Source organism: Microcebus murinus, chromosome 6 (genome assembly GCF_040939455.1).
Source record: "Microcebus murinus isolate Inina chromosome 6, M.murinus_Inina_mat1.0, whole genome shotgun sequence".
NCBI classification, from domain to species: domain Eukaryota; kingdom Metazoa; phylum Chordata; class Mammalia; order Primates; family Cheirogaleidae; genus Microcebus; species Microcebus murinus.
In genome coordinates, this window is record NC_134109.1 from 105,328,644 (window position 1) to 105,398,722 (window position 70,079).

At 54.8% G+C, this 70,079-nt stretch overlaps 1 protein-coding gene across 8 annotated transcripts; it reads right to left on the reverse strand.

Moving 5' to 3' along the window:
• Nucleotides 1-5,382: 5,382 nt before the first annotated feature.
• Nucleotides 5,383-52,524, reverse strand: TLE3 (TLE family member 3, transcriptional corepressor). 8 transcript variants are annotated; one of them, XM_012768331.3, is made up of 20 exons: nt 51,468-52,524; nt 50,878-50,978; nt 50,340-50,403; nt 49,332-49,376; nt 32,313-32,375; nt 30,764-30,838; nt 22,201-22,405; nt 20,678-20,694; nt 16,867-16,986; nt 15,897-15,947; nt 15,121-15,273; nt 14,627-14,759; nt 13,895-14,079; nt 13,060-13,136; nt 11,871-12,120; nt 11,268-11,515; nt 10,151-10,298; nt 9,218-9,368; nt 8,383-8,459; nt 5,383-7,365 (listed from the first exon to the last, which is right to left on the reverse strand). In XM_012768331.3, the coding sequence occupies exons 1-20, from the start codon at nt 51,489-51,491 to the stop codon at nt 7,258-7,260; spliced, it is 2,295 nt and encodes a 764-aa protein (XP_012623785.1). In that variant the 5' UTR covers nt 51,492-52,524; the 3' UTR covers nt 5,383-7,257. The 8 variants fall into 8 exon arrangements, with proteins under 8 accessions (XP_012623785.1, XP_012623780.1, XP_012623778.1 ...); XM_012768326.3 differs by having other exon boundaries at nt 13,880-14,079; XM_012768324.3 differs by having other exon boundaries at nt 13,880-14,079; nt 14,618-14,759.
• Between the last annotated feature and the right edge of the window lie 17,555 nt (nt 52,525-70,079).

The following is a 70,079-nucleotide window of genomic DNA, read 5'->3' on the forward strand; positions in this document are numbered from 1 at the left end:
TGTTGAATTTCATAAAATGCTTTATCTTTTTCTTTTTATTGGTAAAACTTTCTAAGACTTCTAGGCATTCTAGAATATAATGTGTGCTCTCCAATAATGGGTTCTAAGTCTCAAGCTTGTTAATTATGTTGCTCATATCTTTTACATCCTTATAAATTTCTCTCAGCTTGATCTACCAGTTCCTCTTAGTGGTAAGCTAAAACCTCCCATACCTCCTTGTAATTCTGCCAATTTCTGCTTTATGTTGTTGTTGGGTATTGTTCTGAGCTAGGGAACTCCCCATTCTGCCTTTAAAGTCTTTTATTTATCACATTAAAGAATTCCCCTTTCTTTCCTGTAGGCTAGTAAAATTATTTAATGTTAATTTTATCTAATATGCCTGTGTTCACACAGTCAAGGAGAATCCTTATTAGCTTGCAATTTCATTTGCCAGAATTGGAAATTCCAGACCTGCTCTTTTCATACCTTGGAACCTGTTGCTACCAAACACGCGCACAGGGCAGCTTCCATGTGTGATACCATGAGAGACAGGGCCACAGCTCCGTCCTCACTCTTCCGTCTGGCCTCTGCAGTGCAGGAGCTCCTGCCCTGTCTGACCCAAGTGGGGATGCTCAGTCGGGGTCAGGGTGAGCATGATGTGGGCTTTTCTGGGCATTGACAGAGGTGCCCTAATGGACATAGGAAAGGCCTGAGCTGAGAAGGCCTGTCCAGGCCCGGCCCTGGGTCTGTCTCTTGGCTTTTCCTCCCATGCTTTTCACTCCAAGATTGCTCATCTCCTCCTCCACGTGGAGGATCAATTCTTCCCAAGCTTGTGAGACAGCTTATGAGGTAGCCAGCTGCCACTCGTCCACCCATCCGTCTATCCACCCATCCATCCACCGGTCCCTTGCTGTCTCCCTCCCAGCTACCCACCCATCCACTCATCTACCCACCCACCCAACCAACCATCCAGCGGCAATATCATACAAACCCTACAAGCTGCGTGATCCTGGGCAAGTTGAATTTCAGTTCTCTCATCAGTAAAATGAATATATAATAATAGCAATGACCTCATAGGACAGGTATGAATCTGAAATTAGAATTTACGTAGCATTGACTGACACATACTAGTACTCTAGATTAGTAGCTATTATCTTCATCACACACTCACTGATCCATTTGACTAACATTTCTTGAGCACCTACTATGTGCTATGCACTGGAGACACAAAACAAAGCCCCTCGTCTCAGAGAGCTCACTGTCTGGTAGGAGGGTCAGGCAGCATCAGGAAAGAGGGTGATATCATTAAACTAATAGCGATGCTCCTCAACTTAGGACAGGGTCATGCTTCAACAAACCCATCATTAAGTTGAAAATACCGTAAATCAAGAAGGCATTAATCCATCGTAAAGTTGAAGGATCGTTAGGCTGAACCATCGTAAGTCAGGGACCATCTGTAGTAACAATACACCGTGCTTGGTATGTGCTACATGGAGTTAGCACAAGACAGTTCGAGGGCACAAAGGAGTAGGGGAGTGGAAATCAAAAAGGCTTCCAGGAAGAAGTGACATTGAACCTGAGTTCAATGAGGAATGAGCGGGAGTTCAAGGAAGGATGTAGGGCATTCCTGGCTGAAAGAGAGGCACGTGCAAAGCCTAAAGTGGGAGGGCACTGCTTTGCAAGGCATGGGAGAGTCGTGGTACCGGTGTGAGGTACAAGGAGAAGTGGTGAGGGGTGGCTCTGGCCATACAGGGCCAGTCCAGACGTGTTAAGGAGTTTGAGCACTGTGCTGGGCAGAGGGCCAGGGCCGGGAGGCCCAAGCCGCGCAGTGAGAGGCCAGATGCGCAGTTTATAGAGGCAACTGTGTGCGTGTGGTAGGGAGCTCAGAACAGGCTATCACCCAGATAAGGGACTGACCATGTCCCACGCCCCAGCGTACAGAGCCCCAGGTCTTCTAATGCCAATCGCGCTGGGGTCTCAGAGCCCTGGGGGTTACCTTGGACATGCTCAGCCCCACCACCGCCCCCCCAACCCACTACCTCCTCCGCACTCCTGACTCTCTGAGGCCAGGCTGGAGCCCCGGTCTCTGCCCAGCTCCCTCTTCCTGGGTTTCACCCGCCTGCTCGGCTAGGAGACTGGCCGGGGCCAGGCAGCAGGACTGGAACTTGAGAAGGCAGGGCTGGAGCTCCAGAGGCGGAGGAGCAGGAAGGGACGGCTGGGTGGGGGCGGTGTCGGGTGGGGGCAGTGTCGGGACTGCGCTCTTACCCCAGCCTTGGCACGTGCTCCTCCTTCCACCGGGATGGGATGCCTCTCTCCCCCTCCCTTTGGTGTGCCAAGTGCTCTCTGTCTGGCTGTGCCTCTCTGCGCCCAGGCTAATGCCTCGGCGAGCACTGTGACACCTCCTGGTCTGCACCCTCACACAGCTCAGAGTGAGGACAGTTTGACTATTTTCTCCCAGCTGGCTGAGCGCTCTACGAGGGCAGGCAGTGTGTCCACCGCATCTCAGCACCCAGAACCACGACTGGCACGCAACACTCTCACCACATAAGCGCTGGCAGGGTGGATGGGGACCATTCCTCACCAGTCCTGCTGGAGGAGGGTGGGAGGCCTTCCCGCCTGGATGCTAATCCTCCGAACATCATCACTGAGTCCTGCCCCTAGGCAGCTCGGTTCTAGCTTCCCGTCCTTCCTTTCTCAGCGTGTGCTCAGGTGTTAGCGGAAGGGGAGGTAGTTTGTCATAATCTTGGCTTAGGCTGCATGACTCATGGTCACTTGCCCTCTCTGGGCTTTTGCTGCCCCATCTGTAAAATCAGGCTCAGTGTGTGTGTGTGTGCGTGTATTCCTTCAAATACAAAAGGCCCAATTTTGGTGTAATGTTTAATGTAATGTTTGGTGTAATATTTAAAAATGCATCATCAGTACACAGTATATTTTATATTATCCTCAATAAATCAAATGGTATCTAATAATTCTGTTAACCATACAAATTTTTCAGAAGTTCAATCAGTTTTGTTTGCTATACTTTATATTTAAAATGTTCATTTTCAAACACTGAATGTGTTCTTGCAAACAAAAATCTATACTTCTATCATCACCGTGGGATATTTGATGGCCCGTATCTGACACTTAGTGTTGCTGAGGACCCTTCCCATTATAGCATGGAGACCTATTCTGAACCTTCCCACGGCCCCTACAAGTTAGAATAATTACGGCCTGTGCTGAGGCCAGGGCCACCTGGGGGCAGGGGACTGGCTGGGCTGTGACTGAGAGAGAGGCTGACATTCAATCTGCCAGCTGCCGCCAGGGATGACCTGGACACTTGTACATAACCTGATGGGACTGAAACCATTAAAGCTGGCCTCTGACAACCATGCCCCTGCACTTGAAAAAAAAAAAAAAAAGAACAAACAGATCTTGCTTTGAGCAAAGGCAGCACAGTGGAGTTGAAAGAACTCCGGACGTCTTTTCACTTCTCTGGGCTCGGGTGACTGAGCATCCGATGCCCCAGGTACTACACCAGACACTGTGAATTAGGACAATTTCAAACTAGGAAAGCCATCCTTCACTAGTCCTGCCCTGGGCTGGTGGCATCCTGCGTGCAGCTCTCCAGGGGAACCAGTCCAGTTGGGAACAGACAAGCAAATAGGTGTAGGGACACGTTGCAAATGCTTTGACTGGTACAAGCCTGGATTTTTGCGGAAGAGGAAAAGAATAGGGAGTGACTTTTTCAAAGGCTAGGAAAGTGGCATCAGGACCTGCTGTCACCGTTAAGGAGGAAGAGAGGGCAACCTGGGGAGGTTAAGAATGGGAGTAAGATTGTTTACCATGGGACTGAGGGGAGCCCTTCCCCATAGAGAAGAATAAGCCACAAATACCGACTTGCACTGGGCTCAAGCCGAGCACTGGGCTCAAGCTCAGATTCTGCTTCATTAGGACTAAGTGGGGGCTGGAATTCCAGATTGCTAGCGAGTTCCAGAAGCAGTGCAGAGGAGTGGTGGGTGGGGAGGAGGCAGGCAGGAAGCAGGGTGAGGATCAGCACAGGTAGGCATGGCTACGAATCTCGGCAGGGAGACCAGGCCACCCACACAGGTCTCCCCACTCTGCACGGCTGCCACCCTGGTCCTCTCCTTTCTTCCCTGTATACAGGAAATGCTGGTGAACAGCCTTTCAGAGTCAATCTCTCTCTAGGGAGGGGATTAACACTGGCCTCACTCTCCCCTAGTAGGACCAGGCAAGCATTCACTGCTAAGACATTTCCTTCCTGCACCCCACAGGGCCTGCCAGCCCCAATCCCAACCCTACCTTGCCACCCACTGACAACCCCAAGCCCTGGGCACACACAGAATTTTATTCTGGCCAGAGCAATTGGTTGATATGCACAAACCAGACAGCTGCAGTCCAAAGGGGTGATGTTTTACTCACAGATGTGCAACCAGTCAAGACGGAGCCTCCGTCCGCTTCCTCCTACCTGCTGGAAGCTTCTCCTCTGTAAGCCTGGGGACCATCCATCTCAGTTAAATGACCCTCTGTGTGGCGAGGCCAGCTGTCCTTCCCAGTGGCAGAACAACAACTGTGCTTTATTAGAGATTGTTGCTCCTCCTTTTTGTAAATGTTAGACTCCCTTATTGTAATGAAATGACAGCAGGCACCTGTTTGTGCTGATTTATAAAGACTTCGACAAAATAAGGAGTTGCAGAGCACGTCCGTCTCCAATTCTGAGCGATTTTGCTAATGGGTGCATGAACTGCAGGTGCCTGGGAGCCGCCCTGGGGCTTCGGCACGGTCAGCACGGTCCTCTTCCCTCCCGGCCCCAGCCTTGCCTCTCCATGGACACTGGCCTGCACTTCCTGGCCTGTTCCCACTGCAAACTCTTCCTCCTGAATCATTCAAAAACATATTCTGTGACGCAGAGATGGAGGGTCTCCCAGTCACCCCACAATTTGTTACACTTAAAATGGGGCAGGTTTTCAGGGTGCAGAGGTTCATAGACACTTTGAAGTTTCACTTGAAGTTCATGCCATTTAATTTTTTTTCCAAGAGGTTGTGCATTGACAGGTGTACAATACTTTGGTGTTAACCTGTGGCCTTCCTTCCCCTCAGTGGACTCTGCCCGGCCCGTCTGTCCAGAGGGCACCCCAGCCCCACCCACACTGCCTGGCGCCTGGCTGGGAGGTGACACAGGTAAGGGACTGTGGGAACCGCCCCCCCACCGTCCCTCAGACAGCTCAGGGGTTGGGGCAGCCGCACAGGAGGGCCGCGCGGCGAGCAGAGCTCCTGTGGGCGGACGAGGGGCTCTGCGCCCGGAAACGGCCCAGGCTCCAGAATGCCGGGGGCAGTGGCCGGCTCTCTTCATGGGAAGCATGGACAAACTGGGAGAGGCAATTAAAACGCAACAATCAAACCAACCTTTAAATAGTAACTTTTAAAAATATAAAAACAGCTCATTACAATGACTTTTCATTTTCTTTTTTCTTCAGGAATAACTTTCTTCTACCCTCGCCCTCCCTTCTGGCTAGAGCCTTAGCAAGAGGTGGCAGACGGACATTTGAGACCCAGAGAGACTCCAGACGCCCGCGTCGGGCCGCGCGAAGGCAGGGGCATGGCATCGGCCTGGACCTCACGCCCCCACGTGGTGCCGGGGCGCTGGCAGCTCGGCGGGACCGACAGCACCGAAGACGGGCGGTTTCCGTTGCGGCCCCTCCCCCCTCCTCACCAGACAGAATCAGACGTTATAAAATAATCCATAAAAATGCAGTATAAAAATTATCTTCCATATGCTACATCCATGGAGAGCCCACCACTAGGACTCACAGCGGCCTTTAGCTTTTCTTTAAAAGAAGAAAAAAAAAAAGACAAAAAAAAAAAAAAAAACCCACAACAAAATCCTAATACCTCAGAACATTTTGGTACCAAAAGGTGGCACCTGCCAGTCGGCATTCTACCTGTAACCTGTCTGGGCCCGTGAGAGAGAACTAAAGCTGCAAGAAGTGGCCACAGGGTGCCAGGACGTGTCCCTACCCCGGGCAGCCAGCCCCACAGCCTGCGCAGCGGGGGGCAGGGGCCAACCTGTTCACTTGCAGCCCCGAAGGTGAGCACATCGCCCCCGCCCCCCGAGAGGGGGAGGGGAAGGGGCTGCAGGCTGGAAACGGGGAGAAGGCATTTTATTAAAGGACATCACTTCTAATTCTTTTTATTCAAATTAAAAAAAAAAAAAGCACCCACATCAGTTGCTGTTTTTCTCTGGTAGCTCCCTGAGCTGAGTTGCTATGCTTTCCTCTAACTTCTGTCTTTTTAGGCTGTTTCTGCAGATTAGGAGGGGCTGGAGAGGGAGTTCCTGTGACCGCCCACATCTCGTCTCAACAACCCAGTGTGCACCCAAGAGAACGACTGAGGCCGGAGAGAGCCAGGGAGAGAGCGCGAGGGACAGACGCCCGCCGAGGGAGGGAGACACAGAGAGGGCGGGGACAGCCAGGGCACAGGCGGCCACAGAAAGCTCCCCGGTCTCTGTGCGCGGCAGCCCAGGCTGGCCCGGCCTCGGTGCCATCCGCAGTCCGGCCGGCCGGCCGCACTCAGCGCGGAGCCACGCTCGCCCGCGGGCACCTGTCTGGCCGCCGGCTGCAGTTCCATTTTCACACCCTAAGGTTTTCCTGCCCATTCTTCGTTTTGCTCCCCCTCCCTGCCTCCCCTTCCCAGATGGGAACGTCTGTTTAAAAACAAAACAAAACAAAACAAAACAAAAGCCACCACCACCAGTGGGTTACAAATACAGCAGGCGAAATACATGGCGAGAGTTCTGGCGGGAAGGGGCCTCCTCCCCTACTCATCAGTCCACACAGGAGTCTATTTACAGTTTTCACAAACCTTGTGCACTGCACAGTCGGGAAAAACCCCTCCCCCAGCACGACGATGCGGTCCACTCCAGCGTCCCTGACCCGAGGCGGAGGGGACGGGTCCAGAGAGGGGAGGAAAAGACAGATTCATGACATGGGGCCTGTGGGGAGCTGGAGCCGTAAGCCTCCAAATAAATCTATTTGTAGCATGTGCCAGCATTGTGGGGGGAGGGGAGGAGGAGGACCCATCCCAGTCCGCAGACACACGCCAGTCCGTGCCCAGGGTCCAGACCGGCCAGGGCACGGCCCTCTCGGCCCGCCGGAGCGCAGCCAGGACGCCCGGCCGCTGGCCGCCCTCCTCCGCCATCCTGGGGGCCCTCGCCCGGGGTCTCCCTGTCAGAGCGAGTCGGTTTCTCCCAGAGTTTGACAGCCCTGCTGGAGTCCTTGTTTAGTAGATGACCTCATAAACTGTGGCCTTCTTGTCACCAGAGCCTGTTACAATATATTTGTCATCTGCTGAAATGTCACAACTCAAGACGGACGAGGATTCTTTCGACTGGAGGAGGGAGATGGGAGAAGCAGCAGCAAGGTGGGGCGGGGTGTGGGGAGAAAAAAAGACAGGAATTCATTTTCTCAGCTGACACCATCTCAGTGCTCTTGGAATTCAATCACCCTCCTCCCCGACGCTCCAAGTGGAGCACAGCACAGCGGGAGCCTCCACCCAGGGAGAGACCCTCCTTCCACCTGCTGCTCCCTAAGGACAAGCTCATCACTGGGCTCCGTGCAATCTTTGAACTAAGTCATAATGATCAAAACAGGACACGTCAGCATGAGCTGTCTCTTCCTACAAACAGGAAGCAGCATTTCTGAGCTGGGAGCAGGCCACGTGCTCAGCCTGCTGGGTGAGGAGGAGGACGGGAGCCTGGGTTTGAGGAGCTAGCGTAACTAGAGAGACCCCGACAGTGCCGTGTGACACACCGGACACCGGGGCACGGGTCCAGCAGGCGGCTGCCGGGGAGGGAGCGCAGGGGAGCATGATGTGCGTGGGAGCGAGCAGTGTGTGTGCCAATGGGCACACGTGGGAGCCTGTGCGTGTGAGTGTGTGACAGGGAGTGTGTGAGCCGTGTGTGCGTGCACATGAAAGAGTGCAATACACTGGGCCCCAGATCCTGAGAAGTTATCAAATGCCTCTTCCTCCCCTCCTCTGTTTTTCTGGACCCCCCCCATGCCCCGCCTCCCTCCAGGTGGAGACGCGAACAGGTAACAGGCTTGGCAAAGGCTGCCCACTGCACCTCCTGGGAGGGCATGGCGTCAGGCCAGAGCAGAGAACACGGTTTGATTCCTCCTCACTCTCTCGACCCTATAGGAGCCCCTGCTTAAAGCCCTCGCCCTCTGGGGTCAGAAGCCATTAGCAGCAGTGTCCTGCTGGGGTCCCCAAGTCCCATCCCCTGGAGAACACATCCTGACCCCCAGCGGGCAGGGGTGGGGATGGGGCCAGGGCAGGTCTGTTCCTCCCCCTGCTATCCTTGCCCCCATCCCCGCGGCGAGTCCCAACTCCGACGGTGGGAGGTACCTGGAATATGCTGGCTCCGTATGGCGTCCTCCAGGCGTTGAGAAGGTTGTCTTTCCCAGTGCTCACGAACCACTTGCCTGCGGGAGGGAGGCGGACGTGCCGTCAGTTGTGGCCGGCTGCCCTCTAAGGCAGCACCTGCCCTAGATATGGCCGCTGCCATAGAAACACAGTGAGAGCCGCTAACTGGTATTCAGCTCGACTCTCCGCTTTGGGAGGCACTTTGCAAGGCCACCCACCAGAGAACGCCGTTCCCTGCGATCTAAGGGGAGGGCTGGGAGGGGCTGGGCTGGAAAAAGTTAACTGCAATGATTATACTCCCCCAAAAGATTCTTGTAAAGCCATGAAGGTTGACTGCCCCTCCTAAACCCTGCTTCTGGAAGGTGGAAGGGTTGGAAATAGCAAAGCCCTGGGGGTCCAGGGACCCGGCTGCAGACAGCAGTCAGCAGGCGCCTCTGCTCTGAGCGGGCACTCTGCCAGGCTCCACATCTATCAACGGCTGATGCTCCCCCAAAGTCACGTGGCAGGCACCGTGCTACTCTTGGCCACAGAGGAAAATCCACTAGGGTTCAGAGAGGGTGAGATATGCCCAGGGCCACACAGCCGGTCAGCGGAGGAGCAGACTAGCCCTGGGCGAACAGATACCAAAGCCCACTGGGAGGAACTGCTTAAACTGCTCATGTCCTGCTCTTTTGCCCTAGGACAGCAAGGACTGGCTCTGGCCAGCGTCCTGAGAGCTCAGTACCCCATGATGACACCTGCATCCAAGGGCCAAGGATAGGGGACAAGATCCCTAACAGGCTGTTGAGGGGGCATGGGCCTGGCCCGGCAGGCTCACCGCAGTAGGCAAACTTGAGGGAGAGCACGCAGCTCTCGTGCAGGTGCAGCTGGTACTTGTCGGGCTTGGTGTGGTGCAGCACCTCCACGTTGCTGCTCTCCATGCCCACGGCCAGCCACTCGCCGGTGGGGCAGTAGCCCAGGGAGAAGATCTGCGGGGGGGACAGACACTCAGCATTCTCTGCCCTCCAGAGTAGAGGCAGCTCCCAAAGGGGCGGCTCAGACACCCTGAGGGCTCAGAGTCCCTCCCGGCCCCACCCCTGCCATTCGCAGTAGGGACCCCACCACCCGCCCACTAACCCAGGGGCGTGGGATTTCCACGCCCATCTTGTAGGCGAGGAAGCTGAGGCCCAGAAGGGGTGCTGGTTCTACAAGTGAGCCAGAGAGCCCGGGCTCACACCCAGGCGTGGCACAGACCCTTGACTTTCTAAGTTTCCCTTTTTGTCTCTGTGACGTCTGTCTTTCCTTAAGAAGAAGATCAGTAAATGAAATACTAAAATATTAAATATTTACGATTAAAATATTGTAAGGAAAACAACAAGACACAGCAAAGCCTGGCACTTACTGAATGCTTCCTATGAGCCAGGTTTATGGCTGGGCCCTTTAGAGAGGTCATGTCGGGCACACACATCAGACCTTAGGGACGAGTTACTATTATTTCCATCCATGGATGAGGACACCAAGGACCAAGTACTCAACAGTGGTGGAGAAAGGCCTCCGATCCCTGCAGGTGGGCCCAGCATGTCCAACTCCAAGGCCTTGTCCACTCTATTTCACTGCGACTTCCTCCAGGAAGCCTTCCCAGATGACTCATACACAGTCCCTTGGCAATGAGCACCCTGTGAGCACCCCTTTGTCCCGACCTGGCCACTGGGGCCCAGAAGGGGTGGGAACTCGCTGCTCCGTGGGAAGGAGCAGCGCCTGGGCCGCACACCTGGGAGGTGAAGTCGTGCTGCTGCAGCTGCCGGCCCTCCCGCAGGTCCCAGGAGCGAACCGTGTTGTCCAGGCCCCCGGTCCACAGCTTGGTGCCATCGTGCGAGATGTCTATGCAGCTGGCCCCGTCTGTGTGGCCCTGGAACTGCCTGTGAAGGGCCGAGAGGGAGGAGGGTGAGCCCCACGGAACCACTGACTGCCAGGCTGGCAGCCGCCTGGGGAGACTGCACGGAAGACGGAACTGGGGCCCAGAGGCCGGCGCGCTCCGCCCCTCGGTGAGTGTGCAGCACAGCTGGGCCAGGCCGCTCCCCCACTCCACCCCAGGGTCTTGCCCAGGCACAGGTACCCAGGAAAATGGAGGGGGGACCTCAGACCAGGCTCCTGAGTCCCTCCAGGGTGGGCGGCTCAGGAAGAGGTGGTAACATAGGCTTGGGAAGGTGAAGAAGGCAGGAAGGCCCTGGAGAAGTTCCTCGAGAGACAACTGACAACCAGAAAAGCAGCCCCACCGCCTTTAGGACACGGCTCCTTCGCCTGCACTCAACACCCCTCGCTTCTCCGCCTCAGCCCATCCTTCCCACCCTGTGTGAGCCACCGGCTGAGGCCACGAGTGTGCCTGCTGATGACAAAAGTGACACAGGCAGCTGGCCCGGCCAGTCACTCCCACCTGCCCTCACACTGTGGTGTCGTTCAGAGGGTGCCACACTGTCCCTGTACGACACAGGGAGAAACCGAGACACTGGGGTTAGACGACCTGCACAAGGTCAAGGTGGAGACAGGGTTCAAACTAGGCAACTTTGCTCCGAAGGCCCCACGGTTAACCACCAAGCAACACTGTCCCTGCTCATCTGTCTCCAGCCCTTGAACCCCACCCTCTCTGCCTGCTCCACTACCTTGAACTCCACCTGCAGACCTGCTCCAGCTCCACCTTCTCCCCTGAGCCCTCTCCAGGCTCCCGGGCCCAAGACCCCTCGCTCCTCTGCCCTTGCCCAGGCTGGCTGAGCTGTCTTTCCACCTGGGCAGCCCTCTGCGCCTCAGACAGGGCCGAAGTCACGGCAAGCGAGGCCAGGCCGGGGGTGCAAACGTCCCCAGGACACAGCGTTCCCTCCTGCTGGCCTCACCTGACCAGGGTCTGGTTGTGCAGGTCCCAGACGGCGATGTTCCCGTCGCTGCAGCAGGAGAAGCAGACTTTGGCATCGGGACTGATGGCCAGGGCGTAACAGGCGGGTGCTGAGGACGTCAGCTCGGCCTTGATGCGGGGCGTGGGCGAGGCCAGGTCCCAGATGGTGAGCGTGCTGGCCTCACCGCCCACAATGAGCGTGCGCCCGTCGGGGAGCAGCTTGCAGGAGCGGATGTAGTTGTCCCTGTTCTGGAGGAAGAGGGGCAGAGTTGAGCACTGCCCACTTCCCCTCCTGGGGACAACTGGGCACCCCCACCACCCCCGCCCCCAGCGTCCCCTCACACCTGGCAGCTGCCAGGCTGTCCCCACTCCTCGGATTCACAGCCTTTCAACCCCGCACAGGCATTTCTGCACAAACCCGAGGGTCAGCGTCATCCCCACTTACAGATGGCACAACTCGGGCTCAGAGGGGTTAGTCAGCTTGCCCAAAGTTGCTCAGCCAGTACCGGGCTGAGCTGGGCCAGGCCCCCGGCCTCTGCCCCTGGCCCAAGCTGCCCCACTCTCCCTCACCCACGCAGGACAGGCCACCTCCTGCGAGTCTCACCAGGCAGTCCAGCTGGGAGATGGGGCTCTTGCTGCCCGGCTGGCTGATGTCCCAGATCTTCACGCAGCCCTTGCCGCCCGTGTAGACGTGCCGTGTGGGGTTGCTGATGGTCACGGCACACACCACCTCCCCGTGGCTGAGCGTGTTGATTTGCCGGGCGTGCCTGGGGATGCCAGGCCCTGCCAGGGCATCGTGGGGGAAGGGCACGGGCTGCATCTGCCCATCGGCGCTCACGTGGAAAGAATAGGCTCTGAAAAAGGTGAGAACTGTCACTTCTGCCATCCCCCACCCCCTCCGAGTGCCCACAGGTCCTGCCCAGGTCACCCATACTGCCCGGGACTGGCCGCTTGGCGCCCAGGCCCCGTCTCCTAAACCTTTTAAACCCAGTAATCCCATGTACTGGGACGGCTCCCCTAAGCTGGGGACCACTTAGCATTTCAAACTGGATTTTTACTCCCATTTATACGTCCTTGCTCGAAATCAGGATAAAAGCCCCACGGGCACCTGGCACGCCCTCTCCACCACCTACACCTGCCCCCATCCCCAGCATACCAGCCCTGGGAAGGACCCGGATGAAATGCCACCTCCTGCTTCAGGAGCCATTGGTATTAGGGAGGGGAATCTGCGTGCCCCTCCGAAAGCGAAACACAAGCGCATGGCAGAGCCGACGGGGCACCTGCGAGGCCGATCCGCTGCTGAGGCTACTCTGGGTGCTCCCTCAACTAACATGGAGATGTTCGCTGACCACATGAGCACTGTGCCAGGCACCGTCCCAGCATCACACGGATGTCGACCTCCTAATTTCCCAACAGCCCAGGGAGTGAAGGGCAGGAAGGGCTGCAGGTAGGGAACGGCCAAGCCCAGCAGCCTGAGGGCCCTGCCAGCAGCTAGAACCCCTGGGTGTCCCCGAGGCCCTGGGCAGCTCTGTGTGATGCAGTCAGGAGTGTTCCTCCTCTCCCGGGACCATGCACTCAGCAGCCCTCAGTGCCTCTTTCAGAGGGTGCCTCCAAGGCAGGTCAGGAGTGGGGCGTGGCGGCAGTTTCTCGGGGTGCAAGCTGGCCTAAGTGTCTCCAGAGGGACAGATGCCTCCCCCAGGGGACATGCACCAGGGCAAACCCAGGGTCAGAGGACGAGGGGTGCTCTCCCCTGCCTGCCCCACGAAGCACGCAACAGTATAGCCAAAGCTTACGGTTTTCCTCCGGGAATGGAGGCCAGGCTCGAGGGAAGGCCCGTGGCCCGCATTGGGGGGTGAGGGTCAAAACCAACCTGTAAGGCAGACAAGGCAGCCCTCAGTCAGCGCCACCCCACCCGCCTGCTCCTCCCCACCCGTGGGCACCACCGCACAGCGCAGCCTCTGGGCAAGCCAGGAGGCGAGCCGGGCAGAGAGGGCCCATTGTTTAGGGGACACACAGGCCCCAGAGGGGCAAGTCCCCTCGCCCGGGGCAGTGGCGGAGAGGGGGGACAGCCCAGACCCCAGCTCTGAACCAGCACCCACCCTGCTCCACAAGGCAGAGTGGCCCCCGCCCCTCCCCACTCCCCTGGTGCCTGGGCAGGCCTGTCACTGGAGAGAAGGCCACCCAGGTACAGGAGGTAAAGACAGAAACTGTCTCCCGAAAAGGAGCCTCTGCCAACGCCAAAGCTAACTGTTTATTCTTAGTAACACGAAATTCTTGCTACAACCGTCCAGTTTACGGAACGCCTGCTCCGTGGACATGCGTTACCTGACTCGCTTTGGGATTCCCAGTCCCCCAAACCGGAAAGGCAGGTATCAGCCCTTCTGCCCAGAGGGCTAACAAGCCACTGAGGCGCAACCCAGGTCTACTGACCCCAAAACGTGTGCTCCCAGCTAAGCCTCAAACGTTCCTGATAATCGTCCTCCCTGCACGGGCAGCTCTGGCCGCTAGGCCGTGAGACCCCGAGGGCCCCCCTAGTGTGCAGGGACCACTTCGACCCCCCAGCTCCCCACGCCGCCCCCAGTCCCCAAGAAAGGAGCCAAAAGGTCTACGTACAGCTCCAAAGCTCACCATTGGCGATCGGCCGTAGGCGGCGGCTGCGGCAGCGGCGGCGGCGCTCATCTGGGGCGGGATGTTGTGCAGGCCTGCGTAGGCACCGGGGCTGGTGAGGGAGCCGTTCATCTCGTGGTGGCCCATCATGGCGAAGGGCGCCGCGTAGGAGCTGGTGATGGAGATGGGCGTGCGCAGGGCAGAGGCTGCAGGGAGGCGGGCGGCAGCAACTGGTGAGCCTGGGGGAAGGGCCCTACCCCTCCCGCCAGGACAAGGCCACAGCCGCCTCGACCCGCAGCAATGCGTCCTGCACTGGACAGCGGCCTGCTTGGGCAGTGCTCTCGGGGGGACGGCATCCCTGCCTTCACAGCCCGGACAGCTCAGGGCTGAGACATACTCGCCTCTCTGCACAGAGCAGGGCCCTGAGGCCCAGAGAAGGGGCTTGTGCAGAGCACCGCAGAGCTAATGACAGCGGGAACAGATCCCGGGTGCCCGGCCTGACCTGCCCGGTGCTCTTTCCACAGGCCTGGCCCAGCAGCGGCCCCAGGACGTCCTGACGTCAGTGCTGAAGCCCCAGGCACCCATCTCCTGCTCAAGTCTAACCGTGAAACCCAAGAAGGCAGGCCCTAGGGGAGCCCCAGCTTGGACACACTCCCTGTGCTCCGGCCCCTGTGTGGCGGCTCCAGCCCTGGCCTGGGGTAGACCCCCTCCCCACATCAGATCAACCTGGCCCCTGGTGCCTACCCATTATACCTATCGGGTCCATGCCCGGAGGTTTGCCCGGCATGGACCGGAGCCCTGGGGTCGTGCTGGTGCCTGGAGTCGGGGCATCGTTTCTTGGAGTTGGTGTGTTGGACTTGAGCCCAGGGGTGGAGGATTTGTCATTCTAAAGAGGGAAGACACAGAGACCAAGGGAAGCCATGAGGATACCTTTCTCCCCAGAGCTGGGCACCTGGGGTACTGACCCCACGCAAAGCCCAGTGCCAGCACTGGGTGTGAGCCTTCTGCCGAGCAGTCTCTCAGTCCTTGCCCAACCTCACCTGGCAGGGACTGTGGCCATCACGACCATTTTACAAAAGCGTTAACTTGTACAGGGCCCAGCCGGCAGGGAAAAGTGAGGCTCTTCCAGGTTCTTCCTGCTCCACCCTCTGCCCTGCAGTCAGCACCACTCCAGCTCCGGCCCCTGCACACCTCCCTCCCCACGCCCCTCCCAGCCTCCATGAGGGCAGCGGGGCAGGCCCACGTACGTGACCAAGGTCTTTGGTCTTGGAGGACGGTGTGCTGCTGGAAGAGGCCACCGAGGCGGGGCTGGTAGGGGCATCCTTCTTCAGGCCACGGGCCTTGTCCAGCCCATTCTCGGGAGGGGAGTGTGCCGGGCTGACCCGGGGCGTTGCTGGGTCCTGGAAACACAAGTGATGCAGAGATACAGCGGAAGCTACAGGCAGGCTGGCGTCTTCCCTGCCCTGGGCGGGGGAAGGGAGGGGGCACGGTGATGGGGAAAAGAGCGTGGCTGAAAGACTAGGAGGTCCAAAAGGGGGGACCAGCTCTTAACCATCTAATCTGACCCTTTATCCCACAGATGGGAGACTGAGGCCTAGGGAGGGTGGAGCAGGGGCCAGCCACGATCGAACTTGAGTTCAGGACTCCAGCCCGCACTGCTGCGCTTGGCCTAGTGCAGATTCTCTCCAGCTCCTCCCATCCTGCTGAGGCTGCCCCCTGGGGTCAACTCTCGCCTCCAGATGGGGCAGGGGCAAAGCTGATATGGAGGACCACGGGGAACAGCAATTGGCCTCTTCCTGGGATCTTTGGGGGTCTGGGACCCACTGCACAAAGCCCACAGTGCCCACAAAAGGCCCAGCCACCAGGCAGCGAACCCCTGCCTTGCCCCTCCTGCCCGCCATACCCCAAGACCTCGTCATCCTGCTCAGGCTGCAAGTAGAGCCAGAATGGACAGAAACAGCTACCACCCTGGGAGGACCCACCCCAAACCAAGAGCTTCCCTGCAACCTGGACCTATCCGTACCTCATTGGAAACATCCACCACCAGATCATCACTCTTGTCCCCGTCACTGTCCTGCAACCAAGACAGAAGCCAATTGGCCAATAAGAACCTACGCCCTTCCCATGTCCCCTTCCGCCACCAGCCTGGACCTAAACCTGGGCCAAGCCCCAAAAGTCCACGCTCCTTCCACCCCGCCCCTCCCCTCCCACGAGCTCAACTCCTCTGGGGCTGTCTCCCAGCCCAGCCTCCCCAGCTCTGGGGTCGCTCCACGCCCACGCCCACTGGGCAGCCTCACTGACACCTGCCCCCTCCCCCTGCAGGCTGCCAGACAGCTGTCTCTCGGAAGCCAGAACCACCTTCCCAGCGGGCTTTACATTCACCATCAATCGCCACTCTCCCCTCACCACCCCCCACTGCGTGGGACAGCTGAGTCTCACAGGCATACAGCAGAACTTTGAGTGCGCCACGTGTCCACGGCCACAGAGCAGCCACGTGGCTGAGAGGGCTAGGCGCAAGACCCTGAGTCCCAGCACCATGTTTCCCCTTCCCTCTGCCCCAGCTCTCACGCTGCACAGCCTAGCACAGGGCGGACACAGTGGCCATGCTTCCCTGGGCGTGTCACGTGCCAGGGGCATCACATGATAAGGCCACTGAAAGCCAGCAGAACTGCCGAGCGGGTGCACGCCTCGGCCAGACCGAGGGCCGCAGGGCACCAGGGGCAGCCCCTCGGAGCAGGCTGGGATTCTGCGAGTGCCGCGCTGGCCACATGGTTGGCCTGTCTGTGGGAGAAACCCACAGCTTTCCCCAGACCCCACAGCGGCCAAGACGTCCTTTCACCCCCACCCCGCCCTCCCCACAGCGGCTCCCATGCTCACAGAATGTGTCTGAACCTCCCCCCAGAAGCCGCCCGCGTCCCCGCCCCCAAGAGGGCTCGGGCCCCGCAGACACGCCCGCCCCACCCAGCACAAGCCCCAGCGGCGCCCAGACGTACATATCGGCTCAGGCTGTCCTTCTCCTCCGCTTTCCGCTTCTTGGCTTCCATGCTGTAGTCCGCGGAGCCCCGGTGCTTCTCGCTGGCCCGGAGGCTTTCCGAGGGCGACACGGAGTTATTCTGGGGACAAGAAGGCGCAACATCTCACACGTCCACCTCACAGCCAAGCACAGGCGACGCGGGAGGTCAGAGGAAGGAAGAGCAGCTCGACTCCTCTGTGTCTGGCAGGCCTTGGATCAAACAGCCCCGCCAGGGAAACCACAGGGAGACCTGCGGGGAGCACCCCACCCTCGTGGTAGCAATGCCACTGCCACTAAGTAATTAACCTCGCAGTGAGTCGTCTGCCTGCGGCTGGCCCGAGAGACTGCGCTCCGTGAGGGCCGCCCGCCTCTCCTCCTTCACCACCCCCCTCGTGCCCGCCGCGCTCATTTGCTCAAGGTGGGGTAAGTGGAGTCCACACCGAGTCTTGTGAGGTGGGTCCGCCCCAACAGACTGGGGCCGCGAGCAGCCCTGCATCTGCCCAGCAACAGGAACGGGCAGCTTCCCGGCGCAGACGAGCAACCGAGCACCCCTACTCCCCCTCGTCCGAGGGACAGGAAAAGGTGCAAGGACAGAGAGGATCACCCCCCTATGTAGCAGTCAGCAAGAGAGCCCCGAGAGGCCAGGGACACGCCCCAGCAGCCCCAGCAGAAGGCAGCATGAAGGAAACTCAAGTTTTTCAGGCCAGGAAGAGCTGAATTTCTCTCTCAACTTTAAAGCAAGGGAGGACAAGAATCCTTCGGGCATGGAGGCCTGGGAAGGGGAAGACGAGAGGGCTCGCAGGTGGGCTGGGAGCAGGGAGCGCTGGGAGCTGAGCAGGTGGTCAGGAGCCACCTGCACCACTCGGCTGTGAGCACCAGGCCGGGGAGCAGGGACGGAGGAGCTGCTGGCCAGGGCACCTGCCAGCAAACCTCTGTGCCCAAGAGCACACCATCAGGACCCAGCCCCTCTGTGCTGCAGGGAGGGTTCCTCCTCCCTACCCGCCCGAACATTCCCTTAACTCACTCGCCTACCATTTTCTGAGCAGCCGCCCTGGGTCAAGCCCGGTGCTGCAGGCGAGGGGTGGCAGGACGGACAAGACACGGCCCCTGCCCTCCGGAGCGTACAGTCTAGCTACGGGGAAGAAAATGTCCCCCGGTCCCAATCCTGGTCCCCACCCACAGAGCACAGAGGCGGCCAGGAGGTCCTGCGCAGACAGGGGTGCCTGTGCGCAAAAGCAGAGCCTCAAAAGGCCGGTGGACCAAGCCTTCACTTCTCCCCTCCCCATGTCACTGGAGGCCAAGGCCAGCTCGGGGGCAAGGGTCACTCGGAGGGGACAGGGAAGGGTGGCGCTTGGGGGGAACAGCGCGAGAACCAGCCGCAAACTTAATTTCCTTTCCTAAGCCGGTTTCTGGGCAGCCCTTCCCTGCCAAGTTTCTGCCTGAAGCAAATTAAAATGGCAGAGTTATCAAGCCTTGAAGAAAAAATGGAGGTTATAATGGGGCTGCAGCTCAACCTTCCCACACCGCGCAGCGGCGGCCATGCGCGCACAGCCGCAATTCAATTAGCTGCTGCAATCGCCGGCAGAAAAATCGCCGTCATTTCATTTCATTTCCTCCGACGGTGGCGGCCACCCTGTGCTGAGCAGAAACGCTCCCAGCCCCTCGCAAAGGCTGCCCTGGCGGGCGGGCGGGCGGGAGGGAGGGGGCGTGCGGCTGCTCGAGTTTCTCCTGGCGACCGCGGTGCGCGGCTCCGGAGAACAGCGAGCTCTTTCTTCTCATGCAGTCAGGCTGAAAACCCTCGCCGCTACCGGAGAGTCATGTCAGGCATTTAGCGGCATCGATCCAGCCCGCCTCTGGCTGGCAGGCGGCCAAAAAACTAAGTATTTTTTATTGCTTCGGCTGGGCAAGGAAATATGAATGAAGCTACCTCTAATTGGACTCCAGACTAACCCCTCCGGGACAGCTTCCAGCCCATCCCCGTCCCCCTCCCACTCCGACACGGCCCTGTCCTTCCTGCCGTGGGCCTCATCTGTTGACAACCTGGTTTCCAAAGCCTGATTACTTCAGTCTACACCCCACACACCATGGCCACATGCGCACAGCCCCAGCACCCAGGCCTGAGCCACCCAGCCTCCATCCCTCCCTCTGCTGCCTCGCGTGGCCTGTCGATTCCTCCCTCCGGGACTCTGCAGCGGCCCACGTGCCCTGCTCTGCGAGTCTGCCGCACACGGACGTCCTCGAGCATGCTGGGGCGAAGAGCTCAGCTCTTGGGGTCCCGGGGGGCTCTCTTAGCAGAAAGCTGTCACACAAGGGGCACAAAGCCAGAAACAAATAGGAAGGAGGAGGAGGAGGATGGTGTGAAGGACCCATTGCACTGCAGTGGGTCCCTGCTAACCAGGTAATCTGGAGCCCGAGTCCTGTTATAAGAGGGTCTTCCTGACAAAGCTGAAATCAGCCAGGCAGGAATTATTCCCACAGTACAAATTTTAAAAATCTGAGGCTCAGAGAGGCCAAGAGACCTTCCCAGAGTCTCACAAAGCTGGGACCAGAGATAAGCTTTAAGGTGTCCGACCCAGCCCTCTTGTTGCTTAGACAAACTGCCCCTCCAATCATGCCACCATTAGAGGACCAACACTAACGCATTCAAAATGGATCCCTGGCTTCAATTAGCCCTCTTGGGTACCTAGCCACTCCGCGGCCCACATGTGGACCTGGCTTTCTGAGCGTGCAGGCAGGGTGGCAGGGCATGCCAACATCACCGCTCAGTCTGCCCGGGTGGGGGAGGGCTGGGAAGGGGAGGCGGGAGATCAGAGGGACCAGCCCGAGGAAGCTGCTGTCTAGATGGTTAGTTAACTGCCTGACCTTCCAAGTCCTACTTAACACGAGGTAATAACCAAAGCCATCCTAACAGATTAGATGGCCCCAGACACAAGGATGGCGATGAGGAATAAAATAGCTTTGCTAATCGCTAGAGGATTTTTTTTTATCCAGACTCCACTGCGCTTATTCAGAAGGCTTATTCACTTGAAACAGAACCTCGGAGCCTCAGTGTGATCAGAAAGATTTACAACAAATCTCAGAGCTGGCAGACACGCAGGCGGCCTGGCCTTAATGCTTGCCTGCTAGCACTTTCTTAAACCGAGCGAAAGCCCAGAGCAGGGAGAAACCTCAGGTGTTTGAAGGAAATAAAGATACAGCATCATCTAACAGGCACCAACTGGGGGGTAGGTAGGACCCTTGGCCCAGGATGGGGGACCCCAGGGTCCTAAGCCCTGGGCCAGCCCAGCGGCTCCACAAAGCCCTTTGGCAGGGAAGGCTCCACAAAGCCCTTTGGCAGGGCTGGTCAGCTGACCTCTCCAGTTAATCATCTCTCATATGAAATGGAGTTAGAGCTCATTTAGCCCAAGCTCTTCATTTGACAAATGATAGACCTAAAGCCTGGAGAGATGAAGGGCTTCCACAACTGAAGGTCACTCTCAACAGGTAACAGCAGCTCCTATTTTATGACAGTAACTACCTCCCCCAGCCCCCCAGCCCCCAGCTGTGGATTAAGACATCATCACCAACACATCAGCACTGAACCCAGGGCTCCCAGCTCTGGGCATGAGTAAACAAACAACAAAACCCTCAGCTTCAACCCAGACCAGAGCAGAGAACCCAGATGATAGCTCTGGACAAGACTGGCTGGTCTCAGGCCCAAAATTCTAGGGCCGAGCTTTCAGGCCAGGAGTCCCCCCACCTACCCCCAGCACCCCGAATCCCGCCATGGGTTCCAGAGTGCCAGCACTTACCGCACTGGATTCTCTCTCTTTGGGGAAGGAAGGCCAGGGCAGGAGGAAGGTCAGGCCCCACAAGAGAAAAAGACAAAAAAAGAAAGGAAAAGGTCAGTCTAAGTGCAGCTGGCTTTTGTGGTTTGCTAGGTCACTGGTTTAAAAATGGGCAGAAGGCCTGCGTCTCTGCAGGTCAGCCAAGGCAGGGCCATTAGGTGGCCTTTCTCAGTTTGGAAAGGAGCCACCACCTCTAACCCTTCCCCCACCCAGCAGTCCCCAGGGTGGGTTGCAGGGAGGCCTCTGACCTAGTTCTCCCTGACCTGCCAGAGGGGCACTGACTTTCCTCTCTGGCAGCCAGGGCTCTTAAAGCCACTCGCTTGGGACAGATCATGCCATGCAAAATACCCATAGGATCCGGGAGTTGAGAAAAGAAAGAAAGAAAGAAAAAGAAAGGGAGAGGGGGAGGGGAGGGGGAGGGGAGGGGGAGGGGGAGGGGGAGAGGGAGAGGGAGAGGGAGAGGGAGAGGGAGAGGGAGAGGGAGAGGAGAGAAAAGAAATTTGAAAATGTCTTTAAAATTAACACTATTCTTTGTTTCTTTGCCAATAAGGCCCTGGAAGCTGAAGCCTCCGTCCTACTGCAGGGACAAGATCTTAGCCTTGGGTTCTTAGGACCTGCTACTGCCCCGTGGCCCAGGCCACGGAGGATGGTGACACTTCAGGTCCCTCGTGCTCAGGGGCTTGGAAGGCATTGGCCATGTGTTCCAATAGATGTCCAAGGGTACAGCACACAAGGCAGTAACTTTTCACAAGAGGCTGCCAGGGAGCCAGGCTCGTCCTTTTCTGATCCCACCAACGCCGCCTAACCCCTACTCAGTGCAGCTTCCTGGGTGCACATGGTAACGGCTGGGGTGAAGGGTCAGGGAAAAGCGTCTGACCCCAAGTCTTTCCAACCCTCTCCCTGCTGGAGTGCGCTTGCTGCCCCCACTCACAGGCACTCAACTAACAAATCATGACTTGAGCGCCGACTGGGTGTGTTTTCCAAGGCTCCAGCACTGCTGAGACACATACGCTACGGCAAAACTCAGGAACTTGGCCTCTGTCCTCAGAGGACCAATGCTTCTGGCAAGGACAAGACGTTTTCCAGGGATGGGACATAAGAGGATAGCAACAAGGGCTCAGTCTTGCACCCTGACTCTTAAACTCTAACGGGAATTTGAAAAAGACCCCTGGTCCAATGGAGTGGAGTGGGGCCAGCCCTTACAGGATGGGCGGGGTGCTGCAGGAAGATGGCAGGGTGCGCTGGATGAAGGGAGGTGTCTTCAGGGCAGAGAATACCAGGTGTAAACCAGGGGTTGGAAAAAGGTGCATGGGTATGGTGCCGGTTTCCAGGTGCCAGGGATTCAAGAGATGGTTCCAAATATTTTGCTAGCTCCCTGTCCTGGGGTGACGACAGCATCCGCCGTGTCCACTCACCGTGGGGCCTGCAGGCACCCACGCCCTGCTCAGCCCAGCCCACCCCTGCCCCTGCCCCAGCTCGGGCCGCACCTCTGTGGTCGAGTTCGTGGTGGTTCTTCTCGTCCTTCACCGCCAGGTGGGCCTGGCTGCCCAGGGCGCCCAGCGCCAGCAGCCCGGAGCTGCTCCCCGTCACGGGGGGGATCCCTGGAGGCTGGAGGCCTGACGGGTGGGGCGGCAACTGGACGGGGGGGCCGTGCGTGGCGTGGGAGAGGTGCTGCGCCTGGAGCTGCTGCTGCTGCAATGAAGTCGGCGGTGAGCATGCGGGGCCGGGGGCCGGGAGGCGCAGCCACCCAGGAGTGGCTCTTCCCAGCCCCCTCGCTCCTTCATTCATTCATTCTGCTCGGCAGGCGGCAGGGGGGAGACAGCCCCAAAGCCTTTGCCCCCAGCTCAGTCCACATGCTCATCGTGCCAAAGGAAGTCAGTTAATGGACCGCAGTTTAGATATAGGATTTATGTTTTCCAGCGCCCCACCCACCCCCACACCCCAGTTTCAAGAGAGAATTTCTCAACGTTTGTTTCCAAGCCCAAGATAAATAATGCATGCATTTAAAAACCACACAGTCATCGGGTTCCCTTCCAGTGGAGGGGAATCCATTTTTTTAAGCTTGCAGCAGTCGCAGTGTTTGCTCATGCATGCATGCCTTAAACAGTAGCTGCCAGCACCTCCTACCCTGAGGCTAGGCCCCAAGGAGGACCCCCTCATTCTGAGAGGCTCCAAGCCTGCCTCACAGAGCCGGGGACAGGGCAGGCCAGTGCAGAAAACTCCCCAGAGCATGATGAGCCGGGGGCCAGAGAGCTAACGTTGCTGGACATCAGAGCATGGAACAAGGTAACAGGAAGAGTGGAAGCTTTGGGACCAGACAGACCAGGACTCAAACCCCAGCTCTGGCACTTTATAGCTGTGTGTCTGGGGGCAGATTACCTCAACTCCCTGAGCCTCAAATTTCCTTGTCTGTAAAAGGGGGAAAGCAGCACTGACCCCCAAGGGTTGCTGTATAATGACGTATGTGACAGCTAACATGCACCGAGTCCACAGTGGACTCCCGAGCCGTGCTACAAACTGGACGTGCATCCAGTCAGCATTATCATCACTAGCAACAGTGCCAACCCTCTCGTCTCCTTCGCGCCCCACCAAGGACTCTGCTCCCTGGCTCCGGAGGCCCCAGGCATCCCTACCCAACACTGGCCTCGGGGGCTTCTCCTTTCCCCTCCTTCCCCACACCCAGGTGGCCAGCTTGCAGCCTAGCACCCGCGCAGCGCCGTGGCAGAGTGCACCTGCCATTCCTAAGACTGCACCAAGACCATGGGCGCTGTGGTATTTCACGGCACCCGGTATTTCTTCGGGATCTAAATACTTCTTAAAAGTGGCTGGGCCTGGCGTATGCCGGTGTCCACCTGTGCACGCATTCTCCTCAGCTAGTTCACAGAAGGGAACCAACACCTACTGAATGCCTGGGCACTTTCCAGATACCACTGCTAATCCTCCAACCACCAAGCAAGGGAGGGGCTGTGTCCATTTTATAGACGGCAAACTGAGGCTTAGGGGGCTGCAGTGCGCAGCCAGTAACTGGCCAAGTCCCCCACTCGTCAGTGGGGTTTGGACTCGAATCTGTCAACCAATCTTATCCAAAGAATGTTCCGAAGAAGATCCCCAAAGCGAGAGGATTTTGTCGGGGGTGATGCAGAGCAAAGATCGGACACGCTTCAAGGTCTCACACTAACTATGTGTGAGATCCCATAGGAGCTGGGGGGCAAACGTGAAATGCCTTCCGGCAACTGCCAATGGACACCAGAGCGCGGTGAAGGCCCACAGCGCTGGGTGCGGAGGCAGTACGTTTGAGGTCATGGTGAAAGGGCTCTCCCCCAACTAGGCCACACACTGCCAACGCGGCCCGTTCCAAAGTCAGAGGCAGCCACTGTGCCCCTGGCCCAGAGGGCCCCCTCCCAGCGCTGGGTGAAAGGCTGGCCCTGCAGCCCGTGCCCAAGCCATCAGAGTGCCTCTGAGGTGGCTGTTGCTAGGCAGTTTACAGACACTGGTCCCAAGGTGGCGGGACCCCAGATCTGCCCCCAGACACCACAGCAGACACGGAGCTAAGGGAACGCTGGCACCAGCATCACGGGAGTCCAATGCAGAGGTCCAAGCCCTCCCCAGTCGGAAGAAACGCAGGCTGCTCTAAGGATGGGAGCTCACCCACCTTCCTTTTTAAAGAAAATGTCATTTTTTTATATCTTATTACAAAACTAATACATGCTCATTGTAAGAAAATACTAAAAATAAAGATTAAAAAGTGTTTTTTAATCTTCAATTAAAAATTGGCTTCGATCCCACCCTCAGAAGAGTCCACTGCTAATCTCTCTAGATTTTCTTCTATGGAAATCTATAAATTTCAAATGGATTTCTACACAAATGGGCTCTTGTGAACCATACCATTATACAACTTGATTTTAATTTGAGAGTGTTCTGAAGAAATCCACTTGTCCTAACGGCTACCTATCCCTCCCTGGTGCGGCTGGACCACACAACTTCATCTAGACACTCAGCTGCTGGTAGGCCCTTTAATTCTGCCGGTGAGAACTGGTCAGTAAAATCCCAGAAAGCAAGGACTGCGGTATTTAATCCACTCTTTATCGTGCAAGACCAATAAGATCCCTGAGGAAGAAACAAGAAAGAGCAGAGGAGGAGGGCTCCGAGGAGGTAGCTCTGCTGTCTGCAGACACAGCTGGCTCCCTCCACAAACAGTCCTTGTCTAGAGAGAAAGCTTACTAGAGACCCATGCCTAAGACAAGACAGAGCTGAACAGATCCAAAAAGCCTGCCTCTTACCTGGCCAGGTGCGCTTCCCTCTCCTGCCCCATCTTCCAGGCTCAGCTTTGCCCACTTCAAACGCCACCTCTGCTGGATTCCTCCCCCTTCCAAAAACTCTAACAGCTCAGACATTGGAGCCCAGCAGCCTAAGGCGGACCTCCAGCTCTATCCTTTATCAGCTCTTGTCCTTGGACAAGTCAGCTGACCTCTGGGCCTCAGTTTCCTCAACTGCAAAATGAGGATCTTTGAAATGGAGCCCATCTCTTGAGGCTGTGCATGGATCACATGCATCACTACATGTAAAAACAAAGTAGGTGCAACACCAACATTGGCAAATGCTAAGCGTGGATCACAGATACAACCATTGCTTTTACCCTTATGTACTGCTTTGGCAACTTATGAGTTCCAAGAAGACAGGGACTTTATCTTACCCATCCCAGCCCCTCTGACGGTGCCTGGCATGTTTGCTCAATGCACATTTCTGGGTGAATAAGTGAAAATGTTATAAAAGGTACACATAGAGAGGTTAGGAAATAAGTTGGCAAAGTGCTCTGTCCAAAGGCAACCGACTGCCTCGCAGATCTGCGCCTCCTCTTTAAGGCCCAACCAGAAGCAGCTACGATAGTTAGTTGGGGCAGGAGGCATCAGTGGGGTAGTTGGGTGTTCTGCTTCCCCAAAGCACGAGCCAGTGAGCCAGTGTCAAGGACCTTGGAACAAAGGCAGCAACAGCTGTTTGGAGACAGTGGCTTTCAAAGCTGCTGAGCTTCCCAGAATGTGTGGGTAGTTTTCTGCCTTAGCGTGTCATGTAGGAGCACCCTCTTCACAACAGAGGAAAGGAATCTTCCATGCAAAACCGAAGAGCTTTGTCTTCAAGTATAAGAACCACCTGCTCTGCACAGCCAGAAATTCCTCCGAGGTCTTCTTGGGGGTGGTTTGAGAGCACCATCAGGACTGGCCCAGCAGACTCCGGAAAGCAGGGGCACGAGAGCCAGCCTCCCAGGCTTCTTCCTTGGGGGAGAGCAGATGCCAGGGCTCGCTGGGTGGTTGCAATAGAGTGAAACAAAGTTTCCTCCCTGAGGGGCAAGGGGACCAGCTGAGAATGACTCACCTGACCCACCATTGCTGTCGCAGCCCAGCCCTCCACTGGCAGGCAGGGCACAGCCATCCTCAGGCTGTATTCCTATCCCCTGCAGCAATCATCTGGCTTCGAGCACAAAGTGCTGAAACACAGTGACATCTGAGTGGGAGGGTGACACTGTTCTCAACTAGGGAGCTTTCTCCATGGTAGAGAAACGGAATCACTTTCATAGTCTGAGACCGCCTGTCTCCAGTTTCTACCATTCCTTCTAATACTGGAAACTTCTCCATCCATGTAATTCCCCACAAGAGGGGCCAGGAGTCTGGAACTAGGCCCACCCATGCATACCTGCTCCCTTTTCCCTCCTTGAACACTGTGTGCCAGAACACAAGCAGGTCAAGCACGCGCCCCCTGGGGCATACGTGAGTCCTCCCTCCTCTATGCATGTGCCAAGGGCCGGTGGCCTGAGCTTGGAAGATGTGGTCACTTATGGAGAGGCTGAAGGGGAAGGTCCTGCTTGCGGAGTACGTGTAATTGGATTATGCACATCATGCTTTATGCCTTCACCAGCTGCTTTACTGTTCCACTTCTCAGGCTCATGATTTGAATGAAACTTATTGAAACTGTCTAAGCACTTTCTGAGCCAACACCTAACCAGGGCTCCCACCAAGGGAGGCAAAGACAGGCTCTGAGCTGCACAGAACGCATGCTCCCTGCACTTCAAGGAAAGCCAGAGCTGTCCAGCCCGACTGTTCCTTCTTGTTCACAATCGAGGTGGGCCCCGCAGCCCACAGCTAGTGAGCTTTTGGCTCGGCGACAGCTTTTAGTACTCGCCACAACCCTTGTTAACCCCACTTCAGAGACGGGGACCAGGCCCAGGAGACAGGCGCAGCAGCCAGAGCCAGGACTCAGACCCAGTACTAAGGGGCCTGGCGGAAAGAAACAGACGGATTCTAAGGCACACTCTCTTCACCATCCTTTTCCCTCACGTAAAATTCAATCAGCCGAACCCGGCTCGTACACATCCCGGAGGGAACGCAAGGACCTTAGGTATGGCTTCAAAATACCCCATGTACTTTGTGATAAGCTACAACCTCCCTCCTCCTCTCTCTCCCACTTAAAAAACAACAACAACAAAAACACAAGCCAACGCTTTATACAATCTCTTTCACTAATAATTTCCAAGGGAATGAAGACCGAAGTGTCAGTGGGCAAGCAGGCGAGAGCCCCCCGCTTCATAGTCCAAAGACCTTGGGCCAAGATACAGCAATGTAGAACGAGGGTTCTCCCTGGGCAGCTGGGAATGGTTGCTAGATCAGCTCACTGGTGTACCTGCCTGGGAAAGACAGACGTTGCCTTATGCAAGTTGCTGTCCCAGGGTCAAATTTCCCTCCCCATGCTCAGGAATCTTGTCCTTCTAGGGCTCCCTGAATAATCTGATACCAGAAGGAAGGGCATGGAACAGCAGCGAGTCTACAGTAACCGAGCCTTGCCATGCCCCAGCTGGAAGACATACAATCTTCCAGCCTGTCTCCCTGAGTGGGCATGAGTCCCCTGCGGACTAGCAGGGCAGTGAGTGGGCTTGGCCAGTGAGCCTGGCTCCCTCCATCTGTCATGCTGTCCCCTCTCCACCAGCCTGACCTTGGATCCTGGCCTTCCTTACCAGGAATATCCCCAAAATGCTCTAATTCTCCTGATAAACGTGCCACTGGCTACCTGCATGCCCATGCCAGACGTACCGAAATGACTTCTCTTGGAGTCGAGCCGAGTCACAGCCTCAATACCCTACAACTCTGTGCCCAAAGAAGCCCTTAAACAACTGGCCAGGGCAGGTGTGCCGTGTGAGCCCTGCCCAGCCCTCCTCCACCTTTCCACAAAGAGGGAAACTGAGACCTGGAGGAACAAGTGATTTGCCCAAAGCCCACCTGACGCCCAGACCAGGGTGCCAGGCTGCTTCTCCTTGCAGAGTGGCAACCCCACCCGTTGATTCCCAGAGCCCCCAGGGCCCTTCCCTCTCCCGGACTGCCCTGCCGGGCCAGGGTGCCTGCCCCTTTGCCGTGAGCCCCTGCAGCCTTCCCCACCCCGCTTCCAGAGGCAGTTGCTGTCCTCAAGGAGGAGATAAGGAACGCCCCGACCAGATTAGCGGCCTCCTTCGCCGGAGCGCAGTCAAGCACGGCTCCCGGCGCGAGCGCGCCTCAGCTGTCCGTAATTCCTGCCTTGCGAGGCTCTGTCAGGCGCAGCGATTAGACGGCTGCCTGCTTAATGACAGGGCGACGGCTGCATTCACTCAGAGCCGAGAAGCAATTACCTTGAAAATGGGGGTCACAGGCCCCACTCGTTGGCTTTAATTGAATTCCAATGTCTGCCTCAAGCTGCCTTGACCTGACTTGTAGCTTCCTAAATACTACTTAAAGGAAGTGGAGCTAATCCAAGCAGCGCTTCTTCCCCAATTTTAGTCCTTTCTTAAAACTTAAAAAAAACTATTTTCATAAGAGGATTGTAATTCCAAAGAGGGAAGCAGATGGGGGGCCGGGACCCCACTGCGGCCACTGCAGGGGTGGGAGGGCTCGGCCTGGAAACCTTAAGGAGATGCCCGGGAAGGGGGCAGGAAGGAGGAGCTGGACGAGGAAGTGCAGAGACTGGAACTCACAGAGCACAGCTCGCCCTGCATCTTCTCGACCATGGCAGTAGCACCGCCGAGCTAGGAGCCGGTCACTGGGACAGAGGACGTGTGCCACACACTAGGGCTGCAACCAGGCGGGCAGAGCCCTGGGCTGGGAGTCAGGTCTGGGCCTCTGGCCTGGCTTGGTGCTAGAGATCCTAAATCACTTCCCTTCTCTGCAAAACAAGGGCACTGGGCGAGATGAGTGGCTCCCAACCAGAGGCCATTTTACCCCCAGACATCTGGCATTGCCTGGGTGTCACAAGTTTGTGTAGGGGGTGCAACTGACATAGGAGCTACAAGCCAGGGATGCTGCTGAACATCCCACAATGCACAGGACAACAAAGACTGGCCCCCAATTTCAACAATGTCAAGGCTGAGGAACCCTGGGCTAGGTGATCGCTGAAAATAACTCAAACTTCAAAATATTACGGTTTTCCCCTCGGGGGGTGCTGCCTTCCAGCACCGAGCGTGTCCTCACGTTCCAGTCTCCACACTCTTCTCCGTCCCGCCGCACAGTAGTGAAGTCTGCTCTCCCCCCAACACTGCCGGAATTCAAACGAGGCTGGCCCTCCCATGCCCTCCCCCAGCAGCGCTGAGCTGGCTTTCCCGTGTGGGCTCAGAACAGAAGGACAGACCCGCTGGGCCGCCTGCGCCACATGCTGTGTAACCATGACGGTCCTGACAGCGTGCTGGGGGGTCAGCGCCCCAGGCACCCCCCATGGTGCCGACTCCACCCTCCTGGTGTCCCAGGAGCAGTTGGTGGGCGCAGGCGGATGCGCTGGCTCACCTCCTCCTTTCACAGACACGGACACTGAGGCGCAAGGAAGAGAGGGCTTGCCCAGGGTCACTCGGGGAGAACCACGACTAACCACAGGCCTCCAGGTTTCTGCCCCAGACAAAAAAGTCAGGAGTCATCATCTATGCCACCACGCACAAGAGAACGCTGAGGCCGTTAGGCCCACCTTGAGATAATGACCCAAAACAAAGAGGGGATGGAAGACCAACCAGGGTCCCAGAACACTGGGGTTGGAGGGACCTCGGACAACTGCCTCCCAGGATCTGGAGAACTTCAGGAACACATATTCCCAGGCCTGGACCTACGGAGAAGCCGCGTGGGGACAGAAGCTCCCTGCAGCACAGCAGCCCCACCCCTGTGGCCAGAAGCAGGGATCTCACCAAACCCCTTGCTTTAGGGTGAAAGAAGGATAGGTACACCGCAAAGGGAGCAGCCTTGCCCCAAGCCACACTGAAAAACTTGTTTTTCCTCCATTCACTATCTTAAATATCCTTAGCCTCACACCAAAGCAGCAAGCAAGAGAAAGATGCTGTCTGAATCCAAGCAACGCATTAGAGATGCAAGCCAGGCCGGAGCACTGAAGGGGAGAGGTCTGGCCCCCTTTCCACTGAGGGGACAGACTAGCAGTGGGCCTCACAGAGCTCTCATGAGTATTTTTTCCTGTGAGATAGGACTTCTAGAAGGTCAGGAAGACCCCTCTAGTTGCCCCCGCTGGAAGCCACAGGCACACGGTGAACACTCAGCCAGGCAGCTCAGCGCAGGGGACGGCAAGACCCAAACCCGGATTCCACAGCACGCTGCACACCAACAGTACCGCAGAGACAGTTCTGATCCCAGGTGGCCAAAGAAGGGCAGACCTCTGCCAGGGAGGAGGCACACAGGCCCCAGGGGAGGCTAGAGGCGGCAGCCAGCTACCGGTCAGATGGTCTGGCCTTGAAGGCGATCCAGGCCCCTGCCCTCCTCAACAGCAGGGACACCAAAAGCCAGGGGAAGACAAGGCTGATGAGGATAGAGGTGGATTTCAGGTACATCTACACCCCTTTAGTGTAGGGACTGGGAGGCATTTGGGGAGCCAATGGGCAGAGAGCTCCAAACAGGACCAAGCCCAGGGGATGCCTGCAGAAGCCGGAGGCCTGGGGCCGCCATTCTTTGAGGCCAGCTAAGGTCAGGGTCAATCTCTGGTTATGGTAAATGAGAGGAATAAAAGGGCTATACACACGGTGAGAGGCAGACTGGGGAGTCCACGTACCCCGATGATGGCGTTCAGCTCCGTCATGGTGACCTGCTTGGCGCGTTCCACCGCCTGTGCCACCTGCTGCTGGTGCTGGAGGGAACAGGGTGTGCGTTAGAGGCGGCCACCCTCCCCAGCAGAGGGGTGGGGCTGCATGGCACAGGCAGGGCCTCTAGGGACAGAGTCCCCCAGAAAGGACAGAGGAGCCCCACTGAGCAGGCACAGGACCTAGGTCGGGGGTGTGACAGGCTATTTTGCTTTCTCCTTTAAACTTTTTTCAATGAGCATGTATTACTTTTGTAATCCAAACTTCCTTTTAATTGTCTGAAGTTCTAAAATAGAGATGCATGCCAAAAGCTGGTTATTAGTCAACCACACATACAAGCAATTTTTTTCAGGTCATTTGAATATGCGCTGGGTATCAGATGACATTACAGAACGATTATTTTCTAAACACAGTAACAATATCGTAATCATGAAGGAGGGTGTTCCCCTTTTTAGGAGATGCCCTTAGAGCAGTTAGTGGTAAATTGTCAGGATATCTACAATTTACATTCAAAGGGTTTGGAATGAAAGTATGTGTGTCTATATATACCTAACCTGTATCTGTCTAATAGAAAACAAAGTATATTTCTAGATAGATAAGAAAAAAGTGGCAAAATGAACCCCAAACTATAGATTTTGAGTGATTTGATGTGTCAATGTAGATTCGTCAATTGTAACACATGTCCCACTCGTGTGGGATGTTGAGAAGCCAGGCAGGCTATGGGAAATTTCTGTGCCTCCCACTCAATTTCGCTGTGAACCTAAACTGCTCTTAAAAAAATAAGTTGTTTTTTTTTTTAATTTGTTGCATTCATTGCCATTGGCCTTGAGGAAGCACCAGCCACACACACAGCTATCTTCCCTGCTGGGCTGCAAGCTCTGCGGGCATCACCATATCTGATTCTTGAATTGACCCAACCATCTATTGGTCACTACTCTGCCCAGAGACCAGGAGTCCACAATGGAGCTAACGTGGCCCCGCCAGAGAGGGGTGGGGGGCAGGGCCTGCCCACTGGAATGCGGCCAGCTCACCTGTCTGCCCTGCACCAAGGAGCCTCCTTAGAGCCACTTCCCTCAAACCACCACTAGCCCAGCCCCGCCTCAAGTGGGGTCCCTTGGAAGGTGTGTTCAGAAGGTGATGTGACCCCGGTCACACCCCCAGCAAGGGCACTCTGTGCCTGGGGGCCGAGGTCCCCTTTGAGTACTGGCTCCCCTCACAGAGTCTGGCCCTGGACACAGACGGGCTAGCCTTCCTTGTCCTCAGACTTCCCAGCTGTGGGGCTGGGGTGCAGGAGAGCAGAGGCTGAGAATGCTACTTTGGACGGGACAGAGAACCACTTCTAACAGAAGGAGCAAATGGTCCCCCCGACGTGGCCCCCTGCCGGCTGGAGAAGGCTCTGTAACTGCCCGAGTTGTCACCTTGGTCAGCATGAAAAGCCAGGGGCTGGGGCCCCAGTGAGATCCTGGCCGACACTGGGCTGATTTGGAAAGAAAAGGAGGAAACAGTAACACAAGGTCTTACCTCTTGTGACAGGAAAGGCATGATCTGTGCTAAAATTGTGTTCAGTCTCTTCGCAATCTCCGTCTGCAAAGGCAAAGAGACTGCATGAGGCTCAGGTAAATAAATCAAGTCACTGAAATGTTCCAGACAAGTGGAAATGCAAACTCCCCTGCACCACAGCCCCGCACCACGGGCTCTGTCCTGTCCTGTCCGCCCTCAGTCCGCCTCCTGCCAGCGGGCTCTCGCTCCATCTACAGCACGAAGGTCTCTCCCAGCTGCCCTGCCACCAGGCTGCCTACCCACTGGGGAGCTCCAGTTTCCTATCAGAAATGGTCTGTTTGGTTCAGAATGTAGTTCGCATCCTCTGGATGGAATCCTTAATTAAAAACAAAGCCACGCAAAACAAAAACCACCTCCCACACCCCAGCAAAACCCATGACAAGAGGGAAATGCAGTTTGGTGTGGGGGAACTGCTCTGCCCAGTGGTGTCCAATGGCAACAGGACACAGGCTCTCAGACTAACCGGCAGAGGGGGTGGATAAAGGAAGCCCCTGGGTTGCATGTGGCAAAGGGCTCCCTGGGGCCAACCAGGGAGTGTGCCCCATTTTTTACTGCTGCCTCTCCCACCGCCCCACCAAGACCAGTCCCTCCCCCACACAGGTGCCACCAGCCTCATTCAATCCCACCACTAACGCTTCAGTTAGCGCACAGCATTGCCTTGTCCAAGAAGCTGCTCGGAGAGATAACTCATTAGATCCCTAAACCTCATAGAGGTTGATCCTAGAAAGATAGACCAGTTCTTGGCCTCACCCCAAACACCCACAAAAGACCACATTTAGGGAAACATCAATTGTTTCCACCAGGGTCCTGTGAAGCCCAGATCTCAGACCAAGAATGGTACTAAATGGTTAACTAAGTCCAGACAGAAAGGCCTAGCTAGAACCACTGACAGACAACTCTCAGAATTGCTTTTCTTATCTCATTCTGAATCCTGAGCCCGCCAGGACTGAGGTCCCAAAGCTGGCTTCAAAGCTTTCATCAGCGCATAGCAATCTTTCAGAGACAAAACCATGACAACAGCCTTTAAAAATCTGTGATCATCTGCATGTCAAATGATTCTGGATGAGAAATGCTCATGCACTTAAAATAAAAACAATGCTGTCTGAAGGCTTACAAACAGACCCGGGGCCTCAGAATTTCTGGGGCCAACACCCTCCACCCCCTCCACTGCTCCACCCCAGCCACCACCAGAGGACACCTCTGGTTTGTGCAGAGACGGGCCATGTCTAAAGAACCTGATGGGCTTTTGAGGGCCTGTGTCCTGGGCTGCTGGCCACAGTGCCAGGGCTCTCCAACCTAGAGAGCCTGTCCACTACAGCGGGGGAGCCTGGCAGGGGACAGGGGATTGCTGCTGTCAGCTCTCTGCCTGGAACACCCGGGATCCTCCAGAACAGAGCCAATGTTTCCCAGCAGGCGCCACTGCTGGCATTTGGGGTGGAACAATTCTTGGTGTGAAGGACTGTCCCTCATATCCCAGACCAACCGTGCCAATAATGGTTCCTACTTCCAAACTTCCCAGGGGAGGGAGCATGGCCCCCAGCCCAGACCCGCTGGACCCATTTGCACATTTGAGGTACACTCTAGCAGGGACACCGTACATCAGGGTTTCTCCACCACCACGCCATCCACATTTCGGGCCAGACAATTCTTTGTTGTGTGGAGTTGTTCTGTGCACTGCAGGATTTCTAACAGTAGCCCTAGCCTCCACCCACTAGAAGCCCACCATTCATACCGTAAGGAATGTGAGAGGATTACTAAATAATTATTGCATAATTAATTTAGGTAAGTGGGAAGAGTTCTCTAAAACAGGGTCCTTTCTCAATCTGCTTACTTTTTCCTCCCCCAAATAGCAGGGATAGCAGGGAAGGGGAATGAAGTATGAAGGTCAGGGTTATACATGGCAGGTTTGTAGAAACAATCAGCTAGCCTGCATCTCAGTCCAAACCTACATAGAGCAACAAGTTCACTCACCTGTCACATGTTTATCTGCCAAATAAGAATAGAAAGATATATTAAAAACAAAAAAACAAATGAAAATAAACAAAATAAACCAGGTTTATTATTTAGAAAGCTCACGGGTCCAAGGCCTGTTACTTCAAATGACTAGTACAGCAGTGCCTGGCACATAGTAGGTGCTCTATAAATGTTGGCCACAAGATTAGTATCACCAGCATCTCCATTTTTGTTTTTTGAGAATTCATATTTGAGAGTGACCTGGGCGGTGGATCTGAGCCTGCCCGGGTATGGGGTGGGCAGGACCCGTGGGGGACAGAATGTTGACATACGACTGGGCAGTGGGGTGGGCGGTGGCCCAAGCCCTTCACCAACAGTCAGGCAAGACCAACCACAAGCCACCTAGCTGGGTCTCTGGCCGCCCCGCCCCACAGCCAGGAAGGTGGGGCAGGCTGTGAACACCACCATCCCTACCCAGCCTTTTCACCACTGCAACTCTCACAATCTCCGCGGGAGTGGGGTGGCTATAAAAGGGTTCCGCCACTGTCTGCTGCTACCAAATAGGTCAAGGATCAGAATCCTGGTAGTTAAAGAAGAAAATGAAAAGTAGCTGACCTTCCCCTCATCGTGCCCTTTAGCAAACTTGTGGCCATGGGCTTGCCACAGGCGGGATCTTCCCGCAGGGCCTGGTCCGGAGCCCAGCACCCTGGCTATGCGGAAAGGGGACCTGCCAGGATTTATGCTGCCGTGTCCACTGGAGGCTCAGTGCCCTGGCCACCAGGTGACAACCGCAGCTGGGTGGCCAGAGCAAGCTCCCGCTCAGCCTCACCCTTTCACTCCACTGAGAGTCCTTCCTGCCTCCCAACACCACAAAGTAACATCGACCAAGGGCCACCAGGGCAACTCCACACAGATACAGAACCATCTGTATCTAGAACCTTCCAGAAGCCTAAGGTACTGGAATTCACAGTCTTTCCTGGAGCCCAAACTTGATGCACACAGGAAGAACTTTGACTAGTCACGAGACAGGACCGCACAGGGCTGGGGCGGGCAGAGGGGAGGGGCTGGTTTTACATTTGGAAGCTTTTATAGCAAACCAGGCTTCCTTGTCCTTGGGACTTGGTTTTACTCTGGAGGAAAGCAGTGGGTCCCTCGCGGCTGTAACTATGCCATCACCTGCTAGGCCCCTCTCGGTCTCCCCGAGCAGAAGCACGGATGGAGCCTGACCCACCTCCACCTAGGCCGCCCGACCCGAGAACAGCTCAGGGCACGCTGGCGAGTCACAGCAGGAGCAGGAAAACTGTCCACTAAACAACCGTTTTTAATGTTTATGTTTTTGAGGGTGTTGACTGGGGGAGGGGAAGTTCCTGGAAACAGAGAGCCAAACAGAACCAGGAGTCAACGGTCCTGCCAGCTACCACCCGCTGACCCAGCTTGGAGGAAGCGCTTTTGCACGGGAGTTCACGGTGCCCCTACCAGGTGGCACTTACGCCACCGCCCTTTTTCAGATGGGGAAACTCATGCTCAGCAATGAAGCAACTTCGCTAAATGACTTCCTACCAAGAAGCCAAATTTTGACATTTTGAGAGAGCTTAGAGAAATATTTTTGAAAGAAAAACCACCATTAGGGTTAATAATTGACAGCGTTTCCAATTAGAACAGCTGTTGAAACAGCATTTGATCCAACTCAAACAAGCTCTAAACATCAGTTCCAAAAAAGGAAGAAAAAAAAATCAAGACGTGTGACTGAAGTCACAATTGGGACAGGTCACAAATCACAAACTGGAACCGGATCATACGTTGGAAAACTGCTTTTGGCACCTCGGTGCAATCCGTTATCGGCAAGGCGGCTGTGGCTGCCCAGGCCAGCCTCCCTGCTTCCCTCCATCCTGTCCAAAGCCACTGCCTTCGAGCCGGGGCTTCAGAGGCAAACCCAGAGGGCTGGGAGGGGGGAAGACGGCTTCCTTTGGAAAGCGCTTTGGAAAAGGTGTTTGGGGAGGCTGGTGCCGCCTTTGAAAGTTTCTTTTCAAGTATGGTTCAAAGAAGGGGGCTCTGCGTGGAAAGGCGTCCCTCAGAAGGAACTAATCTACTAGACGCAGGCCGAGCAGCGCCGGGAACAGGCACAGAGGTCCTGCTACACGCGGAAGCTGTGCTTCCAACTGGGCGCCGGAGAAACATCTGCCCTGCGTCTCTACCAAGATAGTTAGGCAAATAAATGACAGAAAACAGGATAGTGGGGGGCAAGTGTAATTTCCCAAAGAGCAATCTGTTCTGCACGCCTTAGCAGCTCCCAATGGCGTGCTCATCTCATTACCGCGGACCTCCCACCACCTCGCCCAGCAAACCCGGGCGTGGGGCGGCGACACTGCACTTCTGCAGCAACGCTCTGGTCTCCACGCGGCTACCTCCTAGCCCTGACCCTAGAACACTGAATTCCGAGACGGAGCCTGTTCTTAACCCTCACCCACCAGCAACCTCTTGCTCCTGGGCTTCCGTCACCCAGCCAGTCTTTGGGCTTTGCTTTTAATCTCGCTGCGTGCGCTCCACACACAGTTGAGCGCCACTTCCACCACCCGACAGGCTCTCCGCTAGTTACTTTTAAACTGCCCAGTCGTCCGTACCTGCGGACTCTCAGTGCACACTTCCTTTTAACCTCAGCCAAATAAAAACAAGGCGAGGAGAAAACTGCCACTTTAAAGAGCACATCAGACTCCAAAGCTACACAGAAATGACCTGCCTTCTACTTCCAGCTCGGCCTCCAGCTAGCTGTGTGGCTTTGAGCAAATCATTTCCCTCCTCTGGGCATTAATTTTGTTATCTGCAAACGGAGGAATGAACCAGATAACTTATAAGATCCAAGAGCCCTAATTTAGGGCTTTAGAACCCTAAATATTCCTGAACTGCTCTGCGACTTATCATTTCCTCCACAAAGCTGCAGGAATTTAAAGGACCAGCAGAGAAGAGCCCAGCTGCCTTGAGACGTGGGCGGATGCTGGGGAAACTTGCTGGGGCCAGGTCCCGAGGGCCAGTCTTCATCGCACAAGGCATTCAAATTTTTCCATGGGCAAAACTGCACATACCTGTCATAGAGCCTCCAGGCAAGAACAATGATGTCATACTTCTAAGTGTCAAGCACCTACTGTCCAGACTGTACAATTACAAAAGACGGGATGGTGAGCCTAAGACAGGCAGACAAGCTTCTTCAAGATGGTTCATTCGGCGGGAAGTAATTCCGTGCCCGTTAGACAGGCACATGGCCATCCAACACTACTGTGCTGCTGCTTACATTTCTAAAATGAGGATTTCCTCCTCAGAGAATTAGGGCAATGTCTTGGAAAGAGCACTATGCTGTGAGTCGGAGATCTGCTTGTGGCTGTGTATGAGGATGATGAGATGAAGAGACCTGCCTGTTGGAAATGTGAATTACACTTCAAAGCCATGGAGAAGTGATGGTTTCCACCTGAGCTCTAAGTCTGGCATGGGGTCTCTTGGGCCTCAGGTTACCCCTCTAAAAACACATGTGTCTGGAGTGGGGTCTCGGTTATGTCTGGGGGGGGGGTGCCTGGATTTTAATCAGGCTTTACCTGGTCCTCTGACTGAGTCCTGGGGTGTATGAAGTGAGTCTCCCTCAGCTTCAATTACAATGCCAAGGCTGCGGGGAGGGGGTGGGGGCGGGAGGATGTGCAAAAAGAAGTGGCTCCAGCCCCCATGTTCCCAGCAGCCCTCCAGGCGCCGCAATCACCCAGTGATCAAATACTGGAAGATTCCGGAACAATGTGTCTGGGCCATTTTAACTTAAAATATCCCATTGCATTTCCTAGGCAATTCTAAATTGATAGCCCAATTATTTCACTACAAGCTGATATTCCTTGCCAGGCAGTTTCTCCTTAGTCCGAGCTCTGAGAGCATCGAAATGAAGCAAGTGGGTGTTTTACCAACAGAGGAAGGGAAATCCATGGGTGGGGTGGTGCCAACAAAAACTGGGGTGCGGCTCCCAGGCCCCATTCCATACACACCATGGGCTCTGGGGGAGGCAATGCTCCCATGTAAGAAGAGGGGGTGTCAATAAACGATCCATGTAGAAGCCTTGAGAGATAATGTCCCCTGCTTGCCGAGGGGCTGGTGAAGGTTTACATCACATACCACTCAGTGATAGGTGAGCCTCCTTGAAGGCCCTTTTAGCACTGACATATTGATCAAATTATATATAACTACAACGCTATTAAATATTTATGCCTTCCGAGGAAGCCTGCTGAATTCTTTATGCTGGGAGGACTGTGGTACAAGAAAGGCCCAGCCCTCGGCGTGACCCTGAGGATCTGTCTCCTGGGGAGGGAAAGGGACGTTGCATAGGCTGGCCTGTGACCCACACCGTGCACCCACCACCGTGCCCTTCACACGTGGTAAGGATGACAGCAAGGATGCCGTGCAGGGAGGAAGGACACACTCATCCTACCCCAGCTAGGACCAATGCCAGCAAAGGAGCCTCGGGTCCCTGGGGCTGGGACACGACCCTTTTGCACACTCCCCAAAAGGAATTCTGCCTTTCCTCTTCTTCCAAGAGTCTATGGTGTGTCAAGGGAAATTGGGGATGGCCAGGCCAAGTGAGTGTGCATCTAAGCCACTGGCAACGTACAGTCTGGAGTCCTACATTTCTGCCCCAGATAGGCCCTGCACTTGGGCCGCAGTTTATGTCGCACAAAGGAGGCAGATTTGAGTCCAATACAATCATCAGAGCTCTCAGAAACGAATTAGGCACTGAGTGCCCTGCCCTTGGGAGTGTTCGCCTGAGACCAACAGAGACACAGAGGCAGACAGCACTCCGGGAAAGGGAACGGGCCTAGATGACAGCCCAAGTCCCTCCCCAACATGGAGACTCTCAGTTTCATTTCTCAGATTCTCAGTTTCCATCTACCGGGCTTCCTGTTAGCAAGATCCAATAATCTTTAAATATTTGTTCACTTTAATTTCTTGGTTCCCAAACACATTAAACTCTGCTTGCTTCCCACCACCACTTGGGGGGGATGGCTCTCAAAGAGCTGCTTGTGCAGACGGAACAGGGAGAGCTTTCTCAGATCACACCTTCCCCCAGCACTGCCCATTCATCCAGGCGCCACCAACCGCCTCTCTCCCTCCCCTCAGATAACCCCCTGCCCCCTCCCCCACCTCCCCAGACTCCATTGGCCAACTCCTGCCAGGAGGAAAAATTCTCAATTCATCCCTGTGGGGTTGTCATGGCAACCCCCAGCCACCTAATCCCCCTTGGAACATTATGCAAATCTCCCCTTGTCTCTCAACAGGCTGTAAAAGTCACATTACCCTTGCAGAGGCAGCTCATTAAATTTTGGGGGTCTCTCCATCAGATCAGCACTACAAATGAAATGCTAGCTATGACTTTTTAAGGACAGGGACTCTTTGGGAACCCCAGGTGGCATGAAGGGAAATGAGGTGGGGGGAGAGGACAGACTGATGGTAGACAGAGACAACAGAGCCCCATTCTGTGACACTGTGGTCACAACCGAAGAGCACATCCCTTCCTGCAATTAAAATTAAAGGGGTCAGAAGGTCCTCTTTTCCCAAATGGGGATGGCAGGAGTGGTAGCATTTCATAAGCAAAAAAAAAAAAAAATCAAGATCAGTTATTTAGAAACCTATATGATCTGCTCCTTGTCAAACCAACCTCCTAAACCAGTTAATTTAACCTCTCATTTTACAGATGAGACAAATGAGGCCTAGAGAGGGAAGGAGCTGCCCTAGGTCACACAGCAAGACCAAGTGGTGACCAAGTCTCCCAGTTTAGAGCCAGAATGCTTCCCCCTACATCAAGGGTTCTCAACCAGCAGTGATGTGCTCCCCAAGGGATTTTGGCAAAGTCTAGGGACATTTCTAAATGTCACAACCGGGGTGGTGCTACTGATAACTAGTGGGTAGAGCCCAGGGATGCTGCTAAACATCCTGTAATGCACAGGACAGGCCCACGGCCAAGGGCTATCCAGCCCCGAATGTCAGTGGTGCCCAGGATGAGAATCCCTGATCTACACATTGCTGATGCCCATGTCTTACTGAATCTTAAAGGTTTCCCTTAGGGCCTCCCAGCATTGGAATCAAAGCCCTGAAGTGTGGAAGGCCTGCAGGTGGGCATGTGAGAAGGCCACACCTCGATCTGGCCCATGGATAAAGATCACTGAGGCAGACCTGGTTTCCAATTCTGAACCTGCCACAGGTCCACGGCAAGACCACAAGCAAGTTATTCGGTGTTCCTATGGCGCTCAGGGTACCCGTGCTGCAGGACTGTGGAGCCAACAAGTGACATGTGAGCAAGGGCTCGAGAGAGTCTTGTAGCAACAGTCACATCCTCTCTCTCTGAGGCCTCGACAACTTGGAGAGTCGGCCCCATTGTGAGAATACCTCGCCGCGCCCTTCTATTCACCAGGTACCGTGTTAAGCAGTTCCGATGCATCATCTCATATCATCCTTATATGATGACTCCCTGTATGACTCCCTATAATTTATGAAGCCACCAGACATGTGTGACTAGCTAAATTTAATTAAAATTAAATTAAAACCAGCTCCCCAATCACAGTAGCCACATTTCAAGTGCTTAATAGCCACACGTGGTCTATGGCTACCATACTGAATAATGCAGACATACCACATTTCCATCACTGCAGAAAGTTCTATTGGGCAGCACTGCTCTAGCAAGTAGGTAATATTATTATCCCCCCTACAAATTAAAGTTCACAGAGGGCAAACAGTCTGCCCAAAGTCACACCCAGTAAGTGCTCATTTAGGGCTCAGACCCACATGTGCCTGACTCTGAAGCCTATCTCTCAGCCATCAGGACATCTGCCTCAGCCTCCCAGCTCGGCAACTAACTTCTCAGGATCCCCCTGCAAGAACCAGCTGACTTCTGAGGGAGAGACTCTGAATCCAGGCACAAAGGTGACAGGAAAACTGGCTTATCAAGTATCCTCCCCACCCACCACCCAGTAGGCCTGGAAAATGCTCAATGGGTATTCAGCACCTGGGGTGTTTAAGAAAAGGTTCTGAGCAAATGGACAGCGAGGAAGAGCTGGGCAGACAGCAGACGTCCCTCGAGAAATCCCTTGTGATGCGCAAGAAATCTCAAAACAGCTAAGAGAAACCTCCCCCCCCAGCTCCTGCAGGCAGGTGCCATGGAGGATGATGCCAGGCCAACAGTGGGAGGACCCTGGCAGGACAAGGGCAGCCCTTTAGGGCTCCAAACCACATTGCTTCTCCTTATTTCAAGTCAGGCTTCATGGAGATCCCCTGTTTCTCTGGTATGAAGTACAAGGTCCCAAGAATCCAAGGGTAGGGGATGGGGCCGTGCCGCCAATCTCAATTGCTCCAGTCCCTCCCTGGGACCGCTACTCTGAGGCCAAGCAAAATAGGAACTGGACTGCAGCTTTCCCCCTGGAGAGGGAGATCAGGGGCAGGGGCCCCCTTCTAGGAAAAGGAGCAAGTAAGGGTTTGAAGGACAAGCTAAAGAGCACCTATTGATTTGCCAATCAGTCTTGACTGGCTTACTGCTCAGAAACTTGAGAAGGCCTGTGTCCTTCCCAAAAAGTTTGTATTGCTGTTAGGGTCAGGGAGAACCCTAAACTGGAACATCACCCTCCTCCTTGAGTCCCCTCCCACAAAATACATCCAGTACAGGCGCCATGCAGGGCTCAAGGGCCTCCCAGCCTCCTCATTCACAGGCCTCTCCTCCCCCCACCCCAATTAGAGACACAGCCCTCTAGTGCCCTGCATGTATGCAAGTCACCTTCAACCCCAGGCCTTCAACCCCACGCATGCTCTGATGCTTTTATCCTGGTGTCTGTTTCTCCTGGACTCAAATGCATTATTTTAGCTACTTAAGATGAATATGTCTAATCTGCTTTGTAATCAAGTGCCAAAGAAACACCAAGGGGCTATATTATCATAATCTGTGATATTTGGAAGATCAAATTTTTCAAACGCTTCGCCCTCAATAACGGCCTTCCCCTGGGATTATTTGGTGATAGCAGCAGCTGCTCAGAAACCGGTCCCCATCCGTGACACTCATGCAGTGGGAGGGTGGAAGGGGCCGCCTAGGACATGCTGACCGAGCCCACCTGTGATCCTATCCTTTGCCAAGAGAGAAAAAGGTGACATGGACTCCAGACCCTAACAGGGTTTCCCTGGCCTCTCGGGCCCCACCCCTGGGAACTTGGTTCTCTCTTCACCCTTCACAGGGTACAACTGGCAAAGGAAACCTCTCCCCAAAGGGGTGCATCTCCAAAGCAGTGGTGACATGTGGCTGGGGTGAAGAGGAGGGAGGTATTTATCATCTGGTAAAATCCTCAGGGTTGACTACATAACACCCCCGCGGTTAAGCCCCTAAACCTGGCATGAACCTCCATTTAAGAATAGATGCCCCCACCCTATTGGCTTCTGGGTGGGCCTCCGAGCCTGTGAGCTCTGCAGAAGGAACGGCCTCCTGGAATCTGACTGGGAAGGGGCTTCACTCTCCAACACACTGATCCTCCCCCCCAGCCCCCCATAAAGGTGGCCCCTGCCTAAACATTCACAGCGACAGCTCAGTAGCCCGCTGACAGTGCAACATCCTTGGCAAACAAAAGGATTCAAAATCAATGCTGATGAGAACTGAGACTCCCCCATTACCTCCTTGAGAAACGCAAGGTCCTCAGGAGCCTCGGAGGGCAGAGCCGGCCCTCGGTCTGCTGTCTAGTGGGCAGTACTGCAAAGCGACAGCCCTCCAAACATCGCGCCTGTGGAGGCAGGACCTTCCTCCTTCCTTAAGTTTCTCCTTAGCCCCAACTCGAAGGGAACATTTACCTTTAAATACATTTTTTTAAAAAATTTATTTTGAAAAGAAAGAAAAGAAAAAGGAAAGAGAAGAAAGGAAAAAAAGAGAAAGGAAGAAAGCATCTTGGATGTGAGTCTCCCGAGAGCATTTGTTGAAAACAAGATATTGTCCCTTTAAGCATATAAAAACAAGGCCCTTGAGCACGCAGTTCTCACTCTGGTACACAATTATGGGTGCTTTCAGCTGTCTAGCACTACTTCAAGTGCTCTCTTAAACCAGACTGTCAATGGCATGTTGAAAGCTATTTTGCTGGCTGCTATCATTAATAGCAAAGTGGAGAGCTGGGCTGATGAGAATTAAATATGGGGGAGGGGCGGGTCATAACCAGTCATTACAGAATTACCAATATGAGAAAGGAGACGACGCCACTTTGGGGAATAAAGTTCAAATCAACGTATTACGGTGGGGAAGCGAGCAGGGAAGGCCACAGCTGGCTCAGAGCCTCCCCGCCCCCACCCGGCAGCAGATGGACCCAGGCCAGCCCTGGAGAGCCATATGGGGACAGAGGGAGCCACAGAGCTGGGAGTGGAGAATGTGAGGGCAGACAGGCCCTGGAGATCACGCTGCTGCAAAGTGTCACCACCTCGCCTCACTTCCCAAGTGCAGTCCCCACCCCTCATCATTCCGGAGGCTGTGGCTTCCAGATCCTATCTCACTGCCTTTCCAAGAGCTGTTGCCACCTTGGAGGCGCCTCCCCCGCTGGCTTCTGCCTGAGCAGCCCCCACCCTCCCGGCTCCAGGCATGGCCCTTTAGTGGAGGCTCCTCTGCCCTGCCCCCAGGCTCCCTCTCCCAGGAAGAATCCGCTGTTCCGTCCTGGGTGCTCCTCTTGTGACACTTGGGCCACATTAGCACTTACCTCAGTGCATTGCAATTACTTATTCAGACGCCTGACTGGGGTGGTGGGGGGATGGTGTCTTTAGTCTATGTAACCAACCCCAGCCAACACCCTTCGCATCCCAGGCCCCTAATAACCATTTTGCGAATGAATCCAGCCTCCTCATTTTACTGATGAAGAAACTGGAGCCACAGGAGGAAGGCTGCAGAGCCAGCAGCCGGCCCACAGTGGCAACCCCTGCTTCCTACTCAGGGCTCAGGGAATCCCAATTCCACCCTCAAACAGCCTCAACAATTTTGAGTAAAAAAACCAACGTGTTTACTGAGTACCTATTACACACTAAGTGCTACGGAGACCGCAGCAAAGGGGCTTTTGACCTCAGCAGAGGGGCTTCCTTCGTAGATACCAAAATGAGACAATGAGGTGTGGAAAAGACACTGTGAGGGCCAGATCATAGGGCAAACCCTGCTGAGACTAGGCCTTGGTCACCTTTTTGTCCCTGGTGTCCCAGTATTATGTACAAACAGTAACATAGAAAAACATTCTCCTATGCAGAAAGCAAAAGGAAATTCATTCCTTGACTGACTCACTCCTTCAACAAAATGGAAACAAAGCGCCTTGACATAAACTAGACCCTTCCTACACCAGTGGGAGGGAGGAGTCCAAAGAGACTTGGAAAAGCTCTGTGCCCTCCTGGGCTCCTGGTCCAAGAGAGCTCATGAAATGAGTCTTGAATGAGGAGCCAGGATCCCGTCCAGGCTCAGTTTCCTTGATCTGTAAAGTCAGGACAGGGACCACTTGCCCATCTCCCAGGGTCACTTTGATAGTCAAATGCACATAAGGAAAAGACTTAGAGAAGCACAGAAACCCCTACTCTGTACAACTCCACTGGCAACTAGAATAAAGGGTTCCAAAGAAGCCTGGGGTAGGTGGCAGTCTTGAGTGGTGGGGCAGCCCCCGCTGGGTAGATGGGGCAGGGTGAAGGGAGCTTGTGCTCAGCACTCCCCAAAGCTGAGCACCACAGATAACTCCCGTGATCGGAGTTGTTTCCAGGCAAGAGTGAAAAGGCAGGAAAATCCACATGGAAACCAGGGCATAGTGGGGTTCTCGGATATCAGCACTCTGGCAAAAATAAATGAATTTCACAGCTCCACCCAGATGCCACACAAACAGGCACTGCCCTGTCTAAGGACCTGTGTTCCCTTCTATTTTGAGACTGGTCCCACCTTCTCCCTACCTGGTGGCTCCCTCTGTCCACCAGCACGTTCACTGTGGTCACACAACTTCAAGCTGCTGTGCCTCCAGATCTTCAGCCAAGCCCCTTGTTACTTAGGTGAGAAGACCCAGAGAGGGGAGGGGAGTGACAAATGGGGACTTTCCACCTCCCCCTTTGGCCCTGTGTTTATGGACACCCCTGTGGCTCCAGTAAAAAGTTCACAGGTTTTACCACCTTTACTTTGTGAGGATTACTGGTTATGCATTCTGTGCTATTGTTACACACATCAAATCATTAGTTGCGCAAACAGCTGGTAATTCAGAATAGGACCTGGCACAAAGAGGATTCGGCTGATATGGTTATACAACCCGAGATGGGGTACTTTGGACTTTGGTGGAGCCAGGTTCATAGTCTTAGCCTCTCTGGATAATAATGCAGGAAGAAGCAACAGTAATTAAAGACACAGAGTGCTATTAAACGAGAACTCTTCATTTCTTGAGTCTTGTAAAAAAAAAAAGAGAGAGAGCTGGGGTTGGGAGGGAAGCCTGCAGTAGCAGCTTTACCACTAATGCGGGACTCAATGACTCTGGATACATGAGCTTCCTTTCCCTTTTCTGGGCCTCAGTTTCCTCATCTGTAACTTGAAAGGGTTGCATGAGAAACCAAAGGGCTCTTTTACCTCCAGAAAGCAAAAGGAAATGTACAGGAAGGGCTGTCTGGTTGACAGAAAAAGGTGGCACGACATTGCCCCCAAATCAAAATGCCTCAAGTCCACTTTCAAAACATCAGCGCTCACCAGCAGAGGGTGAAAGGTCGCCTGACCCGGCTCCCACAGCAGTAGTGCCTCGAATGCAGCGCACAGTTGCTCTGGAGCCCTTGTTTCTCAGCTGGCTTTGTTATTTGTGGCTGACATTGGAAAGCCTCCGCAGGAACAAGATGCCAACCGATGAGGTGGTCAGCCGTCAGCGCCTCGCTGAATCACCCTTGACATTCTGCCTGGAAGCAGGGGCTTGGAGGAGGTGGGTGACCTCTTGAGGTCGTGGGCCAGGCCTGTGCTTCTGTAATCTTTGCTTTGCCATAATTAGGGAGGGAGGCAGAAGAGTAGGAGGAGAAACCATTTATTACTTCTCTGGGATTTGACAGCTTGGAAAAAGAGAGGGAGACAGAGAAACGGCCAGGGAAGAAGCCAACCACAGTGAGTTTAACCTCTCAGTAAAATAAAAATGGGCTGATGCACCTCATCAGCTGCCCTCTGTCAATACCCGGGCCCATCTGGCAGAACTTGAGGTTCCCAGCTAATTGGCATTTCCCATAGAGCCAGCAAAGAAGAGTTTTTAAAAAAAAATATGTGGTGATGGTAGGGTGTGTGTGTGCACGTGTGTGTGTGTGTGAGAGAGAGAGAGAGAGAGAGAGAGAGAGAGAGAGAGAGAGAGAGAGAGAGAGAGAGAGAGAGAGAAACTGGCTGAGGACTGCCACACTTCCCAAGGTGCCAGCTCTGTAGATCATCTATTATATAAAAGTACAGACAGTCCCCACCCCCACCCCTGAGCTTAAAGATGAAGAATCCAGCCTGTTTGTTCCAGGCAGATGTAATCACACGAACAGTCAAGTCTAGAGGGCAGGACACTGCATGAATAATTCAAGCACTCCAGTCACTTGATTGTGTGTGCAGATAAAACACCAGTCAACCGCTAAACAGGTCAGCTGATAAACTTGTTTGCTCAGGCCTAACCACCATCGCCAAATGCACCCAAGACCCACACTACAATTAGTGGCAGGGCTTTCTTCTACAGAACCCTCTCAAACCCAGGGAGTGGCCGGCCCCATTAGGTCAGGGTGGCGTTCTCAGGCAGGGTTTCTTCACCTCCTTGCCTCTTTGTTCCTCCACAGACACAGGGTGATTTCACCCAGCTCAGAGGCCGCCTAAAGCCTAAAAAGGCAGGGCTCCCAGAGCACACACTTTCATGCCAGGAACTAAGGCTGGAAGGAAAAGGTGAGTGGCGAGCAGGGGAAAGTGACCAACTGCGGAATCCGAAACCCCGAATTTGAGCCCCAGCTCTGCCCTCCTGGCTTCCCTGAAGCCTCAGTTTCCTCACCTATAAAAGGGGGGCAAAGAATCCCTCTATCTGCCACTGGCAGCTGAGAGGGTTACACAAAACAACACAGCCAAACCTCAGGCATTCTCCCCGTAAGAACCCTGTTTGGGGAATGGCCAGAAATCTCAGATGCACACAGCTGCTCTTTAGACAAACCCCACCACCAAAAGCATTTAGATGTTTAATTCTTCCTGCTTTCAGAGTGTCCTCAGGACTCAGGGAGCATTACTGTTGCTAGCCAAGGTGGATTCTTTGTGCCAAAGAACCATCCACTCACAGACATGGGAACACCACCCATGCAGACCTCAACATCCAACAAGATATTACGCCTTAATCACAAAGCTCTTAGAATAACTGTTGCTATAAATTTTAAACCTGGGTGCAATTACCCTCTTTAAACACACCCAAGATACTGAGCACTGAGAAAAAAGGAGAAAGAAAAGGAGAGAAGGTGGAGAAAGGGAGGAAGTAGCACCTTGCACAACACTTCAAGGTCCCTGAAACACCTGGGACCCCAATTCCACTTCACACATTCTTGCTGGACAAGTCAGACCTGGTCAGTTCTGCCTAGAGTCCGCCGAACCTGTCTCTAGTCTATCCTCCCAGGGAGAAATATTTTTACATATAAAGCCATGTCTGTTTATTATTTTTGTGCGTCAAGAAGTAAAAACACGGTAGCCTTCATGTGCCTTCCTAAGGAACTAATCCCTCAGGAAGCCACAGCCAGCTTCCCTTGCTCAATAAACTCCAGCCTTTTCTGACTGGGAACACTAGGACTCCCTCCAGGCGGGGAAAGGAAACTACAGGTTCCAAAGGCTCTATAGGAAGCCACTGGAGCAGGCAGGAATCCACATGCTTTCCAGGGGTCACCTGCCCTTCTCACCTGCTCTAGGCCCTGCCCTCTTAAAGAGCAAAATTTAAACCTTGTAAACGACTGTTAATTTAGAGCAGAAAATCCATTCAAGTCACGGACACCAAAGGCTAGAATGAGTCAACAGCCTTCTGAGATTTCAAGAACACCAATTGTTAAAAAGAACAACCGGCCTGCGCCTTTTATACGTGCCAAGTCAACTCTAATCTTTGGCCAAGCCAAATTATAGGCAGCCTTTCCTCGGAACACAAATACACAAACAGGCCTCTCCCACAGCCCAGCCTAGCACTGGACTAGTTACTGATATGCACTGAGATAAAGGGTGTTTGTATTTGCTCGGTTTGAGGTATACTGTTATTAGAAGGGTGACAATATGAGGTAGTTTACATAGCCATCAAACAACACCACACTGGCTAAACTGGTTTGACTTCAGGATTTCAAAGCTGAGCTCAAGCCCCAGCCATCTCAAAGCCCTGGCTCAGCTGCCCCTGGGCAAGTTACTTCACCCCCTAGCTTCAGCTTCCTTCCCTGTAAAATGGGAACACAGCGGCCTGCAAATCCAGACAGAGAAGAGAAAGCTGCCTGGGCAATGCAAGGCATTAGAGTTGTATTTCATTCTGGCTTTACGTTTTTAAGCAGTTAGTGGCTTCATTCCCTTAAATTTCTACAGCTCAGCCTGGCTTTTAAGGCTCTTGCAGTTTAATCTTATCAAGGCAGAACATCACATTTTTGCAGGAAAAAAAAAAAAAGAGAGAGAAAAAAGAAAGAAAAGAAATCCTCCTGCATTTCCTCTTGAGAATTTTACATTAAAACAGATAAAAGCAACCAGCCAACTCTGGGCTTTCAGGAGTTTGTAAAGCAGATCCTGGAGGTTCCAACTTTCCCTTTGGTCCTTTATCCTCCACCAAGATCCAAGCCCAGGACTAATTTCACAAGTTCCAATGCTAAAAGCTCAACTTGTCCAAGAACTCAGCAAAGCCTCAGACCTTGCATTTCAAGGACTGGATCCATTCACTCTTCAGGGAGAAGGGGAAGGAACAGAAGAACCAGGCTCATTTTCAACAAGAGGGAACATAAGAAGTCCACGTATGTAAGTTTTGAAAAAACGAAATCTATTTTAAAGAGAAAAGCACTTACCTGCTTGTGCATTTCAATGTTCAAGCCATAGGACATCTCATAGTACTAAAAGGAAAAAGAATTGCCATGAACAACACAGGAATCTGTTCATTTTTCAAAACCCAATTTTTATTGGCAAGGCTCTGGCCAAATCATACTGTTATGGTACATTAGCTGAAGAATTTTAAATCAAACCCCAAAGCCAGCTTATAGAGAGGTTTAAGAGCTGACAAGGGTGAGTGTCCCTCTCGTCTCAACAGAACATTACATGTGGGTAGTAAGAGGAGCTGGGCCCTCCCCCCACAAGCACTGCATGTGCCGCATATCCTGTTTATACAAGGTTCGTGCTCAACAGGGAATCGTGTGTACACTGGGACCCTCTCGTCCTCTGAGAGTTATTTAGCACTGTCGAAGCCCTCTTCTGTGGAAAGCAGTGCAGACAGCAGGGCTCAAGTGCCTCCATGTCCTCTCACAAACGGAAGGTTTAAACTTGCTGGAACAGAGGCTGCCCGGCCGACATGATTCTCAGTAGGAAATCCCTGAGGAGAGGGGTGGAAGCAGAAGGCTTTAAAAGGCTCCTCCACGCCTCAGGAAGCCCTGGGGAAGGAGGGCTTCTGTCCCACTCTGGCTAGATCCCAGGGCTGCAAAGCAGAAAAGTTTCCAAACGCTCCAGGGAGGTCTCTAAGAAGATTTTTACCCGCCCCTGGTGCGGGCTGATCTAATCCTAGCTCACTAGCGAAGACAGGGCAACTGGCCCCTGGGAAACCTTCAAAACGCAAATTAAAGGCGCACAAAGGTAGCTCAGAAGTCCCCAGCCTGGAGTTCGGGTTTCTCTTTCTGCCTGTTCCCTCGCCCACCTCCTTCAAGGCTGGGGATGCTGGGGAAGGCGCAGGGGGCACAGTCAGACCACAACGGCTCCCAGGGCCGCCCTGCGACCGGCCACGGCGGGGACCGGCCACGGCGGGGACCGGCCACGGTGGGGCGGGCCCAGGCTCCCTCCCGGTCGGCGCCCTCCCGCCCGCCGCTCACCATCACATAATGGCGCTGCATCTCCGTCTTCTCGTTCGCCAGCTTGTCGTACTCCACTTTGAGGCTGCGAGGGCAGAAGGAGCAGGCTCAGGCCCGGCGCCTGCACGCCTCCCCCAGGCCCAACCCAAGGGCCTCTGAGAGCCACTTTTCCACTCCCGACACCCCCGGGGTGCCCGGCGTCCCGCAGCCGGGCGCAGGGGGACAGGGTCCGCCACAGGGAGGGTGTGAAACAACTCGAAACTTCCCGGGCCCAGCTGTGGCCGTGTCTCCGCCGCAGGCAGAGGGGCCCCGACGCTGGCTCTCGGCCCCCAGAACCCGGGGCGAACCGCCCTACTAGGGGCCCGCGGGCGGAGCTGGGAGCCGGCGGCCGCGGGCAGCAACGGGTTAAGGCGGCGCGCTCCGAAAGGGGAAACAAAAGGCGGAGGCCGGGCAGCCCCGCCGCCCGGGTCGGGAGCCCCCTCCGTCCCCGCGGGGGGTGGCCGGGGCGCGCCAGGGACGCCCCCTCCCTGCCAGCCCCGGGCGCCCCCGCCGGCCTTACCTGTGATATTGAGCTTGCAGGAACTGGAATTCGTCTTTGATCCTGTCACAAGACTCAGCCACCGTGAATTTAAATCCCGGCTGCCCGGGCTGATGGGGAGCCTGGAGCCCGCGAGGAGAGACAGGGAGGGCGGGGGCATCAGACGCTGCTCCGAGCTGCCCGGCCCTCCCCGCCGGCGCCCAACCAGCCGGGCCGCCCCCAGCCCAGAACCTTCGCGGCAAGTTTCTCGGCGCCCGGCTGGGCAGGTGGGGGGCGCCCCAGCCCTCCCCGTCGGCAGCGGGGCTCGGGCACTTGCGCACGGGCCCGGCCCCAAGTCAGGCGGGGCGGGCGGCCAGGCCGGCCGAGTTGGGAGACTTGGGCGAGGGGCGGGGGCCACAGCTCCCCCCGGGGCACAGGCAGCCCCCGTGCCGCTCGGGCGTAATTAACCTCCCTCTCCACGGCGCCCGCGTCCCCGTCCCCTTTGTGTGCGCGCACACACTCACACGCACGCACCATAAAGGTAGCAACAAGCAAAATGGAGGTGCCAGATAAACTGCCTCGTTTACCCTGCCGCGATAGAAGCCTAAATAAGCCGAGTTGCAATTACTCACCGGATGTCTGCCTTGCGGATACATGGCAGGGAGGGGTCGTGATTCCGAGAGCGTGGAAGCGCCGAGAGCCCGGGCCGAGGGGGCGCGGGGGAGGGGGGAGCCGAGCGCGAGCGGGGGGCGGCCGGGAAACCGAGAGCTCGCCCCCGGCCCCCCCAGCCCGCTCTCGCAGCGAAATCCCAGAGTCGGGCGCCCGCCCCAAGTGCAGACAAAGAGCCGCGGAGCGGGCGGCAAAGTCGTCGGCGGGCGCCGAGCCGGGCGGCGGGCGCGGGCTTTGTGCGCCTAGGGCTCGGCGGGCTGCGGCCGGTCGCCCTCCCCGGGCTGCGTGGACAGCGTCAGAGCCCGGGGCTGCGCGGACATCGTAGGCTCCCTGGCGGGCCCGGCGCGGAGTCCCGAGGCCGGGGCCCTCCGGTCACTCAGCGCGGTGCGCCGGGAGGGGGCCGCGCGGGGACAGCCCCCAGCATCCGGGGCGCGGGTCCGGGGCTAGAGACGGCTGGGCCGGGCTCGCGGCGAGAAGAGGAAGGAGGCAGGCAACGAGGTGGCGGCTGGGGCCGCAGGAGCGCCGGAGGGCGAGGGCGGGAGCCCAGCGCGGGCGCTCCGACGCCCCCCCTCGGAGGCCGGAGCCGCTGTTCGTCTGCTACCGCCGCCGCCGCAAGCCCTTCCCAGGGCCGGGAGGAACTCTGGGCTCAGTGCGTGCAAATCGGCCGCCCCGGCATCCTACTCCAGCGGGCACGGAGCCTCCGCAGAGGGTCCTCGCTGCTCCCAGCCGCGCGCCGCGTCCCCAGCGAGGAGTGCTCAGCGCCGCCGCCGCCGCCTCGGAGCCCGCGGGCCGGGGAGCGCCGGCGGGGGACGCGGCCAGACCCCGAGCTCTGCGGCTTCCTCCTCCCTCGGCCGGCTCTCCTCTCCGCGCCGCGACAAGCCCAGCGCGCACACCCGGCGCACACGCACACGCACGCACCGAGAAAGTGCCTCGGACCTGCGGATACCACACACAGACAGACGGGGGACGAGCACGAGGTCTGCACCGCCGCGAGAGCAGTTCCAAATAGGGACTGAAAAGTAACAAAATAATGTGGCAGCCTCGTCCGGCGCTGGCCAATGGGAGCGCGGGGCCCCACGTGGGGCCGCGGGTCGCGGCCTGCGACTGGGCGCCGCCGGGCACGACGTCACAATGCCCTCTTGTGTCTAAAACTATGCATGAAAAGTAGCAATCAGGCCCTACCCGCCGGTGACTTTCGCAGGGGAGTGAAAAACAGCGCTCCTCAGATCAGGAATTAACCGAAAGACATATAATAAATAGATATATATTATAGTCCTGGGCTGCGAGGGCTTTTTGTCCTCTCTTTTTTTTCCCACGATCTACTAGCAAATAATTGTTTGGCAGGAGGAGGAAAGAGAGAAGACAGAGGAATAACAACAAAAGGAAAAAGACAAGCTGTACCGTCCTCAAAACCTGTGGCTGGTCGCAACGTCTCGGACGCTCCGCGGCGGCGGGCGATTCCGCCCTCTAATCTCATTAGGTCTGCGGAGCAGCCCAATTATACACCATAAAACAAACAGAATCACTTTGTCACTTTAATGTTTTCACTTCAAGAGATTTAGGGCCGATAAAATGGTGGCTCCCAAAGTTGCCTCCGACCTTTCAGAATTTGCCGGGAACTGAGGCTGCCCCCTTTCCTTCAACCTCCTCCCGGCCCGCCGCCTCCCAGCTTCCCCCCTTTGTTCGCGCGCCCTTCTTTTCGGAAAGCCAAACGAACGGCCCCTTCGCGGCGCGGAGGCCGCCGGACAGGAGCCGAGGGAGTCGGCGTGGCGGCCGCGCCGAGTAAGGGCCCGCGGACGGCAGGCTCGGCCGGCGGCCGGTCCCGCTCGGGCGCCTTCCCGGCGGGGGCGGCGATGGCCTCCGCAGCCGCGCCGGCTCCTCAGCGCTCTCCCGGGCCGGGCCGGCGAGCAGGGGACGGGCCCGGCCGAGGCCCGGGGGCTCGAGTTCGGGCCCGGTGCGCTGCGCCGCGTGCGGCGGGGTCTCAGCGTTGGCGGAAGCCCGTGGAAGTGTCGGTCCCAGCCCGGACGCCCCGGGGTGCGCAGCCGCTCCCCGGCCCGCGCCTCCCGGACTCCCAGCGCGGCCGCACAGGCCACCGGGCTGCGGGGCCGCTTTGCCCGCCGACCACCAGCCTGGCTCTCCCGCGCTCGGGTGACGCCGGGGCAGACGGGCCAGGGGACGCGGGCCTCGGAGCGGGCGTCTCGGGGTCGGCCCGGCGGGCGGGGGTCCCTCCCCCGCTTCTGCGCGAGCCCGCTGCACCCGGGGCCGCGACGGGCGCGCGCCCCATCCCCGTTTCCCCTCAGGAGTCGCCGGAGGTCAGCTTTTGCCCCGCGACGCGGAGCCGAGCGCGAGCGGGCGCTCGGGGGCCAGAGCGCGGGGAGCTACACGTGAGCGCCGCCTCGGACTGAACCTCCGCGCGCCCGCTCCGGCCGCCCGCCCGGGCCGCGCTCCTCTCTCCATTTATTTATTCTCCTAAATAAAAACATAAATCGTGTGCGGTGCGCACCGAACAGGCGGGGAGGGAGACGCCCGGCCCGACAGATGCGAGCATCTGGCCGCAGCATTCATTAGACACAAAATGGCTCCTCTTTGGAGCTTCCTTTTCCCCTCCCCCTTCTCTGCCCTCCCCCTTACGTCACGGATGGGCGCACCTCCTACCCGCCCCGCCCCTTTCTCGCTCCGGCCCCCACGTGGGGGACGCTGACCACGCCCCTGAGCAGGACTCGGAAGGCCAATCACAGACCGCTGAGGGAGCTCTCCGTTGCTGATTGGTGGTGCTGGTGGGAGCTGTCAGTCCGCGGCCAGAGCTGTCAGTCAAAACCACGCGGGGTGGGGGAGCGCTGACAAATGCCGAGGCTTCTGAGCCTCCCGCTTGCAAATAGTGCTTGGAATGGCTGCTTAATTAGCTTTGAATGGCTTTTCCTTCCAGCTCAAACAATCTGTCACTACCATGTGGTATAAAGGAGCCATGCATAAAAAAGTAAGCAGAGGCTAAATATCAATTTGATTTTGTGTATCAAAGGAATATTTTATTTTTCTCCCTAGTAATGAAACGTATCAATTTAAATAATAAAAGGTAAAAACACACACAAAACCAAAAAAAAAAAAAGAAAGAAAAGAAAAGAAGAAGTAGAGAAAGAAAGAAACGGAAAAAGAAAAAAAGAAAACCCAAACTCCACGGCGTTCCGTCTCCTGCTCACGCCTGAAACAGGTCACTTCTACAGCCCACGTTCAGGAGGAAGGCTGAAATTTCCCCCTCCCCGCTTTTAAACTTACATTTAGTGTTTTGTTGTTGTCTTCCTCCAGAAGTCTAGAAGGAATGATGGAGGAGGGGTGGCCTGTAAAAGGGGACGTGGGGGCGGGGAGGGGGCGAACTTTAAAAGGAGCTCTTTGAAGCTGCTAATCAAAGTGGAGGGAGTTTTAAGACCCCGTAAACTGGGGGTCCTACAGCAGGTCTCGATTTGGGAGCCGAGGAGGGGGGAGAGCGCGGGTGTGCGTCTCGCCTGGATTTATTAAACACAATGCCTTCAGGATGCCGGGGACACGGCGCCTCGGCAGGCCTCCCTCTCTCCGTCTCCCTCCGGACTGGCTCCAACGGAGCCCGCCCAGAGGCTGCAGAGGAGCCCCCGGGCCCCCAGGTCATGTCTGCGAAGACTGCGTACAGAAAACCACAGCAGCTCTGTCTCTGGTCTGGATGGCCCTCCTGCCCCGACCTTCGTGCTCCTGAAGACCCCGCGAGCCAGCGCGCTCCTGCAGGGCAGACGCACGTCGAGTTCACCTGTGAGCCCCAGCGCGGGCGCCCAGCCTGGCACCCTGGAGGGGTCTCAGGCTCTGTGTCCTGGAAGCAATTTTGTAGAGCGCCGCCTCCTCGGCCGAGCGGGGCTGGAGATCCCAGCCACGCAGTCAGGCAGGACAGCGCTTGAGCGCTTACTAGGTATAAGGCAGGGCGATGCTGCCCAGGCCGCACTCTCTTCATTCCCAAAAGAAGTGGCCTGACTGGTGGCCCCGTTTTACAATGAACAGCAGTGGCTGAGAAAGCTCACTAATTTGCTCCAAGCTGGGCAGGGGTCGAGGAATCCAGGGCAGCTGGCAGGATAGCCAACCTCAGCGTCCCCTTCGCTTCCGCAAGCTGGGTCCATGAGAGCATTTGCCGAAGGAAAGACATTCATTCATTCATTCATGCCCAGCCCCTTCTGAGCTTCTGGCTGTGGGTGACAGGCCCAGCACTCAGACTGTGACTCCCACCCGCTGCGCACCCAGGGTCGCTCCCTGCTCTTCCCTGCCGCCTGAACCCGGAGCAGGAAGGGGGCAGGCAGGTCACGATCCAGGTCAACACCTCTTTACGCTCACCACTGCTGTCCCCACGCCCCATGCCACCCCGCAAATTAAAAATTAAAAAAAAGGAGAAAAAGCATGTCTTTTATGCTCCAGAAAGAGAAAAGAAAATAAAAAACATGTATACAACACCCTGTCCAAAGCGCTTGACAATTATTTTAAAGAAGGAGGGGAGTAGAGAGAGTTCAAACGTCTCTGTCTCCAGTTCTAATTGGAAACGTTTCAACTGTTTATGTTACAAGAAGTGTCAGGGTCATTTGCTACCGGAGAGCTGACTTTTCATTGGCTGCTTAATTGAGTACCTCGGAGTCCACCCCACGTGGGAGAGGAATTCCTGGCACATTAAAAAAAAAAAAAGTCACCCGGGTGAGACAGAAAGCCCGGTCTGGATTTCCAGAGTCAAGACTCCCCAGCCCCTCATTTGGGGTGCAGGATGGTTGGTGGACAGCTATCTGGCAGCCTCAAGAGCACTCCTTGGTTCTTTAAAAATAATCATGAAGCACATTAGCTGGGTGTTTCCCCTACCGATTCTCAGGAATTAAAGGGTCTGGCTCAGGCCAGCCACCAGGCTGTGGCCTCCTTATTTGAGGAACTGATCACAGTGCCTTGGGTGGGGTTGCAAACCTCTCCCTGTCATCCCTTCCGAGTGCCTGAGCTGGCTTTGATTTTTTGGAGGCCTCTTATAGGAACTGCCTGGAGAGGAAAGAAGTCTCCCTCACCACCACCAAACCCCCACCTTGGTTGATTCTGTAAGGTTCCTCTGATTCTTGGGCTTCGTCTTCATTACTAGGGCAATTCTGCCCCCATACCCCCACCCCGCCCCGCCAGCCATCCTCCACAAGCAGGCACCTCACCAAACAGCAAGAGGAAGGGGAGTTTTATGTACTTAACAAACTTACACGGAGCTCATTCCGTGCCAGATGCTGTTCTAAGCACTTGACAAATATTAACACATTTAATCCTCTCACAGGAGAAATGAAGTGGGTGCCATTAATGTCACCCCCACTTTGCAGATGGGGCCATTGGTACTCAGTGGCACAATGAGATACACAAGGTCACTCAGCGACTGCTGGACTTAAGCCCAGGCTCCAGAGTCCACGCTCTTAACGACTCACCTGCTATGTCTACAAGCTTGGCTCTCCTGGGATGCAGGTCAGGGCTGTAGGATGGACCACGGGAATCTGGGGGGGCCCAGAATGTCTTAGAGGGAGACCCTATAAACTCATCCTGAAGCCACTTCATTTCAGGGAAGGGGACTGAGGCTTATGGAGGTGGAGGGAATTTCCAAGGTCTCCAACCCCTTTTCCAATTCTCTGACTAGTTCAAGCTATGTGACTTTGGGGGACTTATTTAATCTTGCTAAGCCTCCATTTCCTCATCTGTAAAGTGGAGATAACAATCTGTCTACCTTAGAGGATTGTTTTGAGGATCGATAGAGATAATGCATGTGATGTACTTAGTATAGAAGCTGGCACATTAAGTGATCAATAACAGTTAGCTATGGTGACCATGACGATAATGTAGGACCATCTGGGTGATTCAACTCCTCAAACATTTTCTGAGTGCTTGTAGAGGCTACAAAGGTCTCATGTCCCAGCCCTAGGGGGGAGTAAATCAGTAGGCAGTCCCAACTGTATTCTACATATTTGTAGCCAAGCTCAGGTGGGGAAACCCAGCTCCCTCCTCTGAGCTTTCAGGAAGGCCCTCCTGAGGTCACTGGGCCATCCTCTCCCTCTCTGGAACTCCCATTACTTATCTTGGTCCCTGATGACCTTGGATATGCCTGGGGGTGTGTGGGGGAGGGGAAAGAAGGACTGGGAAGGGGCAAGTCAAAGCTAAACCCTAGGGGGACATGGGGGTGGGTAGAGGCAGACAGACCTGTCTGCAACCACAGTGGAGTTCATGGCATTGCTGAGTAGACAAGCCCCAAGAACTAAGTATGTAAGTATGCAGTAGGGAGAGCAGGAGTCGTCAGAAGGGCTGTTCTCCAGGGACTTTCTGAAGGGTGGAGCCTGAGCTCAGCCCAGAAGGATGGACCAAAATTCCAGTGGGCATAGGGGGCCAGGATGTGCAAATACTTCAACAAAACCCTTCCCTTCCCCCTCAGCCTGCACCAACATCTTCCTTGGGTCCTTTCTCTGTTCTGCCTCCTGGCGAGGTGTCTTTGCTCCCTGAGGAGGGAAGCTAGGAGCTTGCTTCTCTAAGAGCCCTGCCCTCACTGCACTCCCACTTCAGACCCTGTGAGGGATGCCTCTGGAGGCCTCCACGGTGCGGGGAGGGGAGCCCGCTGGTCAGTGCTGCGTGGCGGCACAGCCTGGCATCAGGAGGCCTGAGGATCCGCAAGATCTTGGGGGCTCACTTTCCACAGCTGTAAAATGAGGCTATGATGGCACCTGACTGCTTACTGGAGAGCATTTACAGAAAGCCTACTGTATGCAGGACTCCTTTGGAGGTACCAAAATCTAAGGGAAGCCCCTGCTTTTGGGACATGCATAAGGCCAGACTGCCTCCAATTCCAAGCCGTATGTGGGCCCTGAGAGGTCAATAAAGTCTGTGTTGGGCATGAGATTGGGTAAAAGGGTGGAAGCGACAATCAGGTCACCTGCCTGTAGAGCGTGGCCCTGGTGTAGCTGAGTGCAGAGAAAGAGAGAATTCCAGATAGCAGCAAAGGTGCCCAGCCAGGACACTCCAGAAAACACAGGAGATGGTTGGGTTTGCTCTGTAGCCCAGCTAGCAGAGAAGACCACTGCCTCTCTCTGGAAAGTTGTGGATGCCAGCCTACCAGGCATGTTTTACAATGAGTGCCTCAGGTCCACCTGGGACTTTGCGGGGGACAGGTGTGCAGAGTAGGCATGGAATGTGTTTGTTCACCTGTCTTTAGGAAAATCGTAAGACTGGAAACATTCTCCTGGCACCCCCTCCAAAGCCAAGCTGAACTGCATCCTGCTGTTCCCAAGGTGCACTTTGCTGACCTCTATTGACTAATGGCACAGGGTTTCCATGCCTCATGCTGGAACCGGGTAAATATTTATCGAAGTGATTGGGCGTCCTAATTAAGAGATTTGTGCCATTTCTTTCTTTCCTTTTTAAGGATTCAAAGCTGAGGCTTAGGAGATTAAGAAATATTTTGCTGGTATTAATGCATTCAACTTCACAAGGGTGCAGGCCCGTGCTGCAGGAATTATCCAGGCCAGCGGAGGGGAGCGCTGGGGTCAGCCTGGATGATTAAGGCAGGACTCCGGCTCTCCACTAGCACACCTGGTCTCTGATTGTGGTTCTGAGCTGGGGGGGGGCGGGAGGAGAGAGGAGAGGGCATTTGCCTGACAGCTTTGATTTTTACTCCCAAATCTGTTTTCAGCTTCGTATCCTTCCAGTGAATGAATTTATAGATGTGTGTTGTCACATACATGCAGCAATAGGGAGCGTTTGTTTACCAAGTATGTTCACATATAGCAGTGGCTCTCACCTGGGGGCAATTTTGCTTCTAAGTGGACATTGGGCAATATCTGGAAACATTTTTGGTTGTCACTACTCAGGGTAGGGGTGCTACTGGCATCTAGTGGGTACAGACCAGAGATGCCTCTAAACCTCCTACAATGCACAGAACAGCCTGACAACAGAGAATGATCCAGCCAATAGTGCTGAAGTTGAGAAACCCGGCATATACTATCTCATCTAATCTACTGCACACGTGTGCGGTGGTTCTCTAGGTGCCTATTTTGCAGATGAGTAAACTGAGATACAGGAGAAAAAGTGTCACCTGTGCAAGAAGGAGCTGGTTGTTGAACCCAGACTCCTCTGTCTCCAAAGCCTACTCTCTTTACTCTCCTCTCAGCGCCCTTTCTACTAGGTAGTAATTAAGACCAACCAGCTCTGGGTCGCCACCTCACGTAAAGTTTAAGACATTTAAAAGATGGCCCTACAAGTTGGCAATTATAAGTTCACTCAAATAAAGTCTCTCTAGGGAGGGCTGACTCTAGAGAAGTCCTGAGATCCCCTGGCAGCTCCTGGAAGTGGGGACAATAGGCCTGGGCCCTCTAAGTGTCTGTGTTACACTGGAAAATAGTCACCATAGTTGCTGTTTGCCCAGCTCTGAAAGAAATCAGGGAGGAAGGCTAAATGGAATTAGACTGTGAGAATTTGGTGGCAAGGGGTGGCCTGCTGATGGGATATTCTTTGCCTCCTTCGGGGGCACCCTTCCTGAAGCTGAGGCTCTGCAGGAGGGAGACAGGATGGAGCAGGGGTGGGGACAGAGAGGAGAGGGTGATGGGGACTCAGAAGGTCCAGGCTGCAGGAGGACCCCAGAGTTCTGGGGACATGGAAAGATGGGGGGAAAGGAGCTCCACTTGTAAGAAAGGAGGAAATAAGGCACATAGGTGACTGCAGATTTTGATGCTGGAACAGAATTGCAAAAAACTTTAAAAAGACTCATTTTGAAAGTCTACTGGTCCAACCTATTATTTGACCAACAAACCCACCACAAAACATCTGGAGGATGAAGCAAGGTACAAACAAAACCAACACCACCTTACTTGTGTCTTGTATCTTCTGCCTGCAGCACTGTGGTATCTATGGGCACACAGGCGAAACAGAGCATGCGGGGCACAGAAACTGCCCCCATTCGACAGCTGAGGAGGCCGGGGACCAGGGAGAGTTAACCAGATGACAGTGGCAAGTTCTGACCAGAATCGGGCCTTCTGGCACCGGTCTTTCCATAAACCAGTCAGGCTCTCAAGCTGTGCTCTGAGGAGGTCGTGGACCCTCAGCAGTTGCCAGGGCAGGGAGGAGATGGGGCAGTGGGAGAATGGCCACAGGGATCCCCTCTCCCACTTCAATCGGGACAGCTCCAATTTTTGTCTGTTTTATAGGTTAGGTTCCACAAAATATTTTGTTTGGAGGGAAACAACGGAGATTCTGGGGCTAAAAAAGAAGTTTTAGAATCACTGAACTACATAGTATTTGTCCAGACATTTTCAGCTGTGACTACAGAATTTTTTCCTGCTTAGGGCAAAGGCCTGCAGAGGTCCCATGTGCTAGGAGGTGACATGATGGTGCCTTATACCAGAAGACCTTGTGTTGTCCTCATGCTTAGGGAGCCCTTAACTCTAATTCAGCGTCCCGCGTGCTCTTTGAAATGGCCTACCAGGCACGGAGACTCTGAGGGGCTGAGGGCCTTCCTCGCACCCCCAGAGCTTGCTGGCAGGGAAAGTGAGCTCAGATTCAGGCCTTGCTGTGTGAACAGGCTGAGCAGTCCAGGAGGGGAGGGCTGCAGAGTGTTCTGGGCCAGTCCCCACTCCTGCCTTTTTACAGAAAAGGAAAGGAAGACCCAGAGAGGAGGAGTGACCTGACCAAGTCACTCAGCTCATGCGTGGTGGGCCTGGGAGTCCCTGCCACCTCTGTGCCCGTAGCCATTGCATTTCCTACCCAACAGCATCCTGCCTCACCACCCCACCATTCCTTCATGCTGGGCCCCAGTGAAAAAATGCTCTGCTCTCTGCTAAGCAGGGGCCTGGCACTTTCTAATACATCACCTACTTTGTTATTACCTTGGCCTCCTAGCATTTTTCTTCCATTTGAACCCCCTCTCTAGCCCCTTTCCTACACTGCAGAAATTGACAGCTAAACCTCGTGCTTCGTGACTCTGCCTGCCAGGGTTCCGAATGCAAACACGGCTCCGGCTCCCCCGTTAAATGCTCCCAAGACGATGGGAGAGGAGCAGCAGAGTAGAGACCACCTCTGGCTGCCCCAGCTCTTTCTGGCTGGTGACACGTTTGTGGGGAGGGTTAGTTTCTCTGCACCTATGTTCCAGTGTCTACAGCCACTATCTTCATGAACGTCAAGGGTACGTTATGTGTGGGGGGAGTGCAACTTTCTGGGCTCTGGATTTTGGTGACAGCAGGTCTTCTTAAAATCAGAGACTCTAGAGGTTGCTATCTGTTTCTCATCCTCGGGATTGCACCAGAAGGGGACCTTCCCCAACACACACACAGACATAAAACTCCTAGAAGGAAACTGGGGGAAAGCCTCATGACACTGGATTTGGTGATGATGTGTTGGATATGACACCAAAAGCATAGACAACTAAAGCAAAAATAGACAAATGGGACCCGAGCAAACCTAGAAACTTCTACACATCTAAGGAAACAATCAACATACTGAAAAGGCGATCTGCAGAGAGGGAGAAAATATTTGCAAATCATATATCTGAGGAGGAATTAGTATCTAGAATATGTAAAGAACTCCTACAACTCAACAACAACAAAAAGAAATAACTCCATTAAAAAACAAGCAGAGAACTTGAAGGACATTTCTCCAATTTCTCCAAAGAAGATATGCAAACGGCCAACAAGCATATGAAAAGATGTTCAACATTACTATTATTAGAGAAATGCAAACCAAAACCACAATGAGATATCACCTCACACCTGTTAGGATGGCCACTATTAACAAACAAAACAAAAACAGAAAATAACAAGTGTTGGTGAGGATGGGAAAGATTGGACCCCTTGTGCACTGTTGGTGGGAATGTAAAATGGTAGTCACTGTGGAAAATAGTACAGCAATTCCCCCCAAAATTAAAAATAAAATTACTATATGATCCAACAATCCCACTTCTGGAGATATATTCAAAAGAATCGAAAACAGAATATCAAAGAGATACTTACACACTCATGTTTATTACAGCATTATTCACAATAGCCAAGCAGTGGATTGTCCACCAAAAGATGAATAAATAAAGAAAATGTAACACACACACACACACACACACACACACACACACACACACTGGAATATTATTCAGCCTTATAAAAAGAAGAAAATGCTGTCACATGCTATAATATGGATGACCCTTGAGGACATTATGCTAAGTGAAATAAGCCGGTCACAAAAGGGCAGATACTGTATGATTCCACTCACAGGAGGTATCTAAAGTAGTCAAACTCATAGAAACAAAAAGTAGAATGCTGGTTACCAGGGGAGAGGGTAGGGAGTTGTTCAATGAGTATAGAGTTTCAGTTTTGCAAGATGAAAAGTTTTAGAGAGCTGTTGCACAACAATTTGAGTATAGTTAATACTACTGAACTGTACACTTAAAAATGGCTAAAATGGTAAATTATATATGTGTGTGTGTATGTATATATATATATATATATATTTACTACAATTGAAAAAAAGAGGCAGCACCCCTCAAGGTGAGTTCTGTAGATCTCCAGGCGTGAGTCCTCCACACCTAGCCCCAGCCCTCTCCTCTGGCCTAAGATGCTAATTCCTTCTATTACATATTTGCCTGATGCACATAGCTAGAGTGGTTCTTGTCCCTGGCACCTGAGCCCTGACAGGTAGACTCCTGCTTCCTCCAGCAAACCTCCTACTGTGCCAATCTCAGCGTGCCTGGGGCTTTTGGAGGTGGTTTGTCTTTCCTTGGTGTTTACCTGTGTGATAAGAATAGTGATATTGACAGTGACAATGATGCAAGGCCATCAGGCATGTGCCTGAACTGATGAATCTGAGGGACCAAGGCACACTCTGCTATTCAGAGATTAAGCGCTGTTGGAAGACAAACGTGAATTGGAATCCTCACTCTCTGTTTTGCTTTGGGACCTTGGGCAAGGCACTTGTGTTTGCTAAGCCTCAGTTTCCTCATCTGTAAAATTGGGATGAAAATAGTGCCTTCCTCGCAGGGTTGCTGTGAGAGTGAAGTGGGACGGCGCAGTGGCAGCCAGCCTTGCATGAGTGTTAGTGATTCCGAATGAATGGGGACACATCAGCTGCTGTGTCCCCATGTGCTCAGACTCCTCTGTACCGACATCCAAGCTTGGGTGCTTTTCTACCTAGAGCCAGATCCTCTGCTCCCAGCATTTAAATACGTCTCACATTAATGGGAGACAAGGAAAGATGGGAAGCTGGGGCTTGGGGGTCCAGTGCTGGGGGAGTCAGAGGACACTTGCAGACCTCGAAAAGGAGAGTGCAAGGTTTTTGGTGGGACCTGAATGTGTGTGTAGGGCAGTAAGAGGGTCAGGGCCATGCCCATCCAGAGCCAGCCAGGGCTGAACGTGGGGGCAGCCCCTGCCCGCCTGCCTGCAGCCTCCGTCCCTGTGGAGGCCAAGCCCAGAGGCAGGCTGGGAGCCAGGGCCAGGCTGAGGCTGGCCTGCACAGCTGGCACGCAGGGATCCTCCTGCAGCCTGTGATGAGAAGGCTCCCTCCAGCCTAATTAACTGCAGACTTGTAACTGCTAACTCAGACAGGAATGAGGCCAGACGCAGACAGAGGAAGAGCAAAGCCCCCACGGCGGTGTTTATGGACTTGGGCTTAAGACTGGGTGTTTAGGAGAGGACCTGTGATATGTTGTTGGTCGGGGTCTGCAGAGTTGAGAGCTGGAGACGATCAACACATGGGTCACCAACCCACCAGGGGGTTGTGAACACGGACCCCTTGCAGACGGTCATTCTGCATGTCTGATTTTGGAAAGGGGTCCCCAAGAGGAGCTGAGGGAGATTAGAAGAGCAGATAACTTGGCCCTGGATGGTTGAGGGCTTTGAGGGCCAGGCTACGTGACCAGGCCTTTTCTCAGGGGATACAAAAATCACTGCCTCGTAGGTGTCAGCATCGTGCTAAGCTGTTTGCAAAACTGTCTCATCGAACTGTATAAGGACGAGATCACGGGTGCTGTAGTGTGTGCTCAGGAGCCCTCAGGACCAAAGCCCCCCGTGCCTCAGCTGAAAGCCCTGGGCTGAGCCCACTCTGGAACTGCCCTCAGCAGAAGCCACCATGGCAAAGGTCACACCTGTCCCAAGGAAAGCCAGCCTCCAATGACAGTAGGATGCTGGGGTCGGAGGCCTTGTCCCCTAGCTTCAGTTTCGGGCAGCTCCAAAAAAAAGGCCAGCCCAGCTCCAGAGCTCCCCACCGGGTTGCTGAGGCCTTTGTGGGACTTCATGGAGCCCTGCCTGCTTCTCCCTCTGCCCGTGCTCCCTCCAGACAGGCGCTGACACTGACGTGCCCCTCGGTAAGCCCTGCGTGGGCACACGCTCCACTTCAGGGTTGCCAGAGTTAGCAAATAAAAATACAGCACACCCAGTTAAATTTGAATTTTCTTTAAACAATGAATATATATTTTTAGTATAACTATATTGCAAATATTGCATTGGACATGCTTATACTAAAAAAAAAATCACTCATTGTTTATATGAAATTCAAATTTAACTGGATGTCCTATATTTCATCTGGCAACCCCGCTCCATCTCAGAGTCTGTTCTTTAGGGAACATGACCTATAACAAACCCATGGAGTACTATCATCGCCCTCATTCTAGAAAACCAAAAGCTAAGCCTCAAATTCTGGTCATATATATACACGTGACCCTGGTTGTAAAGGGAGGAGTGAAACAGTACTGGGTTTAGGAGCAGGATCAGCTGGGCTGGGGGTGGGGTGCAGAACTCCGCAACATTTTCAAAGCCCCACCTCTAACTGGGCCCACAGCTCCGGAGGAAAGGGCTCCGGTCCGGGTTTTCCAGCCAGCCTTCCCAGGGCAGGGCTGAACAACCCCCTGGAAGAACATTTTAATCAGCCACCTTGTCTGTGCCTCTCTTGGCCTTTGCTTTCATTGTCAGAGTCTGTGTCAATAGCTGGAAATCCAGGCGGCAGCACAAGTAGACATTTCGCTCCTTCCCAAGCAGAAATCTCACAAAGGGCAGGGCTCCCCTCTTTACAAGGAAAACAAACAGGTCTCCAGGCTCCCAGGAGCTGGGGTGGGCTGCGGTGGAGGGAGGGCTGGGGGAGGGGTGAGCAGCCAGCTGGCTCAGCCTGGCCAGCTCGCACCCTCCCCAGCTTCCCACTTCCATCTGCCTTTCCCCTTGCAGATCCGGACTGCAGGGGGACCTGGGCAGGCTCCCCTCTCCTCTGCACAGTGCAGCTGGCCCAAGCCTCCGTGTTGCTCAGCTGGGCCCTAGCAATCCCACTCCATCCCTCCCCAGTAGCCAGGGTGACCTCCAAGCAAATGGGATTCTGCCACTCCTTTGCTCAAAGCCCTTCCATGGCTCCCTGTGGCCTCCCTGCAGCTGTAGACTGTGCCTTTGCCCATGCTGTTTCCTCTACCTGGAATACCCTTTCTTCTCTGTTTGAACTAGTCCCACCCATTCCTCAAGATCCCTTTTTTCCTGTGAAGCCTTCTGTCTGTCCCCTTTGATTGCAATGAGGCACTTCCCCCTCTGGCTAGCATGGTGTCCTTACTGTGTCTGAGGCCCTTACCCCAGGGCGTAGGCTGTGAGCATTCACCGATCTATGTGCAGCATTTCCTAGATTATAAGGTGGTTTTCACACGCATGCTCCCCTAGAGTTCTCTTGGACAGACACCTTTGTTCCCATTTTAAAGATGATGCATGGAGGCCCGGCCGGTTTACTGATGTGCTCATCACGTGGTGGCTAAGAACTGCGGAAGAGGCCTCCACTGCCCAGATCTCTGAGGCCGTCCCCTGCGGTTTCCAGGAAAGGCTGGCCCGACCTGGGGCACCAACACCAACTAGCTTGGTGGGTGGGCTCACTCCTTTCTACGGGGCACCAACACCAGCTTTCCCTCTCAGGCCCGCTGCCCCTACCCCCACGCCCCTACCCCCACGCAGCCCCAGCTCCTGGCTGGGTACGGGGAGCCTGGGCACGAGTTTCGCTTCCGGTTCTGCCTGCTTCCTCTTTAACTGGAATGCTGGGCCGGGTGACCGGGAGGTCAGCTTCTGGGGTGTGCAGTAGGAAGCTGCCATCCTGTGCCACTGACAGTAAGGCTAAGCGGAACTGGGACTGGGGCCTTGCAGTCCGAGAAGGGGAGTTGCGCAGGGTGCTTTCCACCTCCGGGTGGCCCCAGCATCACCTGCCTACCTGGGAAAGCAGCAGACCTGGAATCCCCCACTTCCCAAGGGCCACCCACAGGGCGGCCCCAGGCACAGGGCTTAGGGAAGGGCTTCTATCCTAGGTCTTTAAAGTCAAGGCCAGTTTCCACAAAGCGTCATGATGGCTCTACCATCCAACCAGATCCCAATCCCACCTCCTGTCACCCCTCCACTGCTACCAGCAGGTCGCTGCCGCCATCATGCCTCTGCTGGCTGACCCTAGCAGCCCCTAACAGGCTGCCCTTCCATCCGTCCGCATGGCCTGCTCCTAACAGAGATGTCAGCGTGCTGGAGTCACTCTGCTCAAACCCTGCCTGGCTCCCTATTTGTGGCTGAGAAAAGCCCAAGTCCTTAAGTGGCCCAGGAGGCCCTCCATGATCTGTCCCCATTGTCCTCTGCCCACCTCCCACCCCCTGGCTCTCCCCTGCTCACTCCACTCCCCGACTCCAGTGCCAGACTGTCCCCCTCTGTGCTGCTGATCTTTCTGCCTGGAAGGCTCTTTCCCCAGAAACCTGCTCTGCTAACGGGCCCTGGCTACCCTGTTTCACAGCGAAGTCAGCCCCACCTGCCCCTCCACTCCAGATGCCCTCCCTGCTCTGCTTGCTGTTCCTTCCATAGCACCGGCTTCTGCTCCCTGACCTCGAGGGCTCGCTGTCTGCACCTGCCCTGGAACGCCAGCTCCGTGAGGCCGGGGACTCCACCTGTCTTGTTCACTCCTGTAGCCCGAAGCCAGTGCCTTGGCGTGTGGTATGCACTCACGAAGCACTTGTGGGGTGAACTGGGTCTGGAAGTGTGGATGATCATAACCCTCCATCATTGGGCTATATAAGCATTAAATCAACCCCTTAAAAGCACTGAGTGTGGGGCACCTGCTAAGCACTCAGTGAATGTTCTTAGGATCAAATGTTAAAATGGACAGATTAGAAAAATAAATGTGCAAGGAGTTATCTGCAGTGGAAGGGGGCCAAGGGTGCTCCTACCCTCTTCCTTCCTGTTTCTAAGACCTGGGGCCCCACCCTGCACGTGGGACCTTAGCTGGGGGAGACCTTCTCCCCACACAGCTGCTTCTCAGTCCCCGTCTTCCCCAGAGGTGGTAGGTGGGGGGCTCATCTGACGGACCCTCCTAGAACAGCCTCACGTGAAGGAACTTGGGGGTCAGCTAGTCCAACCCCTGTGTTTGTTTCATGGGCGACACCAAGGGCCTATGTGGGAAAGGACTTGACTAAGGCCAGGTGCCTGGTCTAGGTCCCCTTCACCATAACTCCAGCAACTGCACATTGAGAATCCCAAAGCAGGAATCCGTGTCTCGCAAAGGACTTCTTAATAAAAACAGTTTGTGAAATGTTTTAATATGGAAAGCCTTACATGGCATTTTTAATCTTCATTTGGTTGTGTTTATATTAAATCACCTTTGTTGCAAAGAATAAAATAATACAAAATTTAAAGTGTCCTGGAAAATCTGAGATATATGATTATCTATTTGCATTTTGCATTTCAACAAATATTTATTGAGGACCTTAGGTATAAGTCTTAGAGACAGAGAACTACAAAGAGACATTCTTTGCCTTCCAAGAGGGATTGGGAGAGGGCCGGGGCTTTGTGTAGAAGAGCACCATGATGTTGCAGCGATCGTGCTCCTTGGTATTTACCCAAAGGAGTCGAAAACTTACATTCACGTAAAAACTTGCACATGAATATTTATAGCAGCTTTACTTATAATTGCCAAAAATCAGAAACAATCAAGATGTCCTTCAATAGGTGAATGAATGAACAAACTATGGCACATTCGGACCATGAAATATTATTCAGGAATCAAAAAGATATGAGCTATTAAGCCACAGAATAACACCAAGGGATGTTAGATACAAGTTGATAAGTGAAAGAAGCTAGTCTGAAAAGGCTACACACATATGATTCCAATGATACAACGTTCTGGAAAAGGCAACACTGTGGAGACAGGTTGGGAGGAGGCAGGTGGAACTACTCCGTGTGACACTGTGATGGTGGGTACATGTTGTCATACATTTGTCCAAGCCCGTCGACTGCATAACAGAAAGAGTGAAGCCCGTGTGACTATGGACTGTGGGAGACAATGATGCACTCCTGTCCACTGTAGCAAATGTGCCGGCCACTCTGATGGGGGTGTCGACAATGGGGGTGCTTGTGCACACATGGGGACAAAAGGTGTACAGGAAATTTCTGCATCATCACTCAATTTTGCTATGAACCTTCAACTGCTCTAAAAAAACTATTACAATTTTTAAAAATTAGGTCAGAATTAATGCACAGAAAGAAACACACCTGGGAAACCAAGCACAGATGAGGTTCATGGGTTCAGGATCTCAGAGGTGGGAAGGTCTTAGAGAGCCCGTGTCCCCTGACTGCAGCCTGTGACCGGCGCCTTCATGGAGGATCTACTCACTAAACTGCTCCAGTGCAGGGCTTTTCACTGGGACGTGACTTTCTTGGAACATCAGTGGGTTAGAAGTGAAGGATCTTAAAGACCGTTGCCCGGCCCCTTTGTGGCTCTGATGGGAACTGGGCTGTGGAGGACAGGGCCTGGCCCACGGCCTCCCAGCTGTGTGCAGCACAGCTGGCCTGAGCCTCTAGCCCCTGGTGCATGCTCCCCTGGGGCCCTGCCCTACTTGCTTCCCCGTACCCACCCTCAAGGTGGCCTGTGAGGTCAGACTGGGGAGGATGGGGACCGCCGAGGTGCAAGCGCAGGTCCGGGGTGAGGGGTCGTGAAGGACAGCAAAGGCCCCTGAGCTCCAGCCAGACCAAACAATCGTCCTGCCCCTTCCAACCCCCCTCCTCCTCCTCCCTGTGAGTGGCAGATCCTTCTGGGCTCCGACTTCTTGTGGCCTTCCACAGAGGGCAAGGCCCCTCTGTCTCGCTCTTGGCTTCCCTAAGGAGAGAATGGAAAGACGCCCAGGAGCCCAGGAGCACGCGGGGCCAGGCCTCTGGGGGAGCTCAGACTTTTCTATTCTGCCCCCCCCCTCCAGCCCGACTGCCCAGCTGGCCCTGCTCAGGCAGGAAGGGAGGGGACAAGCCACTTGCATGCGGTGTACCACCGAGAGGGAAGCAGAGGCTGTCCCGTGGGGCCCATCCATGGTGACGAAGCGCCTGCCCCCTTTCACCAGATGAGAGCCGGCAACTGCTCCTGGGAGGATCTAATTGACTAATTCCCTCCTTGTTACTGAACGCCGGGAACTCTGGGCCCAGGGTGTAGCCTTGCAGAGCTCTGAGGGGAACGGGATGATGGAACGGAGACATGTGGTCACAGCGTGCACATGCCACTTTGCGGCTAAAGCCCACACTCCCTCCAAGGCCTGCAGGGCCCTGGCAGCTTCAGCGGCCTCCTCTGGT

What these genes read in the sequence shown, in the direction of transcription:
- TLE3 (XM_012768318.3), bottom strand. Translation starts at nt 51,491, where the DNA reads ATGTATCCGCAAGGCAGACATCCG. An exon ending in ACATTGAAATGCACAAGCAG is followed by an intron (nt 32,376 to 49,331) that starts GTAAGTGCTTTT and finishes TTGCCTTTGCAG; the next exon opens with ACGGAGATTGCGAAGAGACT. An exon ending in GGACCCGATAGGTATAATGG is followed by an intron (nt 14,080 to 14,617) that starts GTAGGCACCAGG and finishes GCCTCCCTGCAG; the next exon opens with CCTCTGCCCTGCGCACGCCC.